General features: G+C 39.0%; 3 pseudogenes; 2 read left to right on the top strand and 1 right to left on the bottom strand.

Moving 5' to 3' along the window:
- Positions 1-31,796: 31,796 nt before the first annotated feature.
- LOC140518042 (serine/threonine-protein kinase MARK1-like) lies at positions 31,797-37,735 on the top strand (annotated as a pseudogene).
- A 131-nt stretch (positions 37,736-37,866) lies between these two features.
- On the top strand, positions 37,867-38,447 carry LOC140526290 (serine/threonine-protein kinase MARK1 pseudogene; annotated as a pseudogene).
- A 12,425-nt stretch (positions 38,448-50,872) lies between these two features.
- On the bottom strand, positions 50,873-53,470 carry LOC140518704 (outer dense fiber protein 2 pseudogene; annotated as a pseudogene).
- Positions 53,471-57,228: the final 3,758 nt, after the last annotated feature.

Below are 57,228 nucleotides of genomic sequence, written 5' to 3'. Positions count from 1 at the left end.
CCACAGTGTGAGGGTTTTTTTATGGTAGACTTCGAACTTCAGTGCAATGCAAGGACTTAAAAAATTTCCAATGGTCTCTTAAGGCAAAATGCTTTCCATATCCAGCACAAGAACTATGAAATTGGACTGCAGAACATAGCAGATCATTTTCTTTTGTATTACATTTTGGTTTTTTTATGATTTCTCCCATTATATTTTAATTCTTTTATGTGACATGACTAAGATGTAGGACCTATAAAAAAATTGTATGGCAACTTGGGGAGGGAAGTGGAAGGTAAGGGGGAGAAAGGGAGAAAAATCTAAGTTATATGGAAATGATTACAAAACACTGAAAACAAATAAAATAACTTAACATATGGCCCTATGCTCTTAGTTGGACCTTTTGTCTTGATATCAGTATATTGTAAGCAGATAAGTTCCTCATGAGTATATGAGAGATGATCAAAAAAACTCCATTCACTTGTCAGGACTCCATGCCAAGTCCAACCCTCTCTTTTCAATCATGCCTTTTTGCTATTGGGAGACACCCTGTTTTCCTGAGCTAAGGTCCAGCAAGCAAGCTATGCCCTGAAATAGGAATAATAACAATTCATTGCACTCACCCTCTGCATGAAATCTGCTGTAGCTAAATCCCAGAATTGGTCAAGGTTGCTCAGATAAACACCTGCAGGAAACATGTTCTGGTCATGAAGCCCTGCTATGTACAGATTTTTTTTCACTAGGCAAACTTCCCTCATTGTTGCTGTTACCCCTCATTTCCTGGATCTTTGTTTAGCCATGGGTTGGGTAACCTGTGTCCATAAGGGCACATGTGGCCTTCTAGGTCCTCAAATTAGGCCCTATTAGTGAATCCAAACTCCACAGAACAAATCCCCTTAATAAAAGGATTTGTTCTATAAAACTGGTACTCAGTCAAAAGGCAGGACCAAGGGACATAGAAGGCTACATGTGGCCTCAAAGCCACAAGTTTCCCACACATGGTGTAGCAACTACTATGTATTTCAAAACTTAGCTTCACTAGTTTGGGTGTCCTCTAGGAGGAGTGTGTCCAATTTTCCTCATCCAAAGGAATACAGAAGGCTTTTTGCCTGTAACCACTCTGAGTTCTTTGGTTTTATTGTGATTTATTCTATTTTACTTTTCAGAGTTCAGAGTTGGCATAAAGCTTTGACAATAACCTCTGTGGTTCTTGGGTCACAGTTGATAGTTGGTATAATTACTTCTGTGGCCATTTGGATTATTCTTGTTTTTTCAGAATTAACAGTTGGTGCATCACCTATGTGACATTTGATCATTTATTTTCAGAGTTTTAGATGTGGAACTGAGATACCTTCTGCTAAACTGGAACCAACACTCTGGATCCTTGGTGAGGTGTGTACAACTTCCTAAGATGACTCAAGTGATTTCTGATTACTCTGTAGTGATAGGGCTGCCCCCAAGATAATGGTTGACTAAGAATCAAGCATATTGATTCATTCTGGGAGAAAACTTTTCTACATTTTGGGGTTGTCATCTTCTCCCATCCCCTGCCAGAGGCACTGGTGACTTACAACAAAAGTATGTGACTATGGAGAAATGTGCTTATCTGGCAGACCTGAGACTGCACCTTGTATCTCTGGCTACCTTCTTCTACCTTTCCGTTTCCTTTCCTGAGCACAAATCAGTAGCCAATTATCCTGAGACACTGATATTTCCAGTCTTAGCAGTTTATTTGGCTTAAATTTATGATGATTCTATGGTCAAATACAGTAAGCTACACTAGTTTTATTCTTTCAAAGCACTTTGAAAATAAAACATTTCATAATATTAAAAAAAATGACTAGCTAATCTCTGAGAGTCTTTCTAGCTCTAAATCTATTCCCCTCTTGTAAAGATGGGGTCAGACCACGCCATTTACCTCTAGCACCTCCAACAGGTGCAAGCAAGGCCTTTTTTCATTGAATCATACAATCGGAACTGAGTGTGATCAGGGGCTCTCCATCAACTGGGGTCATCAACGCCATAGCATAAGAGACTTGGTCATTATTATCTTATCAAATGATGAAATTTTGTCAGAATAGAAAAGAGAGTGTGACTTCCAGGACCCAATGTAGTGGTGTAGGCAGACCAAAGAATCTTTCTATGGAGACAAGGAAGAAAACACAAATACCAAAGAGGTAAGCATTGAGACTGGACTCTCATCTGAAACTTCAAAAGGTAATATGAATTGGTCTCAAGTGCAAAGAGCATTCTTGGAAGAGATCAACAAGGATTTTAAAAGTCAAATTAAGGAAGTAGAGGAAAAAGCTGTCCATTGAATTAAAAAGTATGAAAAAAGAAATCATGGAAGAATTTAAAAGAAAAAATGGACTAATGTAAAAGACAGCAAAAAACCTAACTGGGAAAATTGGACAAATGGAAAAGGAAGTACAAAAACTAAGTGGAAAAAATAATCCCTTAAAAGAAACATTTGGAGAGAAGGAAAAGGAGATGCAAAATTAACCGAGGAAAACCATTTAATAAAAATTAGAATTGGGGAAGTATAAGTTAATGACTCTATGAGACATCAAGAATCAATCAACTGACCTGGAAAATAGATCCAGGAGAGAAAATTTAAGAATTATTGGCCTACCAGGAAGCCATCATGAAAAAAAGAATCTGGAAAATATCTTCCAAGAAATCATCAAGGAAAAGTGCCCAGAAGTGCTAGATCCAGAGGGCAAAAGAGTCATTGAAAGAATCCACCATTCACCTCCCGAAAGGGATCCCAAACTGAAAACCACAAGAAATATTGCTGCCAAAGTCCAGAACTATCAAGTGAAGGAGAAAATACTACAGGCATCTAGAAAGAAACCATTAAAATACTGAGGAGCTACAGTCAGGACCACATAGGACTTTGCAGCTTCCATATCGAAAGATCGAAGGAACTAGAATATGACATTCTGTAAGGCAAAGGGGGTAAGACTGCAACCAAGAATAAATTACTCAGCAAAGTTCAATATAACATTTCAGGCAAGAAGATGGACATTCAGTGAAATAAGCGATTTCCAGATCTTCCTGACCAAAAAGCCAGAACTCAATAGAAAATTCAATCTTCAAACACAGGTCTCAAGAGAGGCATAAAAAAGTAAACAGGGGAAAAGAAAAACATGTTACTCAATTTGGTCAAACTGTTTACCTCCCTATAAGGGAAGAAGATAATTGTTAATCTTGAGAATTGTACATCTATTATGATATATAAGGGACTGACATAGATAGAGGAAACAGGTATAAAGTAATTGATGTGGTGATAAAAATGTGATTTAAGCATGTGAAGGGATTGTACCAGGAGATGTGAAAAGGAGGAAGCAGAAAATGGTAAATTACATCACAAGAAGAAGTACAAAGTTATATTATAGTAGAGGGAAAGAGGGGAGGGAGATGACTATTGTTTGAGAGGTACTCTCATCAGATTTGGCTCAAGGAGGGAACAATAAAGTTAATTATGTATATAAATCTAAGTAGCTCTATACGCAGTAGGAGGGAAAGGGGGAAGAAAAGGGAGGGAAAGCTAAAAGGGAGGGAAGAAGTAGTAAGGGTAAAGGGGAGGAAAAGGGAGGGGGGCTTAAAGAAGGAAGGGAAGACTGTGGGAGGTGGTAGTCAAAAGTGAAAACTCTATTGAGCAGGGGAAGGGAGATGGGAGAACTACAAGCACAAACAGTGGGAAAGAGGATGGAAGTAAAGACACAGATTGTAATCATAACTGTGGATGTGAATGGAAAGAACTCTCCCATAAAACGGAGACGGATAGCAGAATGGATTAAAAGTCATAATCCACAATATATTGTTTACAAGAAACACATTTGAAATGGGGGGATACACACAGGGTAAAGGTATAAGGTTGGAGCAGAATATATTGTGCTTCAGTTGATGTAAAAAAAAAAAAAACAGTCCTAATCTCAGACAAAACAAAAGCAGAAACAGATCTAATAAAAAGAAATAAAGAAGGAAGCTATATCCTGTGAAAAGGCACCATAGACAATGAAGCAAGATCATTACTAAACATGTATGTTCCAAGTGGTGTAGCATCCAAATTCTTAGAGGAGAGGTTGTGAGTGTTGCAGGAAGAAATGGACAGCAAAACTGTACTAGTGGGGGAACTTAACCTCCAGCTCTCTGAACTTGATGATATAACCACAAAATAGATAAGAAAGAAATAAAGGAGGTGAATAAAACTCTGAATAACGTAGATATGATAGATCTCTAGAGAAAAATGAATGGGGATAGAAAGGAACGTACCTTTATCTCAGTGGTACAGGGCACATATAAAAAAACTGACCATGTTCTAGGGCATGAAAACCTCATAATCCAGGGCAGAAAGGCAGAGATAGTCAATGCATCCTTCTCAGATCATAATGCAGTAAAAAAAAAAAAATATGTAATAAAAGGTCATGGAAAGATAAACCAAAAATTAATTGGAAACTAAATAATCTAATCCTAAAGAAGGAGTGGATTAAACAGCAAATCATAGAAACAATCAACAACTTCATTCAAGAGAATGACAATAATGAGGCAACCTACTATCTATGTTATGGGATACTGCAAAAGCAATTCTTAGGGGAAGCTATATATCTTTGAATGCCTACATGAATAAAAGAGAGAAAGAGGAGATCAATGAATTCAGCATGCAGCTGAAAAAGCTAGAAAAAGAACAAATTGAAAATCCCCAAGTAAATACCAAATTAAAAATACTGAAAAACAAAAGAGAATTTAATAAAATTGAAATGAAGAGAACTATTGAGTTAATAAATAAAACTAATAGTTGGTTTTATGAAAAAATCAATAAAATTGATACGACTTTGATCAATTTGATTAAAAAAAAAAAAGAAAGCCAAATTAGCAAAATAAAAAATGGAAGGGGTGAACTCACCTCCAATGAGGAGGAAATTAAAACAATAATTGGAAATTACTTTGCCTAACTATATGCTGAAAAATTCAACAATCTAAATGAGATGGATGAGTATTTTAAATAAATATAAATTGTTCAGATTAACAGCAGAAGAATTTGAATACTGAAACAACCCCATTTGAGAAAAAAAAAATTAAAGAAGCCATCAATGAATTCCCCAGGAAAAAATCTCCAGGGCTGAATGGACTTAAAAATGAATTTTATCAAACATTTAAAGAACTGTTAATTCCAGCACTATATAGATTATTTGGGAAAATTGGGGAAGAAAGAGTCCTTCCAAATTCTTTTTATGAAATAATTATGGTTTTGATACCTAAACCAGGAAGAGACAAAACAGAGAAAGAAAATTTCCTTAAACAATACAGATGCAAAAATTTTAAATAAGATTTTAGCAGAAAGAATACAGCAACTTATCACAAGAATAATACATTAAGATCAGGTAGGATTCATACCAGGAATTCAGGGCTGGTTCAATATTAGGAAAACTATTAGCATTATTGATCATATCAACAACAAACCTAACAGAAATCACATGATTATCTCAATAGGTGTAGAAAAAACTTTTGACAATATACAACACCCATTCCTACTAAAAAGCCTGGAGAGTATAGGGATAAAGGGAACTTTATATAAAATAAAAAGCACTATCTGCCTAAAACCTTCAGCAAGCATTACATGCAATGGAGATAATCTAGATGCATCTCCAATAAGATCAGAGATGAAACAAGAATGTCCATTGTCATCAATATTATTCAATAAGGTACTAGAAATATTAGCTGTAGCCATTAGAAAAGATAAAGAAATTGAAGGAATTAGAATAGGCAAAGAAGAAACTAAGTTGTCACTCTTTGCAGATGATATAATAATATATTTAGAGAATCCCAGAGATTCAAGTAAAAAACTACTTAAAATAATAAACAATTTTGGCAAAGTTTCAGGTTACAAAATAAACCTGTAAAATCTTCAGCATTTCTGTGTATTAATATCAAAGCCCAACAGCAAATGACAGAAAGAGAAATCCCATTTATGGCTCAGGTAAACACTATAAAATATTTGGCAGTCTACCTGCCAAAACAAATCCAGGGACTATATGAAAACAATTACAAGAGAGTTCACAAAAATAAAGTCAGATCTAAGTAAGTGGAAAAACATCAGTTGTTCATGGGTAGGCCGAGCCAATATAATAACAATGACAATTCTCTATAATTTAACTTGTTCATTTAGTGCCATACCAATTAAACTATCAGATAATTATTTTCTAGAGCTGGAAAAAATAATATCAAAATTCATCTGGAAGAACAAAACGTCCGGAATAGCAAGGGAACTAATGAAAAGAAATGATATGGAAGGTGGCCTAGCCCTACCAGATGTCAAATTGTGTTATAAAGCAACAATTATCAAAACCACTTGGTACTGGCTAAGAAACAGAAGGGTACACAAATGGAATACACTAGGTACTCAAGAAACAGTCGTCAATGAATATAGCAATCTACTTTTTGATAAACCCAAAGACCCCAGCTTCTGGGAGAAGAACTCACTGTTTGACAAAAATTGCTAGGAAAAGTGGATAGCAGTGTGGTGGAAACTAGGCATGAACTAATGCCTGACATCATACATAAGAACAAAGTCCAAATGGGTACACAATCTAGGTATGAAGATGGATACTATGGACAAATTAGTGGAGGGGAATAGTGTATTTAGCAGATTTATGGAGAAGGGAAGAATTTTTTACTAAATAAGTGATAGAAAGCATTATGAAGTACAAGACAGATAATTTTGATTATATTAAACTCAAATGTTTTTGCACCACCAAGCCCAATGCAACTAATATTTGGAGAGATGCAGAAAACTGAGGAAAAAATTTTGCAGCTAGCATCTGTGATAAAGTCCTCATTTCTAAAATATATAGAGAACTGAGTCAAATGTAAAAAAGTACCAGTCATTCCCCAATTGATAAATGGTCAAAGAATATGAACAGGCAGTTTTCAGAGGAAGAAATTAAAGATATCTATACTCCTATGAAAAATGCTCTAAATCACTATTGTTTGGAGAGATGCAAATCCAAACAACTCTGAGGTACCACATCTCACCTATCAGATTGGCAAACATGACAGAACAGGAAAATGATAAATGTTGGAGATGATGTGGGAGGGTTGGAACACTAATTCATTTCTGGTGGAGCTGTGAGATGATTCAGCCATTATGGAGAGCAATTTGGAACTATGCACAAAGGGCTACAAAAGTATGCATATTCTTTGACCCAGCAATACTGCTTCTAGGATTGTATCCCCAAGAGATCATAAATATTGGAAAGGGCCTCAAATGTACAAAAATATTTATAGCAGCCCTCTTTGTGGTGGTGAAAAGTTGGAAGTCAAGGGAATGCCCATCAACTGAGGAATGGCTGAATAAATTATGGTATATGAATGTAATGGAATACTATTACGCTATAAGAAATGATGGACAGGAAGACTTCAGAGAGGCCTGGAAAGATTTATATGAACTGATGTTGAGCAAAAGGAGCAGAACCAGGAGAACTTTATACATAGCAAAAACCACAGTATGCAAGGATTTTTCTGGTAGACTTAGAACTTCATTGCAATGTAAGGACTTGAAAAATTTTGAATGGTCTCTTAAGGCAAAATGCCTTCCACATCTGGAGCAAGAACTATGGAATTGAATTGCAGAATGTAGCAGTACATTATTTTTCGTGTTACATTTTGGTTTGTTATATAATTTTTCCCATTCGTTTTAATTCTTCTACAGAGGATGACTATAGTGAAAATGTAATTCACAGTAATGTATGTGTGGAACATATAATAAAATAGTATGCCGTCATGGGGAGGAAGGGAGGATGGAGGAGGGAAGGAGTGAAAGGGAGGGCAAAACAAATCTAAGTTATATAGCAGTGATTGTGGAACACTGAAAATAAATACAATTTTTAAAAAATGCTGGCAACACATAGAGAGAGAAAAGACAGTCCTTGCCCTTAAGGAACTTCCAATCTAACACAGGAGACAATGAACAGATTAATATGTATAAATAAGGCATACATGAGATAGATAAGAAATAATTAATAGAAAGAAGGTTCTAGAATTAAAAGAGGAAAGGCTTCAAGAGAAGGTTTTGGTTGGGATTTGAAGGAAGCTAGGTGATAAAAAAGAAGGGTAAGAGAGTGATTTACATATGGGAGACAGCCAGAGAAAATGCCCAGAACCAAGATATGGAGTGCCCTGTTTGTGGAACAGTTGGGAGATCAGGGTAACTGAAAGTGTTCCTCAGAAAGGGAGGTGTAAGAAGCTTGAAAAGGTAGGAGGGATTTTTGTTATGCAGGGCTTTGAATGCCAGACAGAACATTCATAATTGATACTGGAGGTGACAGGTAGCTACTGGAGATTATTGAGGACAGTGACAGAGTCGACCACAGCTCTGGAAAATGACTTTGTTGGAGGAATGGAATATTTCAGTTTATAACATTATGTCACCTCTGGTCTCAAATTTGGATTCAGTCAAAATGCTATACTTAAGGACCTAGAAGGTCACATGTGGACTAAAGGCTTCAGGTTCCCCATCCCTGAGTCTATAGAAAAGGAAATGAAGTTGAAATATGGTTACTGTCTCCAAACACCTGAAGGGCTTTTAGAAGGGGTAGAATCGGGGGAGGGATTTGTTCTGTGTGGTTCCAAGCAGAAACAGCAAAGTAGTAAAACTGGGTAGCAATTTCAGGAAGACATATTTCTGCTTCTTGAAAGAAGAAACATCCTAGCAACAAGAGTCCCCAAAAAGTGGAGTGAGCCGCATCACAAGGTAAACAAGATTCTTGAAACAAAGTATCCTCTGAACACCTTTCAAGGATGCTGGAGTAAAGACTCCTGACAGGTCAAGGCTAAACTAGAGACCCCTGAAATTCTGTTCCAGTCTGAGTTTTAATGGTTTGAGGATTGGATGACTTCTTTCTTTCTGCTTTGATGATGTCATCTCTAAAAGGGGTAAAAAAAAAAAAGGTTTTTGTTTTTATGTCATTTCAGCCATGACTCTGCATGACCCTATTTGGGATTTTCTTGGAGAAGATATTGGAGTGGTTTGTCACTTGCTTCTTAGCTCATTTTACAAAGAACAAATCTGAGCCAAACAAGGGAAAGTACCTTGCCTAGAGTCACACAGCTGGTCTGAGGTTGCATTTGAACTCAGGAAGATGAGTCTTCCTGTCTTCAGGTCTTTCACTGCCCTACTTAGCTCCCCTAAAACAGGACTAGATGGCCTCTAATATGCTTTCTATTTCTGAAGCTCTATGTAACAAGTTAATTTAGAGAAGACTCAGAATGCTTATTCTTCTAGCTCTGGGACCTGCAACTAGGAGTGTGATGGCAAATGTTTAACAATTAGTTTGGGGAAAGGAAGGAGTGGAGAGAATACATGTGCATGTAACTTAAGTGAAGAGAGTAATAATAATATCTAACATTTATAGAGAGCTTCCAATGTGCCATGTATTTTATTAAGTGCTTTGCAATCTTTATTTTCTCACAACAACCCTGGGAGATAGATGTTATTATTTTTCCCATTTTGTAAATGAGGAAACTGAGGCAAACAAAGGTTATGAGATTTAACTAAGGTCACACAGCTAGTAAATGTCTGAGAACATATTTGAATTTAGGTCTTCCTGAGTCAAGGACAAAAACAACAAACAAAAAAATAACTCAAACCCTGATATGTAGCTACTGAAGATTCTTATGGTGCAAATCCTCACATGGAAAATTTAACAGTCAATTCTGCAAGGAGTTAGAACTGGCTCTAGTATGTGGAACCCTAACTTTCAGCTAAGGCAGATCCCAGAGGGTTTGACTTCTCAAATTAAAACTCTCAGAGCAAAAGATTGCATAGATATTCTCTTTGTTACCCTTTCCTTTTTCAAAAAAAAATGCATTTGTCAATTTTTTTTGCTTACATATCATCTTTATTTTCAAAATATGTGCTTCCTAGCTCCCTGATACTAAATACCATTCTTTTTCCATAACCATAGACCCCTACCTCTATAAAGAAGAGCAGAAATACTCCCAGTGAATCAGAGTAATGAGGTTTGAAATGGGGGGAGGAGAGAGACATGGTTGAGGGGAGGGAGCAGAAATGAAAGCACCTAAATTTCTAAGGGCCTCTTTTCTATTTCAGGCCAACTAGGAGGGAAGAACAAGAGTAATAGATATTTGCAGAGTTCATAGAATCTCACAGCTGATGCCCAGAAACAGACACGATGCTACAGTTGTGTTCTGACCAGGGAGATGGAAATAGACATCTATTACTTCTAAGATGGCATTCCTATTGGACAGGTGTGATTCTGCCACATTAAAGATCATACAATCTTCCAGATATTCAAGCATGTGAGTTAGTGGATAGTCACTTCCTCCCCAAGTGGGAGTATCAACAGTATTTCATTTGGGGTTCAAATGTTTCTCTTATGGTTTTCCAGCATTCATCTGATCAATAATATGTAAGTAAGTCAATTGAGGAAAAGACATTCTTGCCTCTGATATGCTTCTAACTTCCCTCTCTGCTCCCTAAAATGATGCCTTACTGGACTAAGTGCCAAGAGGCTATGACTTTTAGCATTGACTCAGCCACTAACTCACTTCTGGACCTTGGGGAATTAGCTTTAGCTCCCTGGGTCTTAACTTCCCATCTCTCAGTAGGGAGAATAACTCCTGTCTTGTTTCCTTCCTTGATGCTATATAGAGAAGGTGACTGAAGGGAGGAGTTCAAAAAGGAAAAGATTCTTTTCCTAACACAATGCAGGACACATTGTGGAATCATATTCCAGAGGTCAAAGGAGCTAGGATTAAAACTTAGAATTGCTTCCTCAGTAAAACTGAGTGTAATCCTTCAGGGGAAAAATATGAATACTCAAGAAAATAGAGGACATTGAAGCATTTTGATGAAAAGAATAGAGCTAAACAGAAAATTTGACTTTCAAATACAAGAATCAAGAGAAGCACAAAAAGGTAAACAGAAAAGAAAAATCATAAGGGACTTATTAAAGTTGGCCTCCTTACATTCCTTCATGGAAAGATGATATCTGTAACTCATGAGACCCTTCTCACTTTTAGAGTAGTGCCAGTGAATGAATACACACACACACACACACACACACACACACACATATATACGTATGTATATACATATATACATACACATATACACACAAACATATATATATATATATATATACACTCATATACTTATACCTACATATATGTGTATATATGTTTGCATTTGTGTGTGTTTGTGTAGATATATATTGATATATATACATAAATACACGTATATACATATATGTGTATACATGTGTATGTACATATATATGCATAGACAGATGATTCAGGGTGAGTTTAATATGAAAGAAAGACATATAAAAAATAAAATTGAAGGGTCAGAGAGGAATATATTGGGAGAAGGAGAAAGGGAAATGTAAAATAGAGTTAATTACCACGCATCAGAGAGGCAGGAAAAATCTTTTACAGTAGAGCAGAAGAAGGGGGAGGTGAGAGAGAATGAGTGAAACTTACTCTCATCAGATTTAGCTTAAGGAAGGAATAGCATACAAATTCAATTGGGTAGGAAAATCTATCTTGCTCTACAGGAAAGTAGGGAGGAAAGAGAGAAGATGAAGGTATGACAGAAGGGATGATAAAGGAGGAGGATGTAATCAGAAGTAAACACTTTTGAAGAGTGTCAAGATCAAGGGAGAGAATAGAATATATGGGGTGGTGGGACAGGATGGCGGGAAATATTGTTAGTCTTTCAAAATATGACCATTTTGGAAGTGTTTTGTATTACTATAAATGTATAACCCATACTAAATTCTTTGCCTTCTGAATGTGGGTGGGTGAGGTTGGAGGAAGGGAGAAAATGTGGAACTCAAAATTTTAAAAAAATGTTTAAAATTATTTTTACATGCTGTAATGGCAAAGCAGGATCTTTCGTGATTTTTTCTAATATAATCAAGAAGCATAATCTCTCTATTTGTTCCAGGATCCTTGGCCATTTAAATGGTAAGGCCAAAGATTCTGGAAAGATGAGTATGATAGCAAGCAAAGTAAGATATTTTGCTGTTTTTGTTTTAGTGTAATCAAGTGCCTCTGATTGAATCTTGCATTTATCAACCAAGTGTCTTTACTAGGAGTAAAAAACAATGACAGTCACAGAGGGATCTCTCTCTTAGTCTCTGGTGGCAAAGTTCTTGCTAGAATTCTCCTTTATAGGATGATCCTTCACCTGGAAGATGGTCATATGCCTGAGAGCCAGTGTTACTTCAGAAAGGGATGAGAAACAGTCAATAAGGTGTTTGCTGCCTGACAACTCCAGGAGAAATGCCAGGAGCAGAACAGAGGTCTGTACACAGAGATCTTTAACATTGTTAGTCATGAAGGATTATGGAAAATTATGTCAAAATTTGGTTGTCCAGAGAAGTTCATCAGCATTGTATGTCAATTTCATGATGCCATATTTGCCCAGGTTCTGGATCATAGACAACTATCTCGTGCCTTCCCTGTCACCGATGGAGTAAAACAGGGCTATTTCCCATGCTTGGCCCCATGCTTTTTAGTATGATGTTTCCAGCCATGTTGACAAATGCTTTCAATGAGGATGAACACAACATCAAGGTCAGCTACCATACTGATGGCAAGTTCTTTGATTTGAAAAGGCTACAAGCCAAGATCAAGGTGGAGGGAGTGTTGGTGCATGATTTTCTCTTTGTAGATGGCTATGCACTCAATGTAGCCTATGAATCTGAGACACAACAAAGTATGAATCAATTCTCTGTTGCCTGTGCTAATTTTGGCCTAATAACAAACACCAAGAAAACACAAGAGCTCCATCAGCCACCACCACACCATCCATATGTTAAACCATCAGTTACAACAAATGGAGAAGTTTTGAATGTTGTGGATAAGTTCACTTACGTTGGTAGTGTACCCTCCATGGATGTACTCATTGACAATGAGGTTGACTCGTGCATTGCCAGAGTTAGCTCAGTGTTTGGGAGGCTCTGAAGAAAAGTTTGGGAGAGAAGAGGTATTAGACTGACTATCAAACTGGAAATCTACAGAGCCATTGTGCTGAACTCATTTTATATGCTTGTGAAACATGAACAGTTTGCCAGCACCATGCCAGGAAACTGAATTGCTTCCATTTGAACTGTCTTAGGAAGATTCTGAGGATCATCTGTCAGAATAAGGTACCAAACACTGGAGTCTGCCCTCAAACTGAAATGCCAAGTGTTCAAACTGCGCTTCAGAGAATGCAGATCCTATGGCCTGGCCACGTTGTTTGAATGCAAAATGTATGCTTGCCAAAAAGACTATTTTGTGGAGAACTCGCACGGGGCAGGTGATCATATGGTGGCCAGAGAAAGCGATAAAAGGATAGTCTCCAAGTCTCTCTCAAGAACTTTGGCTTTGACTGTGCAAAATGGGAGACACTGGCATAGGACTGCTCAGCATGATGTGCCCACATCAGAAAAGTTGCTGTGCTCTGTCAGCAAAGCAGAATTGAGACAGCACAAAGTGAAGGATGCGCAAATTTGGGATATCTACCCCAAATGTTCACATGTACTATCTGTGCCCAACCTGTAGTAGAGTATTCTGAGCTCATATTGGTCTGATCAACTACTGTCAGACACACTGAAATTTCACTTTATCATGGTGATGTTATTTTGGTCCTCTTCAAAAGACCAAGGACAACAACCAATCAACCAAACAACTAGGTGTAAAGTACAGAAACAAGTTTCCTTAACTAGAAATAGTGTATGTAGTTGTATTTTTAATTATTTTAATGTGATTAAAGATCTTCCTCACCCAAGAATGGGCCTGCCCATTAAGGAGAGTATGGTTATGGAAGATTCCTAGCAAGGCCTATATATTTTGTTAATGAGGCACTGGTTCTCAAGGGTTGGGATGCCCTTTGGATCTAAATAAAAGTGTAAATCCTCTGAGTTGAGGTTTTAATTTGGGGCTTGGTTTTGGAAGAAGCATGTGTGCCAAATGAAACTCTGGAAGCTGCTAAGATGCCTCCTGGCTTTGAAAACCCATATGCTGTTTCCTCACTCTTTAGTAACTATGTATGTATGGTCAGACAAGTGCATCTGTCTGTTGAACTGTTATGTATGTGTTGTTTATGTCAGACATTTGGAAGTATATTTGTTGACCTTTGATTTCTCTGAATTTTCTCTGAAGTTCAGGGTGTTGACCTTTCCCCCTGAATTAAGTGAGTGGTATATGCATCTGATTAAAGGAGATTGTTAACCTCTCAAAAGTTGCCTTTACTTTTAGAGAAGCAGATCAAAGAACCTGTGATAGCAGAACCCCCTCTGTATGCCAAGGTGCTTACTGTTACTTTATGGCATAGTCAGTAGAATCTGCATAAATTAAGGAAAATATGGGATTTTGTGGGACTGGAATAATTGTCTGTTGTTTTCCAATTGTGGTTGCTGTGGATCTGTGGGGCCCTGGGACGTGGGAATTGCCATAACCCAGGCTCTGGTAGATTAGCCCCACTGCTGACTGCTAGAGAAGTGAAGGCCCTGAAAGTATGCTGTATTCAGAAACCCAAGAATAGCTGCGAAAGTTTGGAATGGAGTTCTGGAAACTGAGAAGAAAACTGCCTTCATACTGACCTAACAGAACCAGAAAACTGCTAGTGTGCCAACTTTGGTGAGGTGAGAGCAAAAATGCATTAATATCAATATGCCAAACCTGGAAAGGTGAGAGAATGGCAGCAGAGAGCTACCTGAGTGCAGACTCAGGTGGGAACTGGGATTGGCTGGTTCCTACTGGAGGAAAATGAACCCAGGAGCTCAGAGTTCAGCCCTGGGGCAAGGTAGGGACTGTATAATAAGGCACTGATTGTGCATTTTGACAGTTTTTTCCTGGGACAATTTGGGCCCCATGGGGTTGAGTTGCCTATGATGGGAGGGGCAGGGTCCTGTACCCCCAAGATTCCACCCTGATGACTTTCTTGTCTAGCTAACCCTCAGGACTTGGAAGCAGGGGCTGGACCTTTGTGAAGACCTGGACTTGACTCATTAGAGACTATACCTGAGGGTAACTGCAGTGGCAGTGTGGGGAGGAGGACACACCCCTAAGAGGAGTTTGCTTCGATCTTTCTGTCTGGGATTGGAAGAAGGAAGAGATGTTTGCTCTCTTCTCAAAGAATGATGTTATATTATGCTTTGTGTTTGTTTAAAGCCATATGGCCACTCTGGTAATGAGTTACTCTGTTATGCATTCTGCAATTGTGAATTATTTTATATTTACTTAAGAAATATTTATGCCTCTATTTGTTTGAGGATCCATGGCCATTTAGATTGTAACGTCAAGGATCCTGAAAGGGTAGAATGTGATGGCAAACAAAGTAGGATCTTTGGCTCTTTTAGTTTTAGCATAATAAGGAAGTATATTGGCTCTATTTGTTCCAGGATCCATGGTCAATTAAATTGTAAGGCCAAGGATCCTGGAAGGGTGGAGTATGATGGCAAGCAAAGTAGGATATTTTGCTGTTTTTATTTTAATGTAATCAAGTGCCTCTGATTGAATCTTGCCTTTATCAACCAAGAGTCTTTACTAGGAGTAAAGTACAGAAACAAGAGTTTCTTTAACTACAAACAACATATGTATTTGTATTGTTAAATATTTTAATGTGATTAAAGGTCTTCTCCTGTCATGAATGGGCCTGCTCAGTAAGGGAAGAATGTTTAGGGAAGATTTATAGAAAGGCCCACACCCTTTGTTAATGAGGTACTTGTTCTCAAGGGTTGGGAAACCCTTTGGATCTTAAAAAAGTATAAATATTTTGAGCTGAGGTTTTAATTTGGGGCTTAGTCTTTGGAAGAAGTTTTGTGTGTCAGATGAGACTCTGGGTAGCTGCTAACAAGCCTCCCAGTTTTGAGAACCCAGTGTTGGTGCTTCTTTCTCTGGTAACTATGGTCAGACAGTTGGACCTATCTGTTGAATTGTGATATATGTATTGCTTATGTCAAATATTTTGGAACAACTGTCTGTTGATTTCCTGAACTAAGTGAATGATATATATGTTTGATTAAAGGAGATTGTTCACCCCTCAAAACTTGTTTTTCCTTTCAGAAAAGCAAATCAAAGAACCTGTGATTGCTGGCCCCCCTGTGTATGTTGAGGTGCTTACTGTTCCTCATACAACAGGGAAATAAGAGCTGCAAGCAATGAGTATAGAAATCTATCTTGTCCTACGTGAAAATAGAGGGAAAAGGGATAAGAGAAGGGGGGTGGTGGTGATAGAAAGGAAGGCAGATTGGGAGAAGGGGTTATCAGAATACATGCCATCTTGGGGTGGATGAAGGGGATAGGTGGGGAAAAATTTTGAAATGCAAAATCTTGTGGAAGTGAATGTTGAAAACTAAGACTAAATTAATTAATTTTTTAAAAAATCAGACCTAGGAAGAAAGTATAGACTCTCTAGTTCAACCCAATATATAGTAGAGTGTCTACCATTGCTCTTAAGTCAGGGAAAGGAAGGAAACATGCATTTATCAAATTTCTACTCTTTTCCATGCACAATGCTAAGAACTTTACAAATATTATGTCATTTGATCCTCATAAAAAACCTGGAAGGTAGGTGATATTATTATTCTTCCTTTACAGTTGAGAAAACTGAGGCAGACTGAGGATAAGTGATTGCTCAAGCTCACACAGCTAGTAATTTAGTGGGCTAGATTTGAATTCAGGTCTTGTCTCCACGCCCAGTTCTAGACCTCCTTCACAAACTAGATGTCACAGATACATACACACACACACACACACACACACACACACACGCACATATATATATGCCCATATTAGCAAACCTAGACACAAAGGATGGAAGTCTAGTGGAAGGGGGCAAAAATGAAGGAGTCTATGAAACACAAACAGCCTAGGTAAGATTCTAGGAACACACATGAACACAAGTAGGAGGAAGACTGAATAGAGGCATGCACACCAAATGGAAAGACCAGGAGCACAATCACAAGAGCAAGACTGGGAGAAGAGGATAAACACAAGGCAGAAGGAAGAAATGCATATTTACCCTCTAGATGGGGGGTTGTGAGAGAGGAAGAGGTAAGTCACCTACACCCCTAGGTACACACAGATTGAACAGAAGTTGGGAGTTATGTGAGAGCATGGCAAGTGAATTTGGCTGTCCAAGGACAGTGACCATCTATAGCAGCTTACATAAGAGGGTGGAGGTCTGCTTAGGACTTGCATGAAGCAGTAGATCTCCTGACAGCATGATATAATTCAGCAGGTGGAGCCTATGGCCCCAACATAAGGCAACCTTCCAGACTTCTGTGAGCTCAGGACACCTACGCTCCTTTGAAATCTTTTCATTTCAGTCTCAGCTGGAGGTAAAGAAGTCTGATCATAAGGCCTCTTGGCATAGTTCTGCTGCTCTCCCTGGCTTTGTGCTTCTTGGGTAAGTTTCTACTTGGGCACAGTATCCTTTCTTTGGGGGTAGTAGCCCTCAGACAGTGCTTCATTTACAGTCCAATTTGACTCTAGCTGCCCCCTCATGGGAGTTTTTGCTGCATTTAGAGAGCTCGTGAGGCTAGAACATTTCTCCACAACCGTGTTGGGTGAGAGGGAACAAGAGGTTTCCTAGCCCTGTTTTACAAAGGAAAAAATAGATTCCAGATAGGTGAATTGGAAACACAAATAATAGGTGGCCAACCTGACCTCTAAACCTAGGTCTCTCCTGGTTATATATAGGACCCAGAATACAGACCGTACCCATGAGGACCTGGGTGTGGGATATGGAGAAAAGATATTCCTAATGATATAAAACACAGGATTCCCATACTAGACAGGAGGTTGGATGAGAATTTTGACTTTTTTTTATGGAAAAAGAAAGTACAGCAAGGAGATAGAGGCAGAGACAAAGGCAGAGACAGAAAGGCTGAGAGACATGCAGAGACAGAGATAACAAATGATAAGGGCCAGTCTTGGATTCAGGAAAACCTGATTTCAAATTCTGCCACAGACACTAAAATGGGGATAATAATAATAATGCCTAACTTACAAAGATGTCATGAAGATATAATTGAAATAAATATGTAAAGAGATTAAATCCTAGCTATTGCATGGTATTATTATTGTTTTCATGATTTCATTTGATCCTAAAAACTTATGTGTGTTAGGAATTGTTGCATTTATTTTACACAGGAGAAAGTGGAGCTAAGTGAATCTCTCAGAGTCATAGAGCTGGTGACTGGTCAGGATGTAGACCCAGATCTCCTGATCTCCAAAGGAATACTCTTGCATCCACAGTCTGTTACTTGGGTTGTTCAGGACATATTCAAGAATGAGATGAAATGATGTGAAAAGAGCTCTCAACTTAAGGTTTGGATTCCTGACTTGAAAGCTTAGCTCTGAAATCTTCAGGTTCTACTTTTCTAATTTTTATAGATGTGTAAATGGTGGTACAAGGAAATTATGCCATTTGCCCAGGTACTACATGTCTGAGATGGGATTTGAATCTAGATATTCATGACTGCTAGAATGTAAGGACACTCTCTAACACTGTAAGTTTCAGAGCAGAGAAGTTCCTGTACGGGTTGAGGGATTACACTTAATGAGAGTTCCCTTCACAGATGAAATCACAAGCCTAAAGCCCAACCCACAAAACAAATTTATAGGACATGGAATGCATTCTCACTCTCAGGACAAGAATCCCTTCTGTAGATATCCCAGGAAGAAATTAGCCAAATCCTGCATGAAAAATGCTCATAAGAAGTTCATTGCTTCCCAATGTTGTCCATTCCATTTTTTGGGCACATATCCTTTTTAGACAGCTCTTATAGTCAGTCCAAACAGTTACACTGAATCTCACACCCTACTCCATACTTCTCTCTGGGACCAAACCAAAGAAATCTCATACCTTACTGACAGGACAATATATGATCATCAAGAATTAGCACAACTTCATCAACAATAGGACATGCCTAACATGCATCCCATTTTTATTTTTTTATTTTTTTTAATTTTTTTTATTTTTTTTTCCTGGAGATTTTTTTTTAATTTATTTAACTTTTAACATTCATTTTCACAAAATTTTGGGTTCCACAATTTCTCCCCTTTTGTCCCATCCCCTCACCCCAAAACACCGAGCGTTCTAATTGCCGCTGTCTGCCAATCTGCCCTCCCTCCCTCCCCACCCCTTCCCTTTGGAAGGCAAGCAATTCCATATAGGCCAGATCTGTGTAGTTTTGCAAATGACTTCCATAATAGTAGTGTTGTGTAAGAACTAATTATATTTCCCTCCATCCTATCCTGTCCCCCATTACTTCTGTTCTCTCTTTTGATCCTGTTCCTCCCCATGAGTGTTGACCTCAAATTGCTCCCTCCTCCCCATGCTCTCCCTTCCATCATCCCCCCCACCCTGCTTATCCCCTTATCCCCCACTTTCCTGTATTGTAAGCTAGGTTTTCATACCAAAATGATTGTGCATTTTATTCCTTCCTTTAGTGGAATGTGATGGGAGTAAACTTCATGTTTTTCTCTCACCTCCCCTCTTTTTCCCTTCACTAAAAAGTCTTTTGCTTGCCTCTTTTATGAGAGATAATTGGCCCCATTCCATTTCTCCCTTTCTCCTCCCAATATATTTCTCTCTCATTGCTTGATTTCATGGGTTTTTTTTAAAGATATGATCCCCTCCTCTTCAGTTCACTCTGTGCACTCTGTCTCTATGTGTGTGTGCATGTGTGTGTGTTATCCCACCCTGTACCCAGATGCTGAATAGTTTCAAGAGTTACAAATATTGTCTTTCCATGTAGGAATGTAAACAGTTCAACTTTTGTAAAGTCTCTTATGACTTCTCTTTGCTATTTACTTTTTCATGCTTTTCTTCATTCTTGTGTTTGAAAGTCAAATTTTCTTTTCAGCTCTGGTCTTTTCATCAAGAATGCTTGAAAGTCCTCTAATTCATTGAAAGACCAATTTTTCCCCTGAAGTATTATATTCAGTTTTGCTGGGTAGGTGATTCTTGCTTTTAGTCCTAGTTCCTTTGCCTTCTGGAATATCCTATTCCATGCCCTTCGTTCCCTTAATGTGGAAGCTGCTAGAACTTGTGTTATCCTGATTGTATTTCCACAATACTTGAATTGTTTCTTTCTACCTCCTTGCAATATTTTCTCCTTGATCTGGGAACTCTGGAATTTGGCCCCAATGTTCCTAGCAGTTTCTCTTTTTGGATCTCTTTCAGGCGGTGATCTGTGGATTCCTTGAATAATTATTTTGCCCTCTGGTTCTAGAATCTCAGGGCAGTTTTCCTTGATAATTTCATGAAAGATGATGTCTAGGCTCTTTTTTTGATCCTGGCTTTCAGGTAGGCCCATAATTTTTAAATTGTCTCTCCTCGATCTATTCTCCAGGTCAGTTGTTTTTCCAATGAGATATTTCATATTATCTTCCATTTTTTCATTCTTTTGGTTTTGTTTTGTGATTTCTTGCTTTCTCATAAAGTCATTAGCCTCCATCTGTTCCATTCTAATTTTGAAAGAACTGTTTTCTTCAGTGAGCTTTTGAATGTCCTTTTCCATTTGGCTAATTCTGCTTTTGAAAGCATTCTTTTCCTCATTAGCTTCTTGAACTTCTTTTGCCAATTGAGTTAGCCTATTTTTCAAGGTGTTATTTTCTTCAGCATTTTTTTGGGTCTCCTTTAGCAGGGAGCTGATCTGCTGTTCATGCTTTGACTGCATGTCTCTCATTTCTCTTCCCAGCTTTTCCTCCACCTCTCTAACTTGATTTTCTATGAGCCCTTCTATGGCCTGAGCCCATTGAGTGGGCTGGGATATAGAGGCCTTGACTTCTGTGTCTTTGCCTGATGGTAAGCATTGTTCTTCCTCATCAGAAAGGAAGGGAGGAAATGCCTGTTCCCCAAGAAAGTAACCTTCTATAGTCTTATTTCTTTTCCCTTTTCTGGGCATTTTCCCAGCCAGTGATTTCACTTCTGAATATTCTCTTCACACCCACTTCGCCTCCGGATCCTCCCAGCCAGCGCTTGGGGTTTGAGATTCAAATGCTGCTTGTCAGCCTCAGGGCTTTTGGCGGGGGCAGGGCTGCTATTCAGTGTGTGTTTAAGTTCAGGTGCTCAGGTCGAGGCAGGGCCGCCTCACGGGCTCAGTTCCCTCAGGGGGTTTATGCAGAGATCTTCAACAATGGATCTGGGCTCTTGCCTGCTTGGGGAGCCCAGGTCTGCTCCTGTCTCCACTGTTGCCTCCCGAGGGGGCCTGAGTTATGGGGGCACCCCACTCCCTTCTCGACCCACCAAAGAGACCCTCTCACTGACCCCTGTCACCTGTGGGTGGAGGGACCCGCGTGGCCGCTGGAGATTCCATCCCTGAAGCCTGTTTGGATCTTTTCCTTTCGGTGCCACGGCCGTGACAGGGCTGTACTCAGCTTCCAGTCCTGGCGCCCAGTCCGCAGCACGAAGGACCCTCCACGAGAGGTTTGCAGGTCTCTCTGGAACAGATATCTCCCTCGCTCCAGTGTTCTGTGGCCTCTGGGTGCAGAATTCGCTGTGAGTTACTTCTTTGTAGATGTTCTATGGGTTGTGGGTTCGGAGCGATGTGTATGTGCTTCTTTCTACTCCACCATCTTGGCTCCGCCCCCACATGCATCCCATTTTTAATAGGAGAGTTAACCTGGGGAAGTCAGTAAACTACTAAAAATATAGACTGCCTTAGATTCTTGGGAAATGTTTGACAAAGGATCTCACGCTATTCTTCTGGACAAGGCAGGAAGTCACAAGCCACAAACAGTAGGAGGAAGTGGCTTTCTTTAAGAGAGCCAAAAAAATTCACATGATCATAGATTTAGAGCTGGAAGAGACCTTGGAGATCTTGGATCCAAAGCATTCATTTTACAAATGAGGAAAGGAAAGGGCACTTGGATAGGGAGTCTAAATGACCTGTTACCCATGGCAAATGCCAAAGCCACAATTTCAAGATGGTTGAATCCAAATCCATCATACTTCCCATTGCATCAGGATACAACAGGCATTGTTGCTTGAATAGCAACTCACTTGGAAAGAGATCCCTAATGGGGGACTCTAGGAAACTGAGCTTTATCTTCACTGGTTGAAAATTCATCAGTGAGTTTGACAGAGGCAAATATGGCATCCTTGTTAAATTTTCAAATGAGAACAAAGCTTGCAAGCTTGCGGGGAGAGCAAGCACACACTGAGGTAAACGATTTAAAATGTTACACTATTGTTACAGGTTACAATATTGGGTCAAATTGAATTAGAAAAAATGTTAAGAAGCATATAAGTAAAAATGTTCACTTGGGTCCAAAAAGACCACCTCACAAGTGCAAGAGGAGAATGTGACTTGCCTACTATGGTTCACCTTTAAAAGTGGTAAGGGTCTTAGCACAATATGAATTAACTGTCTTGTATGGTAGTCCAAACAACTTAATGATTCCATAGGCTTCATTCACAGAAGAATGTGTTCAATCTAGGGAAGTTATAACTCCATTATACTCTGCCCTCTGTTCAGACAACATAGACAGTATTGCATTCAGATTTTGGGTGGCCCACAAAAATGTAGAGAATGTGAAAGAGAGTAAATATATAATGAGTGCTTTGTCCATGCCCTGCTTAATTCACCTTTCATTCATCACTATTATGCCCATCATGTAATCTGTTGGGTGGGTTACCACAGCACACTCTCTCCTCTTTCTCATGTGACCTATGGCAACTAAACAGTGTTACAATTTTACATGGAAAGTGAGCAGCTACGAACTTGTCTCCTGAGGTTTAACCTATTTTAATTTTGGCCTATATCTGCCACCATGATCTGCAGGTCTGCAGTGCCAGATACCATTTAAGGAGGAACATTGATAAGTTGGGGAAAGTACAAAGAAAATAGCCTAAGATAGTGAAAAACTTTCATATTATGACATATGAGGATTCTTGAATTGAACTGAGTATGTTTAGCCTGGAGAAGACAAGATTTAGGAAGGATGTGATAGGTGTCTTCAAGAATTTGAAAGGTTAAGAGGTATAAGGATTAGCCTTCTCCTGCTTGGTCCAAGAATGTAGAATTATGAGGAATGGGTAGGAGTTACAAAGAGGAAAATGCTTGATTTTGGGGGAAATTCCCTAAAATTTAGTGATCTAACAATGAAACAGATTGCTGCTGGAAGTAGCTCCTTCCATCCATTGATATCCTGCACTTCTCTCACCCACTGAAGGTGTTCAAAAAGTCTGAAGACTAGTTGTTAGGTATTTTCTGGGGCCTATTCTTCTTCAAGTTCTGATTTGACCAGATAGCATCCGAGATTTCTTTCAAGTTAAACATCTCTTGATTGTGTCACTAAAATGTCTTTTCTTCTCCAGGTTAAACATCAACATTTTCTTTAACTAAATCCTCATATGGCCTCACATCCACATTCCTTCCCACAATTCTAGTATTGAATAGATATCCAAGTTTGACATTCTAACATTAAACAAGGCAGTTCTTTAGAATCTCCATTCTAAGATCCAGTGATTTTAGAATTCTAAGATTCCTTGATTTGAGAATTCAAGAATGTTCTCTTTCTAGGAAGTTGTGTAATTGAATGCCGCTTTTCGTAGTGGCTGTCCTAGAAACAGGCTTGGTCATGCCTATGTGATCTATATCTGTCTAAAAACCTTGTGGCACAACCAAGAACCATAACTATAAATAAAAAATAAGAATATTTAGGCATGATGAAAGGAAAAATTTCATAGCAAGGAGAGCTATCTAATAGTGGAATGACCTGTCTCAAGATGTGGTGGGTTTCCCTCCCTGGAGATTGTCAAATAGTAGCTGGACGACCATTTTTCATGTATGTTAATATATATATATATATATATATGTATACATTTTCTTTCTTATATGGAAGGTGGAATGGATGTCTGCTGAGGTTCCTTTCTTAAATTCTGTGATTCTCTGCCTACAAAGCTACCTAAGTCTCCCTCTACCTTAAAAAGAAAAAACCTGCTCCAGATCATTCCCACTTTTGGTCTTTTCTTCTCTTTCCCTGTCAAACTCCTTGAAAAAGCTGTTTCTTTCCTCTCTCTCTGCTAAACTCTCTGTAATCTGATTTCTGACCTAATTACTGAAATGAAATTGTTTTCTCTGAAGTTATCTAAGGTAACCTACTTGTCATATCTATTAGCTTTTCCTTAATCCTCATCCTTCTTACACTGTGTAGCATAAAAATGTGTTAACCACCCATTTTTCTCTGTATTTTTATGGCATTGAGCTCTCTTAGTTCTCTTCTTACCATCTAACTGCTCCTTGTTCTCCTTTGTTAAATCACCATCATTGACATACCCACCAACTCTGGGCTTATCCTCAAGTCCTTGATATTGGGCTTCTTCTCATTTCTCACTATACTCTATCATATGGTCACCTCTCCAGTCATCATAAGTTCAATTATCAACTCTAATTAGAGGACTATTACATCTATATATCTAGACTTGACTCTCTTTCTCTCAAACTCCAGTTATGTATCACCAACTACCTATTGTTTATTTTCAAAATGGATATCCCAGATATTCAGTATGTCCAAATAAAGTATTTTTCCACACAAACACGTCACCCTCCCAAATATCCCTATTATTGTCCAAAAAAACATTACCATCTTAAAGCATTTGTTTTAACCATTTTATCACGTGAATTCACAACCTTAGTTCAGTATTCAATTTTCCAGTTATACTAGCCCTATGCATCCAGTACCAGACTTTGCCATTTCTACTTCCATAACATCAGCTGTATAAGATCCTGAATTGTCCCACCTCTGGAATCATGCCTCTCTCCCTCCTCCCAAGCAGTAGCACAGTTTGATAACAAAGGAAGAGGTCAAAGAGCTTCAGATGCATTACAGGTGGTACTTTGATCATTTGGGTTACTTACATTATGGGGAGTATGATGAATCCTGCCAAGAGTTAACTATTTTTGACCTGGGGCAAAGGAAGTGGATATTTTGGATTTCTGCTTAATAATGAGTTCATTTCCAAGCTTGGACATTAGGCCAGTGTTGATGGTTAAATGTCAAAACATAATATTGTGCCCTGGTCATGTGCTGGACCTGAACAGGTCACTGTGTCTGTATTATAGTTTTCATCAGTCACAATATCTAAATTATGACTCAGGGTCCAAATTACGATTCAGTATCTAAGTTATGATTCTTAACAGGTCACCATGTCTGGACTTCCACCTTTCGCAGAGTTTAAGTTAGTGGCTTTTTCTCTCTAAATGTGTATTATTGTTGAAGAGAGAGATGGGAGAGATGACAGAACTGTTTCAAATTTCAAAGAATTCGCAACTAGTAGGTAGGAGACTCCACCTTTAAACTTAAGTCTCTCAGGATTACAGGACCCAGAATACATGCTGGACCTCTGAGGACCTGGGTCTGGAATATAGAGAAAAGATATTGACAGGGATATCATAGGCAGGATTTCTATACTTGACAGGAGGTTAGATGAGAACTTTAACTTAAGTTTATCAATAAAGAAAGTGAGACAGAGATATAGAAGTAGATACAACTATGTGGCACCCTTGGATTCAAGAAGATTATTTAATTATAAAGACGATTTTGATAATTTAAAAAAAGAAAGTTTGGGATGACTCTCAGGTTGTAAATCTAGTTACCTCAAGGTACAATACTGACCTTGATAGAAACAGGGACAGTAGGAGGGAAGGTAGGTTTGCGAGTGAATGTCATGAGTTTTCGTTTTGGACATGCTGAAATAGAGGATGCCTTTGGGACATCCAGGATGAGGTGTCCAGTGGACAATTCATGATGTAGAATCTGGAAAGATATGATACCTGGCTATATAGCTTTCTGAGTCATCTGCAAAGATGTTGAACCAAGAGGAGCTGATCAAGTGACTGACAGAATATTGAGAGAGAAGAGAGTTCAGGACAAAGTCCATGCAAAGGATTCACAGAATATTTCTGATGAGGCAACAAAGCAGATTGTAATGGAGCTGTCAAAAAGGAAGGAGGAACGTCAGGAGAGAGTAATGCCATGGAATCCCAGAGAGGAGAGAATGCCTAGGATATTAGAATGGTCAACAAGTTTAGAAGTTTCAGGAAGACATCAAAATGGATAAAGACAGGAAAAAAGAAAAAAAAAACAAACATTGAATTTAGCAGCCAGAAGATTATTAGTAACCTGTGAGAGAATGGTGATTATCTAAACATACCAAGCACCTTCTTATTTTAATGATAACTCATTTTCCTTTGCTTGAAATATCCTGCCTTCCTATGTCTACCTGTCAAAATACCAGTTTCAAAACCACATTCCTCCAAGAAGTCTTGGTCTTTACCACACTGCTTATCAGATTTTGCATTGCCTTATATTTATTTGTATTTCTGCATTTTCTCATGGGAAGTCTTTTCTGTTGTTTGTCTTTGTACCCCTCTCCACATTCTCCAGCATTATAGCATCCCAATAAATCTTGATTAAATTAAAAGAATACAGAATATAGGAAGTAGAACACAGACTGTTAGAGCTGAAAGTGACCTTCAAACATGAAACATGAAGTTAGAGACCTGCAAGGGAACCCTTAGATTATCTAATTTAGGGGGGCGGAGCCAAGATGGCGAAGTGGAAAGACGCACATACACATACCTCCGAACCCACAAACCACAGAACGGCAGAGGGGACTAACCCAGGGCGAATTCTGCACCCAGAGACCACGGGATATTGGAGTGAGGGAGATTTCTGTTCCAGAGAGTCCTGCAAACCTCTCGCGGGGGGACCTTCGCGCTGGGGACTGGGCGCTGGGGCGGGAAGAGGAGATCAGCCCTGCCGCGGCAGCGACACCATGGGAAAGAGATCCAGCAGCCACGCGGGTCCCCCCACCCACAGAGGGACCTGCAAACCTCTCGCAAAAGGTCCGTTGCGCTGCAGACACGGTGCCCAGCCCGGACCTGCGGCGGCCACGGAGGCCGCGGCTCCGAGAGACAAAGTTCTGAGAGGGATCCAGAGGCGGGATCTTCAGCAGCTGCACGGGGCCCCCCACCAACAGGTGACTGACGGGGGTAGGTGAGAGAGTCTCTTTGGTGGGTTGAGAGGGGAGCGAGGTGCCCCCATAGCTCGGGCCCCCCGGGAGTTGGGGGCTGAGAGGCGGCTGCGGACAGGGGCTCCCCAAACGAGTGAGAGCCTGGATCCATTGTGGAAGGTCTGTGCATAAACCCCCTGAGGGAATTGAGCCAGAGAGGCGGCCCTGCCCCTGACCTCAGCACCTGAGACTAATTTAACACTGAATAACAGCCCTGCCCCCGCCAAAAATCCTAAGGCGGGAAGCAGCATTTGAATCTCAGTCCCCAAACGCTGGCTGGGAGGACCAGGAGGCGAGGTGGGTGTGAGGAGAACATTCAGAGGTCAGGCCACTAGGGGGAGACAATGCCAAGAAAAGGGAAAAGAAATAAAACTATTGAAGGGTACTTTATCAGAGAAAAATCACTTCTTCCCTTCCTTTCTGATGGGGAGGAACAAGGCTTGCCATCAGGCAAAGACACAGAAATCGAGGACTCTGTGCCCCAGCCCACCCAATGGGCTCGGGCCATGGAAGAGCTCAAGAGGAATTTTGAAAATCAAGTTAGAGAGGTGGAGGAAAGACTGGGAAGGGAAATGAGAGGGATAAGGGAGAAGCATGAAAAACAGATCAGCTCCCTGCTAAAGGAGAACCAAAAAAATCTTGAAGAAATTGGCACCTTGAGAACTAGCCTAACTCAGCTGGCAAGGGAGGTGCAAGGGGCCAATGAGGAGAAGAATGCTTTCAAAAGCAGAATTAACCAAATGGAAAAGGAGATTCAAAAGCTTACTGAAGAAAATAGATCTCTCAAATCTGGAATGGTACAGATGGAAGCTTTGGACTTTTCAAGAAAGACAGATATCTCAGAACATACCGTGCAGATTCGAAAAATGGAAGATAATGTGAAATATCTTATTGGAAAAGCAACTGACCTGGAAAATAGAATCAGGAGAGACAATGTAAAAATTCTGGGTCTACCTGAAAACCATGATCAAAAGAAGAGCCTAGACATCATCCTCCACGAAATTATCAAGGAAAACTGCCCCGAGATTCTAGAACCAGAAGGCAAAATAAATATTCAAGGAATCCGCAGAACACCGCATGAAAGAGATCCAAAAAGAGAAACTCCTAGGAGCATTGTGGCCAAATTCCAGAATTCCCAGGTGAAGGAGAAAATATTGCAAGCAGCTAGAAAGAAACAATTCAAGTATTGTGGAAATACAATCAGGATAGTACAAGATCTGGCACCTTCTACATTGAGGGATAGAAGGGAATGGAATAGGATATTCCAGAAGTCAAAGGAACTAGGACTGAAGCCAAGAATCACCTACCCAGCAAAACTGAGTATAATACTTCAGGAGAAAAAATGGTCTTTCAGTGAAATAGAAGACTTTCAAATTTTCCTGATGAAAAGACCAGAGCTGGAAAGAAAATTTGACTTCCTAACACAAGAATGAAGAGAACCATAAAAAGGAGAACAGCGGAGAGAAATCATAAGGGACTTACTAAAGTTGAACTGTTTACATTCCTACATAGAAAGACAATATTTATAACTCTTGAAACATTTCAGTATCTGAGCACTGGGTGGGAGTACACACACACACACATGCACACACACACACATACATAGAGACAGAGTACACAGAGTGAATTGAAGAGGATGGGATCATATACTAAAAAAAAAAAATGAAATCAAGCAGTGAGAGAGAAATATTGGGAGGAGAAAGGGAGAAGTTATATGGGGCAAATTATCTCTCCTAAAAGAGGCAAGCAAAAGACTTATTAGTGGTGGGATAAAGAGGGGAGGCAAGAGAAAAACATGAGGTCTACTCTCATCACATTCCACTAAAGGAAAGAATATAATGCACACTCATTCTGATAGGAAAACCTATCTCATAATACAGGAGAGTGGGGGACAGGGGCACAAGCAGGAAGGGAGGGAGGATAGAGGGGAGGGCATGGGGAGGAGAATGCAATACGAGGTCGACACTCATTGGGAGGGAAAGGACCATAAGGAAATAGAAGTAATGGGGGACAGGACAGGATGGAGGGAAATATAGTTAGTCTTATACAACACAACTAGTATGGAAATCATTTGCAAAACTAAACAGATATGGCCTATATTGAACTGCCTGTCTTCCAAGGGGAAGGGGTAGAGAGGGAGGGAGCTAAAGAAGTTGGAACTCAAAGTGTTAGGACCAAATGTAATGTTCTTACCACTGGGTAACAAGAAACACAGGTTAAGGGGTCAAGAAAGCTATCCGGCCCTACAGGACAAAAGAGAAGATGGAGACAAGGGCAGGGAGGGAGGATAGAGGAGAGAGCAGATAGGTCACAGGGGCAATTAGAAAACTTGGGTCTGGGAGGGGAGGGGGAAAAAAGGGGAGAAAATTTGTAACCCAAAATTAAAAGTTTAATAAAAAAAAAAAAAGATTATCTAATTTAACTGAATGGAAAGTGAAGTGCAATGACTAAAATAGACTGGTCAAAGGTCACACAGTGATTGAGTAGCACAGTAAAGACTAAGCCCCAGGTGTGCTGATTCCCAGAGCCAAGGATTTGTAAATGAAATAATGGATGGAAAAAACACCTGTATCTTTGTTCAGCTGACTGGAATTTTATCTAATTCTGCCTCATTTCTTGGAACTGGGATTTGTGGGAAGACCAGTGTGATGGCATCCAGTAGGCTCCACAAACACAGACACAGGAGAGGCTGGGGCTGTAATCCAGACTCATCTGATTCCCTTATTCTCCCTCCCTCATCCTCAAAGTATCTAACAGACAAGGCAAACCTAACCTTTGAAAAATTTCTTTCCTAGATACTGCACAAGCTGGAAATGAAGGCCCAGAGGTAAGAAAAGCTTCCACTTCATCATTTTAACACATTTCCCATGCCATGGTGAAGAGACCATTGATTCCTGCAGTCCACTCAGCTTTCAGCACCCAATGACCTTCAGCAAAAGAATGGCACCATGCTTTTACCCTAGATCAAAAGTTACTTCCTCTTTCTGGAGCTCAGCTTCCTTCACAGTTAAATGAAGAAAAGGGACAAAGAGATCTGATATACATTCTGAGGTCCATTCCAGCTCTGACATTTTGTGTTCTCTGCTGACATTTCATATCCTGTGTTCTGGTCTCCTTTCCAACTCTATCTGCTGTGCTCTACATTCTAACATTTTGTGTTCTGAGGTCCCTTCTAGCTCCGACATTCTGTATGTTCCTTTCAGCACTTAACATATTGTGCTCTATGTGCTCTAATATTCATTGTTGTACATTCTCCCTTCTAGTTCTGTTTCACTGCCCTCTATGCTTGATATTCTGTGTTGTATGTTCTAAGCAAACTTCTAGCTCTAACGTTCTGTGTTCTTCATTCTGAAGTCCCTTATGACGTTCCTTACGAAGTCCCTTATGAACACAGTGCTCAGTGTTCTATGCTATTTGTTCTGAGGTCTCTTTTAGCTCTCCTGTTGTCACAACAACATTGACATACTATGTAATGAAGCAAATGGCATTTTATGTAATGAAGTGAACTTCATTGATTGTTTTCTTTTGCTTATCAATGATTATTTCAGTGTATTTTATGGTTGTTCAAATCTGGTTGTTACAAAATTAAACAGAAATAGACAGGAAAGATTCCCTAAAAGTGATAGGGGTGCTCATTCTATAGGATCCAGAACATTTCCTGGGTACATTTCTCTGTATTAGTGTAAGTAATGAACACCAGACTTCTCTCCACCAACATTTCTATCCCATGATCACTTCCCTGTTGCATATCATACCCTTCTGTGTGGGTGATCATGAGATAGCTTCTACTCACAGTTCCCATTTCTGTAGTGTTTTGCATTTTGCAATGTGATTGGCACATATTCTCTCATTTGAACCTCACTAAAGTCTTTTAAGAGAGGGAAAGCAAGGGTTATTTTTCCCACTTTACAGAAAAGGAAACTGAGGCCCAAACAGATAGAGTTATTGAATATTAGTTGGAAAGAACATGAGAATCCACTTGGTCCAACCTTTTGATTAAAGATAGGGAACTATAGCCCTGGGAAGTTATGCTAATATGATTCTAAATTACATTAAGAGAGGCATCATGTACAGAATAAAAGAAATGATATTTCTAAGATCTCCTGCAGTTAGACCACATCTACAGTATTTATTATATTCCATTATGGGCAACGTGTATTAGAAAGAGTATTGATAAACTGCAGCAAAAACAAAAAGGATGAGTAAGACTGGTGATGGGACAGAAGAGTTGACCCTATGAAGATCATTTTTAAAAACTGTGAAGTGTTAGCCTGAGGAAGAGTAGATTTGTTTTAACCTCATGTTGCAAATCAATTTAATGATATAAGTTTCACCTTAAAAAATAAAAAGTTCTCCCCAACCCAGTGCCAAAAGGGCTTGGGTCAACCTCCACTCCCCCAAAGGACTGCATTTTGCTGGCAGATCAAAGCTGCTGGCATCCCCCAATCCCTCATGGAGGGTGATGGGAAGGGAGAGTTGTCTCAGAGCCCCAAGAAATTGGATCACAGGCAGTCACAAAGGTCACTGAAAGTCAGCATTTTTCTTTCCACCCAAGTGGGATGATAGTTTCTCAATACCTGTCCAGTGGAACTTAACTTGAGAGATGTGAGCAGTTTCTCACAAATGTGGTTGGTAAGAGGAGTTGAGTGGAGATGGAGTGAACTGGGGCCTCCTACTGGGTAGTGCCCCCTCCTGTTTCCCTCCACAGGTAGGGCTGTTACATCAGAAAGGATGAGATCAAAGAATGGGGTTGAGTGTATTTAAAAGAAATATGACTGCTGAAGGGTGTCACGTAGAGAGGGATTCACCAAATTTTGCTAATCCCCAGGAAGTACAAGTAAGATTAATGATAGATATGTACAAAGGGGCAGATTTTTGGCTCAATCTAAGAGAGGAAATTTGTTAATTAAAACTGTCCTAAAGTGAAATAAGTCTGCCTCAGGAGGTAGAGGGTTCTCCATCAATGGAATTATTTCAGTAGAGTGTGGACAATCCCTTCTGAGATGTTGTTGCAGAGCTTTCCTTTTTGAAATTATTGGACTGTTTCTCTTCTGAGATTCCTTAACACTCTGGGATTCCATCATTCTGCCAAGTGACTTGACCAGGGTCACAGGGTCAGACTGAGACATAAACTGAAGTCATTTTATTCTTCATACAGACACAATAATTCAATTCAACAAGCATTTATAAATGTTTTTCTGTGTCAGCTAAGAAGAAATATGACATATGGACAGAGAGCAGAACTTTGAGCTAACAAGACCTGGATGAGAGCACTGTATCTGACCCCTATTGTTCATGTGACTCGGAATAAATTACTTAACCTTGAGGTAACCCCAGTAAAATGAGATTATAATTAACTGCTACAGAACAGTTAGAAATCTGGAAGGATAAAGGGTGCTTCCTCACCAAGAATTCCATGTACCAGTGAAATTACAAGTCCCTCCCACCCAAGCCCCTTAAAAAGGGGTCAGGCCCTGTGCTAGGCCATGGGGATATAAAGATGAAAATAAGAACACTCCTCACCCTCAAAAGAGTTTATATTCTACCTTACACAGATAAGTACCTCCAGAATCCATTCAAAGTGAATGCAAAGTAATTTCAGGAAGAAAAGGTACACTAGTAAGGAGAGGTCATGCAAAGTCTCATGTGGAAGATACTATTTGAGTTGACCCATGAAGGGATAGAAGAATGCCAAACAGGGTAAGAAAGGAGAACATTTCACACCCTGGGAGCAGCCTTTGTAAAGTTTTGGAGGTTGTAGGAAAGGAAATTTAGAGCCTTGGAAACACCAGGTAGACCAGTTGGGAGGTTTTACTTAACAGGAAAGAACCCATAGGCTAGAAGCTATACTGATCTAACCCTGGCAGTCATCTCTTGTCACAGAAGCTGCACAACAGATTCTTAATGGAATCCTTGTGTGAATGGATGGTCTTTCCTAAAGGAATTTATAAGCATAATAGAGGTATTCAAGTCAAAGTTGAATGAATTTGGGCAGGTACACTGGACAGTGGAATCCAGTGCGTTTACAGCTAAAATTTCATCTTTAACAGGAAGCCTCTCACAATCCTCCTTAATTCTAGTGCCTTTCCTCTGTTGATGATTTCCAATTTACCCTAAATGTTGTCTAGGTAATTTGTTGTTGCTTTTGAGTCATTTTCAGTAATATAACTCTTTGTGACCTCTTTTGGGGGTTTTCTAGGCAAAGATACTGGAGTAGCTTTAATTTCCTTCTCCAGCCCATTTTACCAATAAAGAAACTGAGGCAGAGTTAAGTGGGTTGCCCAGGGTTACACAACTAATAAGCATGGGTAGTTGGATTTGAATCCAAGCCTTCCTGACTCCAGTCCTGGCCCTCTATCCACTGTGCCACCTGGATGCACATAATTGTTTCTGTGTTATCACCCCCATTAGACAACTGATGGCAGTCTTGCTATCAAAAAGCAATCTTGTCTCCCTACACCTTGATGGCAGGTATGGTGTTTTACTTTGCTTTGCATCTTCAGTGCTGAGTATGCTGCCTGGAACATCATAGGTGATTAATAACTGTTTATTGACTGACTTACTGAATTCCATCTCTGAAGCTTTGAGTACCTGGTGTCTGTGATATAGTAGGAGAATCAATCTGGTTTATTACTCTTCTAGGCTACCTGTTATCATACCATCCTGGGATGCCCTAAACTCTATAGACCTGTCTGTGGCACTAATGGAATTACTTATAGCAATGAATGTCTGCTGTGTCAGGAAAATAAGTAAGTACCACCATGATTTCTTTAAAGATAACGTTTTGAACCTCAATGAACTCACTTCCCAGTACTTGAGAAGATCTAGCCTAGTTCTTAAGCAAGGGTCTCCACAGTGGCTTCAAACAGCTCAATTGAAAAATTCCATGTGGTCCACGGACTTGGATGGCAAAAAAATTACATCTTTATTTTCACTGTCCTCAAACTGAAATTTCTCATATTCTTAAATTATGAAAGTAGGTAAGAAATTGAAAATGGGTCTGTCAGTTTAGCCAGACTGCCAAACATCTCTCTCTCTCCCCCCACCAAACACTACTCTGACCCCTCTCTCTCTCTCTCTCTCTCTCTCTCTCTCTCTCTCTCTCTCTCTCTCTCTCTCTCTCTCTCTCTCTCTCACACACACACACACACACACAGAGAGAGATTTAAAAAAAAAGACAAAACAAAATGCTGGTCTACTTCAAAATCTTCATTTGGCAGAGACCATGAGAGAGGGGGTGCTTACTTGTGCAAGGCTTCCCTGATAATAAGTTACAGAAATGGGATTCAAGCCTATGTCTTCTAGCAACTAACTCAGTGTTCTTTCTACTATGCAATAATATTCCTAATTACTTACATCTGTCTAGAGTGAACACATTTCATGTTATTAACTGGGTCAAATGGACAGTTAGACAGGAGTGGAGATGACGTAAATTGAATGACCACTACAATGAGGTCAAAGAAGAGTACAGTGGACAGTGAGGAATCTCTCCTAAACAATTCCCTTGAGGAAATTTTACAACATGGAGGGAGAGGGGAAACCATCCTGGTCTTGTAGCCAGTAACTCAGGATCTAGTCCTCAGGCACCTATTCACTTGCTTCATCGTCTTGCATAGGTCATTTCACCTGTGTAAGTTTAGGTTTCTTCTTCTGTCAAATGAAGGATTTGGACCAGATGATCTTTAAGTATCCTTCCCTGAACTCCTATCTACAACTAGAACTTTGTGTTCTACAATCGTCCTGTGAGTATCAGAATGTGTGTTCCCAAGAGAGGATGCTTATGCACAGGTTAAAGGTCTACCAAGGACTATGGCCTGGCCTCCAAGTCAAACTCCGTGAATCTATATTCTGATTCTCCTCTACCACTATATTCTCTGGCCAGTTCTTGGTATATTCCTTTTGTTCAGGGGTTCTCAACACTCTGACTAGGGACACCAGACACATACACTTGAAATAATGAAACAGGAAGGCTAAATAACATGATGCATATTCATAGAGTCATTCTCAGTTAATTTTCCTTCATGCAGTCTTAATCTCTGCCAATCTGACTTACTTACTATTCTCTACACATGAAATTCCACCTCTTCCCTTTATGCCTTTGCATAGGATGTACCCTATGCGTGGTATGCCAACTCTGCACATCTCTGCCTCTGGGACTCCCTAGCTCCATCAAGGCTCTTTTGCAATTATCATTTACTGCATGAAATAAATGATTTTTCTTAATCCTGCCACTTTTTCAGTCATTCTCCCCAATTTCCTTGCCCAAGATCATTAGCAAAAGATAATGCAAATCTTTTTTCCCAATTTTCTCTTTACTAAGGGCAAACCAGGACTCAGATATTTGCTAACTGTGTGTCTCTTGGCAAGTCCCTTATCTCTTTTTGCTTCATTTTTATCATCTGTAAAACGAGCTGGAGAAAGAAGTGGCAAACGACTCCAGTTGTTCATCCTTTGTTCTCAAATGGATCAGGGTACCCGCCAGCCCGAAGTCGAGGGGAAGCTGCATGGCAGTGTCTGTGGCATCGCTCCTGGGAGCCGAGCTGAGCTGAGGTGGATAAGTAGACAGGCGAGGAGGGGCGACCAGGCCACCTAGGGCAGGGTGCACTTCGATGCAGGGCTCGGCTCTGTGCAGTGCACCTGAGGAACTCCAAGGAGAGCAAGCAGCGGGCGGGGACGGCGGCAACTGGTGATGACTGCCCAGGCTGGTCCCCTCCTGTCCTCGGGGCTGCCCCCACCTATGGGACTCGAGGCCTGCCTCGCCTGCCGTGATATGATGCTCGGACTTCACCCTCTGCTATGATCCGCAGAGCCTAGCGGGACCTGGGCACCTTCTACACAGTCCATCCATCCCTCCTCCTCCATCCCTCCCAGCTCCTGACACCAACCCTCCCCCAAAGCCCCGCAGTGACTTCTCTTCCCTCCTCCCTCGCCAGGGTCAGCCACCTCCAACCCGGGCCTTCTCGCTCTCTCCAGTCCGTTCTGCCGCCCGCGCTCCCCGCCTCCCTCCCTCCCTGCATGTGCATCTGAAACCCTGGAGCAGCTCTGGGGCAGCGCACAAAATAGTTACCCACACACCATTGCCGACCAAGAAGGAGCAGGACCAGAGGATCATATATCTGTTGATAGATCCACCGAGTCACACATCCAGCCTACCAAATACCGTAGTGAAAAAATTCCATCCCATCTACTACAGATGAGCAGCCTCACACTGGAAATTATCATTTGTTAAAAGCAATATGGAAGGGAAATTTTGCCAAAGTGAAATTGGCAAGACATGTCCTTACTGGTAGAGAGGTAGCAGTAAAAAGAAGAGATAAACTCAGCCAAATCCTACCAGTCTACAAAAGTTATATCTAGAAATACGAAAAATGAAGATATTGAATCATCATAATATAGCAAAATTATTTCAAGTTATTGAAACAGAGAAGACATTGTACACAGTCATGGAATATGCCAGTGGGGGTGAAGTATTTAATTACTTAGTAGCCCATGGAAGAATGAAGGAGAAAAAGACCACTGCAAAATTTAGACAGATCATGTCTACAATACAGTATTACCATCAAAATTGTATTGTAGACCGTGATCACAAGGGATAGGAGAAAGAAAAGGACTCCATTGCATTGTATAGACCCCCTGTAGAAGAAGATGAAAAGAATCACATAGAGTGAACATAGATGTACTGTGGCGGAAATCCTTCTTCTTGATGCTGATATGAACATTAAAACTGCTGGTTTTAGTAATGAATTTACATCTGGAAACTAATTAAACACATGTATAGAAGTCCTCCGCATGCAGCTCCTGAACTTTTCCAAGGGAAGATATGTGAAGTTCCTGAAGTAGATGTATGGAGTCGTGGCATCATTTTGTATACATGACTCTCTGAATCATTGCTCTTTCATGGTCAGAATGTAAAGGAATTGCAGGAGCAAGTCTTAGGAGGAAAGTGCTATTTTCTTCTATATATCTACAGATTGTGAAAATCTTCTGAAAAAAATTATTTGTCATGAATCCAATAAAAAGAGTAAACTTGGAACAAATAATGAAAGATTGGTGGATGGATGTTGATCATGAAGAAGAACTGAAGCCATATACTGAGCCTGAAACAGATTTCAATGACACAAAAATAGACACAACAATGGGTTAGCTGCTTCTGAAAAGAAAACCACCTGAATTAAAAGGAAATGAATCTTTGTCCAGTGGTAACTTATGTCAGTGATTTTGACTCAGCAGTGACCTAAACAATAGCACTATGCAATTTCCTGCTTATCTGAAGGTACAGAGGAGTATATCAGTAAATCAGAAACAGGCATTTCAGTCATCATGTTGGTCCATCAAACCTGCTGGTGCATCATACACCAAAAGGACTTGGGAAACAGTGCAGAAGATGAGAAAAAAGAGGAGTGGGACAAAGTTGTATCTCATAAACTTTGCACCACCATAGGTGGATCAGAAGCGGAGATGATAGCAAGTCCTCTTGTAGGGCCTGAAATAAAAAATGTCTTCTACCATGCCAAGTTACAATGTTTTGTTTTGTTTTGTTTTCCTGAGAGGGCCAGAAAAAGAAAGAACACACCTACTTGTGAAAGGGCTACAGATCTCTGTTCTGCAATACAGAATGAGAAACAGAGCAGTCTGACAGAAATGTCTGTGAGTACCACATCTTCTGCAGGTTTGGCCAGCACTTTTGCTGCACTATCTACATGGCCTTGACACCAGAAGTCTATGGCTACTTCTGGCTATGGCTGCCCTAGAAAAGTTACATTGCCAACAATCCACGATGGCACTGACTATCCACCAGGTACAACTCAGGGAGTTCCTGCTCATATTATCAGTGTTACTACATGAGACAAACCTGTTTTCCTCCTGGGAGTTCAAGTCAAAGTACTTTTCACGGTGCATGGCTCCAAGAACTACTTCATGCTACTTATAAAGGACCACCTTCATCATGTAACTGGTACATTTTTACATGCCAGATGGAGGACATCAATTGGTATAATAAACAAAATAAGTTCCAAGTTTGCTCTCAGGGATCCAAGTGAAGTTGAAGCTAGTGGCAGGACTGCCACCTCAAGAAGTACTTCTGGGGAATCAAAAGAGAAAAAGAGGAGAGTAAAGATTCCAAGCCATGTTTTTGCAGTTCACTTGGAGTATGAAGATCAGTAATTCAATGGACCCCAATGATATGATGAGAGAGATCCAAAAAGGGTTGGATGCAAATAACTGTGAATATGAACAAATAGTAAAGTTTTTACTCTTCTATGTACATTGAGATGCCAGAAGAGATAGCCTTGTTCAGTGGGAGGAGAAAGTCTACAAATTGCTTCCCTTATCACTTAATGGTTTCCACTTCCAAGGAATATCTGAGACTTCTATTGCATTTAAGAACATTATATCCAATATTGCAAATGAGCTTGAAATATAAAGAAAACTAAATTTCTAAGATCAAGGTGGACACATACATGACCTACAATTTGTGAATGTATTGATAATGCCTCATGTGACTGGCCTGTGAAAACTCCCCCTGTAGAAATTGCCCTTATTACAATAAGGTCATACACAGCTATGAACTGTAAAATGAAAGTCAGTATGAATTATATTAAATAACTGTAGCTACAAATGTTATGTTTACACATACAAGTAAGTAAATTGAGTATTCTGTTCATTTTACATTCATAGAATTGTATAATAAAAAAAATAATTGCTTTAAAAAAGATCTGTTATAGTTGCCTAGATTTCTACATGGAAATATATGTTTGATGCTTTGAGTTGAAATTGTTATTTACATTCTGGTTAGTTTTTAAAATTCTTATTTCCATCATGCATTTTTGAAAATTGTGTCCAGAACTAAAGTGCAAAAAATAGTCTTTACAATTGTAACATGAACTTTTTTTTAATAACATAGAAATCAAATATACATTTAAATCAGCACTTCATGAGTAACATTTTGTTGTATACAGAGTTGTCCCTGCTTATCTTTGCTCTTATTCTTTTTATTGAGCAAGGATTAGTTTGATTTCTTTTAAAATGCTTACAATGTTGGCACTTAGAGTTCAAAGAAATACATAAAACAAGTTGTAGATTTGCCTGAGGCTAAAAGGTGCTGGGGGAAAAATAAATGTAGGCCAGACTTCTTGTGAACTTAGAAATGTTTTCTTTTGACCCATAGATAAATGTTGCAGGAAAAATAACAATAAGAACATCTTCCCTTTGATTATCATGATGTACAATATTAGTTAGTTTGGTGCCTTCAGAATACTGTAAATACCAGTTTGTGGAAATGTAATAAACATTGTTGCTGTTGCCTAGCACAAACTCATCTTTTAAGTGTTGACCAAAGCATTAGTTAAGAAACAATGCCACCTCAGGAATTAACTGGCTTTTGGAACATCTGGCACCCATTCTCCTTCTGTATCCATCATCCACCATTCCCAGCCACCCTGATACATGAAAATACCTAAGATACTTTTGAGCATTATTTGTAACACTAGATCACTGATCTATACTTAAGTAGTTGTACAATTTGTTCCCATGTGTACATTGAATATTTTACCCAGTTCCTTGTATTCATTCCACATCTCTATGCCTGTAATGTGTAACTTTGTAATTGGGCATTCATATATTTTTTCCTTCATAAATAGTGACATAAACTATGTAAAACCACTAGCATTGGAACATTTTAATATTTGTTATTTTGTACTGAATTAACCTTGGAGTGTTGACTGTGCACTGATACTCAATGTTGTAATTAATCACTGCAGTATCAAAATATGATCCCCATCTGCACATGCTAGTGAAATAGAAAGTTCATTCAAAATTATAAATTTAAAGAATCATAAAGATGTGATCAATAATTCTGTAACCCAATCCTGCATTAGGAAGCTGTGAACATAGGTGATTCCACAATGATGTCCTAAGGTGGATTCTACATGCTGTCCTGTACCATGATGTAACTTTCTTCTGTATAAGCTTTGCTTTTAAATGGACATCTATTTTTTGTCTTAGCAAAGGGTGGTGTTTGGGAACTGTAACCCCTTTTAACCCAGTGCTCATTCAACAAAATCGATACAAGTCATCTTTATTCACTTTCAATGGTGCAGTCTGAAAATTTACTTGAACAGTTCTCATAATAAGTCAATTGTCTTTTGCTCTTTATCAGAGTGTGAATGAACTGCTGTAGAAATGCATAATGAATAATAATCTATTTCATTAAAAAAAAAAAAAGGAACAACTCTGAGGGCTAAAATTGAGACTGAGGATTAAGATCTAAATTTCTTCCCTGCACAGGACACATTTCCAAATTATCCTGCAGTTTGACCCAAGCATTGTCCCCCATCAGAGGCATCTGTCTTACTGGGAACTGGACAGTGGGGAACTAGCCAAACATGATAGAACGTATTGGTCCCAGATTTGTGTCTCTCAGGGCAAGGAATTATGAAGAACCTCCATTTCATGAGCCCAACTTCATATGCTGAGATGTTTCAAGTGAGTGATGGTTTTAAACATTCATAAATGTTGAGGGCCAGGGTGGAGTGCGGTTGACAAGATCAGGATAGACCTTTGGGGAAGCTATTCTTTGAGACTGTGCTCATTATCATCCAGAATGGCTCTCCATGCCCCCCAGATGTTGCTGTCTCCGTGAGACAAACAAGAGAATTACAGAAAACAAGGGATTTGTAAAATAGATGACTCCATTAGATTCTCTGAGTGCCCCCAGGAACTCCTTCTCAAGACCACATGAGAACAGCTGATATATTCTTGACTTGTCTTTAATGATCATTTCATTCTCATAATACCTCTTTTCTAAGTTCAAGGCAGAAAGGAGTACAGCTCATGCTAATGGGATCTTGTTTCAGTGAAGTTAATTAAGAAGAAAAAACCAAGGCTATAATGAAGGGCATGTGCCAGTATTGTAAAGCCTCCCAGTTATAGGCCTGTCTCCTCCTTCTGCCATGTAGGAGCAAGAGATGAGAAGATCAACCAGAAACTGTTCAGCTCAGTCAGTACTGAGAGCTAACTGACCATAACTGCTCAATGTCCTCTGACAAGGCACATTTCCACCAAACAAAATATTCAGAGGAGATTTAAAAATCTGCTAATATGCAAAAACTATCACTATGATTCTTAACAATCAGAATGATAAATTAATAGCAAAAGAACATGTAGATATAGATCTACTTTCTTTAGGGCTTACTGCTAACACCTTATCCATAAAGGGTCTCCAGTGATTCTAGAGATCTGTTTTCCTCGTCTTTCCCTGGGGACAAGGACCAAATGGCTCAGGGGAAGAAGAGATCAAAAGAACACTCATTCTTAATTCTTGACTTGATGCTGAAACATGGTGACACTTGTTATTGCAGGTGAAAAGTCCCTGGGAGTAGGTTACCACTCCATCATAGAGTTCACGACCAAAGGAAAATATTGATACAATTTGACACAACCTAGTTTTGGTTAGGTCAGATGTCACAGAATTCAGAGCTCAAATCTACCCTCAAACACTTAGTCGCTGTGTGACCCTGAGCAAATCACTTAACTCTTTTTGCCTCAGTTAGCTCATTTGTAAACAGAACTGGAAAATGAAATGAATGTCCACTGTAGTATTTTTGCCGAGAGAAGTCAAAATGTGCTCACAACTAGTCCAACACAACTGAAATGAATCAACACCTACAAAGGTTTCAGAGAATTCAGACAAAGAATATGTAGTTTCTTGTGGCCTAAAATTCTGTGTGGGAAGTTGACCTAAGGGAGATAAATGGGATGTTTTCAAGACTCCAGTTCACAAACACTATCTATTCTAATGAAGAAAAAGGAAATAGCTGCCTACAGAGAAGAGCTTGACTGCTTAAAATCATGCTGATACATACAGCACATAATGGTCAAAGTAATGCAAGTGCATGAAGAAATTTTTTAGTGTTTATTTATTTATTTTTAGTTTTCAACATTCATTTCCACAAAATTTTGAGTTCCAAATTTTCTGCCCACTTCTCCCCTTCCCAACCCCATAATGCCTTCCATTCTGATTACTCCTTCCCTCAATATGCCCTCCCTTCTATCACACCCCTCCCTTCCCTGGGTCCCATATTCTCTTTTCTTTTAGAGTGAGACAGGTTTCTATACCCCATTATCTGTTTTTCTTATTTCCCAGTTTTAAGGAAAAACAATTCTAAACATGCGTTCCTAATATTTTGAATTTCAACTTCTCTCCCGTCCTCCTTCCACACCCATCCTCACTGAGAAAACAAGTAACTCAGTATAGGCTATATATGTGCAGTTTTGGAAAAGACTTCCAAAATAGACATGTTGTGTAAGACCATTTCCCTCTATCCTATACTGCCTCCATATATTCTTTTCTCTCTCTCTCTGTCATGTGTGTGTGGGGAGTGTCTGTGTGTGTAATCCCTCCAACTATGCAAATAATGAGAAAAGTCTCAAGAGTTACATACATTATCTTTCAAAGTAGGAATGTAAATAGTCCAGTTTTCAAAAGTCCTTTATGATTTCTCTTTCCTGTTTGCCTTTCCATGACTCTCTTGAGTCTTGTGTTTGAAAGTCAAATTTTCTATTCAGTTCTGGTCTTTTCATCAAGAATGTTTGGAAGTCCTTTATATAACTGAATGACCATTTTTACCCTGAAGTATTATACTCAGTTTTGTTGAGTAGGTGATTCTTGGTTTTAATCCTAGTTCCTTTGACTTCTGGAATATCATATTTCAAGCCCTTTGATCTCTTAATGTGGAAGCTGCCAGATCCTGTATTATTCTGATTGTATTTCCACATTACTCAACTTGCTTCTTTCTAGCTGCTTGCAATATTTTCTCCTTGATCTTGGAACTCTGGAGTTTGGCTACAATATTCCTAGGAGTTTCTCTTTTCAGATCTCTTTCAGGAGATGATCTGTGGATTCCTTCAATAATTATTTTGCCCCTGGTTCTAGAATATCAGGGCAGTTTTCCTTGATAATTTCATGAAAGATGATATATAGACTCTTTATTTGAATATGGCTTTAAGGTAGTCCCAAAATTTTTAAATTGTCTCTCTTTAATTGATTTTCCAGGTTAGTTGTTTTTCCAATGAGATATTTCACAGTATCTTCCATTTTTTCATTCTTTTGGTTTTGCTTTGTAATTTCTTGGTTTCTCATAAAGTCATTAGCCTCCATCTGTTCTATTCTAATTTTTAAAGAACTATTTTCTTCAGTGAGCTTTTGAACTTCCTTTTCCATTTGGCTAATTCTGCTTTTTAAAGCATTCTTCTCCTCATTGGCTTTTTGAACCTCTTTTGCCAATTGAGTTAGCCTATTTTTCAAGGTGTTATTTTCTTCAGCATTTTTGGGGGTCTCCTTTAGCAGGGTGTTTACTTGTTTTTCATGCTTTTCTTGCATCTCTCTCATTTCTCTTCCCAGTTTTTCCTCCACCTCTCTAACTTGATCTTCAAAATCCTTTTTGAGGTCTTCCATGACCTGATACCATTGCATATATATATTTTGGATGTTTTAGATGCAGAAGCCTTGACTTTTATGTTTTCTCCTGGTGGTAAGCATTCTTCTTCCTTATGCAAAAGTATGGGAGAAAATTCTTGTTCACCAAGAAAGTAACCTTCTATAGTCTTAATTTTTTCCCCTTTTATGGGCATTTTCCCAACCAATTACTTGACTTTTCTGTCCTTTGTCAAGAATAGAGTATACTCTGGGGACCTGTAAGATTTCAGTTCCTCCAAGGTGGCACAATCAAAGGAGAGGAGTTAATTCCCTGATCATGCTCATGCCTGAGATTCACAGCAGCTGCTCAGTTCCTCCAGGAGTTGTAGGAGGGGGGAAGTGATGCCACTCAGTAAGAGATTCAGATTAGTTACTCAATTCCTCCAGGATCTTTAGGCAGGGGCCAGGTTTCCCCTTAGGGCTGAGACCCAGATAAACTGCTAAATTCCCCCAAGGTATTTAAGCTGAGTACTCCAACAATGGACCCTGGCTGCTGTCTGCTGTAGTCACTGCAGCTTCTGCTGCCTGCTGTTGCTGCTGCTGCCACGTGCTCCTACTGCTGCCACCTCTGCCATTGCCTGGGTCTAGAGGTAGGAGGAGACTCTGCTATCTTCTTGCCCAGCTGAAAAAGCCCTCTCACTGACCTTTGGCACCTGTGGGTTGAGGGATCTGTGAACCTCCTGTGCTGCTGGGCATTCCACTCCCAAGGCCTGTTCCTCCTGCTGCCACATGACCAAGGCTGCACTCTGCTGTGTGTCTGGTGTGACAGATCTTTCCCATTGGCCACCTTGGGCTGGAGATTTCCTTCAGTCCATCGTTCTGTGACTTCTGCTGTTCTAGAATTTGTCAAGAGTTATTCTTTAGAGGTATTTTATGAGCTATGGGGCACAAACTGGAGTGTGTGCATCTTTCTACTCCATCACCTTGGCTCCACCCCCTGAAGAAAGTAATTCTTCAAAAATCAGAATTAGGAAGTAGGAGTTAATGACTCTATAAGATATTAAGGCAAAATAAAATCAAAACAATGAAAAAACATAAGAAAATGTAAAACATGTTATTGAAAAAATAACTTATCTGGAAAATAGATCCAGCACAAAGAACTTAAAAATTATTTAACTACCCATAATCTTTGATCAAAGAAAGAGTCTGGACATCATCTTTCAAGAATTTTTCAAGTCAAACAGTCCTGATATTATGGAACCAAAGAGTAAAATAGAAATTGAAAGAATCCACTGACTGCCTCCTAAAATTCATCCCAAAAATGAAAATTCCCAGAACTCTGATAGTAAATTCCAGATCTCCCAGTTTAAAGAGAAAATACTTCAAGAAGTCAGAAAGACATAATTCAAAAATCATTGAACCAGTCATAATAACAGAAGATCTAGCATTTTCTACATTTATAGATCCCAGGGCTTGGAATATGATATTCCAGAAGGCAAAAGGAGCTAGGATTGCAACCAAGAATCACCTACACATCAAAACTGAATATCATTCTTCAAGGAAATAAAAGGATATTCAATGAAATGAGATTTTAGAGAATTCATGATTAGAAGCCCGGAGCTGAAAAAGAATTTTCTCTTTCAGATATAAAATTCAAGAGAAGTATAAAAATCTAAGCAAGTAAGAAAAATCCTAAGAGTTTCAATATGGTTAAATTGTTTTCATTCCTACATGAGAAAATGATATTTGCAACTCCTAAAATCTTTCTCATTACAAGGGAATTAGATAGAGAATGCATAGACATGGGGCACTGGTGTGAGTTGAATGTGCTGGTATGATTATCTAAAAATTAAATAAAAGTAATGGGGTGAGAAATAGGAATGTATTGGGAAAAGGTGAAATGGAATAGTAGAATGGGATAGTTTCTCTCACATAAAAGTGTAGTGAATGAATTTATACAGTGGTGAGGAAGATGGGGAATGTGGGGCAGAATAGTTAAACATCACTTGCTTTGGAATTGATTCAAAGAGGGAATAACATTCACAATCAGTTGGGTATAGAAATCTATGTTACCCTACAGAAAAGTAAGAAGGGAAATGCAAATTAGAAAGATTCTGAGCTACCACACCACAATTATCAATTTGATCAATGTGACAAAAAATGAAAATGACAAATAATGAAGAGAATGTCAAAAATCAAAATCCAAATGTAGTATTACAGAAGTCATATACTGATTCAACCATTCTGTACAATAATTTGAAAATATGCCCAAAAACTTTAAAAACTATGTATATGAAACTTTGGGGCCCAGATGGTGGAGTAAGCAGTAATTTAGGTTGCTCTCACCCTCCCTTATAGATTTTGAAAAATCCCAGAGAATATTTCCCCTTGAAAAATCCTGGAATAGTGGAGCTAGCAGAAAGATGGGATACAGCAGTATTTGAGGCCAGGAGGCTAGGACAAATAACAGGAAAAGTCTCTCTTGCTTTGTCTGAAGGAGAACTGTGCAGGACAGGGGAGCATCTCAGCAAGTCAGCAGAATGTCCCACCTCAGTGGACCAGTGAGAAATCCTGAGCTCCAGCTTACAGGAGCAGGCAAGCAGCAACACTGGGCATATATCAGCCACCACCACCAGTTCCAGCTCAGCACCAGGTAAACTACCAGACTATCTGAGGCCCTGTCACAGAAAACAAATAATCAGGAACACAACCCCCAGCACAAGATGTCTGGGACAGCAACTTTGGACCCCAGGAGCAGATATCCACTTTAAAACCCAGAAAAAAAAAAGGCAAACAACATGAGCAAGAATAATAAAACAATCAATGACCATAGAGGAATATCTTGATGACATGAAAGATCAAAACACAAATTCAGGATAGGAAAACATGGCCAATACACCCACAATCCAAAATATTAAAGGGGAATATGAACTGGTCTGAAGCCCAAAAGCCATCTTGGAAGAGTTCAAGAAGGATCTTAAAAGTCAAATAAGAGTGGTAGAAGAAATACTCAAGATTCTTTTGAAAATACAATTGACAAAATGAGGAAAGAAGTACATTGAAGAAATAACTCCTTAAAAAGTAGAATTGGTCAAATGAAAAGGGAGGTAACAAAAGCTAACTGAAGAAAGCAATTCATTAAAAACAAGAAATGGACAAAGAGAAGCTTGTCTTTATGAGACATCAAGAAGCAGTCAAAATTAAAACAATGAAAAAATAGAAGAAAATGTGAAATACCTTATTGGAGAAACTGAACTGGAAAATAAATTGAGGAGAGGCAATTTAAGAATTATTGGTCTACCTGAGAAGCACAATGAAAAAAAAAGAGCCTCGACAGTGTATTTCAAGAAATCCTCAAGGAAAACTTCCCTGATGTCCTAGAAGCAGAGGGTAAAACAGTCATTGAAAGAATCCACCACTCATCTCCTGAAAGAGATTCCAAATTGAAAACATAAAGGAGTATTGTTGTCAAAATGAAGAATTATCAGATCAATTAGAAAACACTGCAAGCATCAAGAAAGAAAAAAATTGAGTATCATGCAACCACAATCAGGATTACACAGAACCTTTCAGCTTCTACATTAAAAGACTGGAGGGTCTGGAATATGATATTCCATAAGGCAAAGGATCTGGGAGTGCAACCAAGGATCAACTACCAAGAGAAATTGAGCATAATCTTTCAGGGGAGGAGTTGGACATTCAATGAAATAAGAAGTTTCCAGACTTTCTTGATGAAAATACCAGAGCTCAATCATATCCAACACACAGAACCTGGTGTCTTGTTAAGGACAACCAGTATTAACTTGGTATCCAAGAAAGATTCCAGCACAGAATGGGTGGCTTGGTGGTTCCTAGTAGGTTCCCAAAGCTCTATAATGCACTTCTGCCAAAGGATTGGCAAGTACTTTCAATGGTCACAATCTCATGAGTATTTATTTTGGGGGTTACTTGACAGTTGTACTTATGGTTACTCCATTTTTGAAAGGTCAACAGCAATGAAAAGCCCAGAGTTATTGCTGAATTTGTTTTGTGTTGATAATGGCAAGAGTTCATGCTATTACTTCTTCTAGGTTATTCTTCTAGTATTAACAAGATAGACCACTGACTTCCAATGCTAATTAATCCTAATTTTGAGGCATCCAAAAATAATGGAGAAGATAGTAAAGAGACTATCTCGATCTCTCTTAAAAATGAAACTTTCCCTTTTTCAACCATCTCCAGTTTATCATACATATATATATATACATATATATGCATGTATGTATGTATGTATGTATGTATGTATATATCTTTTTGTATATAGTTTGGCTTTTCCTTGTTTGCATGTTGTTTCTCCCATTACATTGTCAATTTCTTGACAGTGGGGACTATCTTCTGTCTTTCTTTATATACTCAGTGCTTATCACAGTACCTGGCACCTAATACAAGGATTTAAACATTTGTTAACTGAGTTCTAATCCCAAATGGGCAGGTCATTTAACTGCTGTAAACCTTTGCTTACTTATTTATAAAATGGATGTATTAATTTAGATGACCTCTAAATGTCACGTTTAAATCTGATAAACATGATATTTCAAAAAACGATTATTGTTTGATTTATTGATTGATCTTCTTAATATGCTAAACTTCCCTAATGTCTCTGAATTCTATATTCTAAGGTCTTCCTCAGATTTAAGAATTATATTTGTCCGGTGATGTCACGAGCTTCTTTTGGATATGGTGAATTACCTAGTGCATTGGAAGTGTTCAGGTAGAATCTGGCCCCCTTCTCAGGCATACTGCAGAACTGATTCTTCAATTGTTGAGACTGAACTGCATCAGGGTTTGTTAACCTGAGGTCTGTGTGTGTGCGTGTGTGTGTGTCTATGTATATATATACATAGACACACACACACGCACACACGCACACATACACACACTGGTGCGTGTATATGTATGCATATTTATGTATATACATGTATATATGTACATACATGCATGTGTGCATATATGTATGTATATGTACATGTGTGGGAGTGTATATATGCATATATACACATATATGCACATACATATATACACATGTTCAAACACATATATATACACACGTACACACATGTATGTATATAAATATAGGTGTGTGTTTATGTTTATAATTGGACTGGCAGAGTTAAGATGATGGAGAAAAGGCGGGGACTCACCTGAACTCTCCAAAATTACCCTCCAAACAACTACAAATAAGGCTTTACAAACAAATTTTGCAACAGCAGGATCTACAAAAGGAGAGGGTAAAAAATTTTTCCAACCCAAGACAACATAGGAGACCAGCAGGAAAAATCTGCTGTACTGGGGTCAGAATGTAGCACAGTTCACCTCAAACTGTGCCAGAACATAGTCAAGGACTCAGGAAACCAGCAACAAGCCTTGGGGAGGGGTAAGGGAGGGTTGTCGGTAGTTGATGATGGAATCAGTAGCAGCAGGGGCAACATCTAGAGCTTTCGATCCACAGAGGGTAAGAGGGTGAGTCAACTGGACAGAAAGAGGTTATAGCAGGCCCTTTGCTGACACACTGTGCGTTACTCTGCTGCATTGCCCAAACATGATCCAGGTCATAGTCGTGGGTCTTGGTCCCAGGGTGATGAGGAGCACTAGCACACCAGAGGTGGTTCCCATAAGGGAGCAGAGATGTTGCCCAGAGATTTAGGGTTAAATAAAGGTACTTAGGGGAGTGGGAGAACAGAGGGGAATGTGAAGGATGGTATGATGGCTTCAGAAACAGACTGGAAACTGAGGTCCCACAGGCAAGAAGAAGGGGTATTCCAGGTACCCCATGGCATCTGACTGTCCTTGGTCTGAGGCTTCTGGGTGCTTCACCTGCTGCTGCTGGGGTGACCTTGGGACTCACAGAGGAGAAGATATCATGCTGATGAAAATAATAATGATTATTAAAACTTCCCCTAAACTAAAACTTAGGAAGATAATGGGAAATTTGACATGGTATATGTATTTCACACCTGTACTATGTCATCAATATTTTGTTTTTCTGAGAATGACTTTTTAGTTATTCCCAAATATTTCAACACATTTGATTTAAGAATACTCTTACATAAATTTGAGTGGTATATAAGTGCTAAAATGTTGTACTTGATTTCTCTTTGTTCAGGACCTATAATTTAAGGCAAGACCTATATATTCACATTGTGATTTTTATCTTGTAATTTTAATTTTTAATAGTCCTATGAGGTTTTATTTTGTTAACTTCTTTTAAAGAAAATGCCAAATTAGGTAATTTGTCAAGTTCATAGTTTGAATTTTAGCGTAGGTTTATAAAGATTAATGTGATCAAATTAGTAACTTTGTAAGTTGGAGGAGAAATGGCTTCCTTAATGCGCATAGGTTTAGTAGTAGTTTCTTTCTATGCTTATCTTAAACATAAAGCTGAAATAGACAAGCTTGCAAGAAATATTGCTTAGTTTCAGGGATATTTAGGAAATTTGCCAACACTTAGAGGTTGACTTTGTTTTGAAATATACATTGAGCATTACTAAACATAAATTAAAACAGTTCTCAGCCTTGCAAGAATATTTGAATGACTGAGCCTTTACAATTTAAAAAAATACTTTCATTTTGAATTCTGCAAAATGCCAATAAACAAGTATCACAAAATTATTTGGAAAGCCTAATTGCTTGTGAGTTGTTTTTTTGTTTTTTTGTTTTTTTTTTAATTTTAAAATCTTTAATAGTTTGCTGCCCAGAGCACCTTAAAATAATTTGTTTTGTTCAGGGGAGGGGGAAAGGACCATCCAATAGAGCACAATAAAAATTATAAAATTATAAAAGAATTTTGTAAAACACAAATAATACAAAAACAATGCTTTACAGATACAAACCAGGCAGTTAAGTAAACATCAAGAATTATGAGGATCAAACTGTCAGGAAATAAAAGCAAAATTCTTACATTGTCTTATTCTGAAGTGCTTTGGGGGTTTGGGGGAAAGATAAAGAAGTGGGGATTTTGATTTCCTCTGATACATGAGAGATTCCGAAGGATAGGGTAAGTATTCAAAGTATCAATGGGCATTGCACTTAAGTTAGAAGTTATTTATAACAAGTGAGAAATGCTCACGCTTGGGGGAGAGGAGGCAGGCTAAGAGAATGTAAGCCTGTAACTAAACAGTTTCTTTTTTTCCCTAGGAGAAAAAAGGAAAAACCACATCAAACGGTTTCTATAAAGCCTAAGAGGAGTGTGAGGATCAAGTGCCTCAAAGGAACTGAGAAAAAATCTCTCTGCAAGAAGGGAAAGGGAGAAGAAACAATATATCAAATCTAAGTTGTTATCAGGTTAATTAAAAAACTCCAATTCAGTAAATGAGAAAAAAAGGGGGAGCTATAAAAATATCCAGATCCTCTTAGTCCTAAAGATGATTTGGCATGACTTTCCCAGAGCAAGAGGCCCAAACAAAATGTCTACACTTCTCTTTTGGGTCAGTCCCAAAAGAATCTCTAGATACACCTCTTCCCTACAGTCAGGTTCCTTGGAAGGGTCATCACAATTTCATATGGGAGGTGATCGGGAATGGATGGGAGAGCTTGTTAAATATGCAGTTAAAGCATTGTCCCCAAACACATTGGCATAAGATGATTTGAGAAACTGGGCATAATTCTGCACGGTTGGTACTCTCTGATTGTTCAAGACGGTCTTTTAGGACCTGAAGGCGGCTCTAGTATCTCTGGTCAGCATCATCTGGGCTCCGTCGAAGCTGGTTGAGTTCTGTTTTGGTCCGACTCAGCTGTGTTTCCAGATCCAAGATTTTGTTCTGGGCTGTTCGTTCCTTAGAGACCGCACGCTCCTTTTTCTGTTCCACCTGTCTCTTGTCATCTTCAATGGCATTTTCCAGCTGTAGTGCTAGAGAACCACATTCCCGGGTTTTCTCCTCCAACTGAAGCTGGGATTGATGGATTGCCTCCTCTCTCTTTGCAATCACCTGGAGGAACTCAACTTTCTGGGCACTAGTACCCTCAAGTTTCCTCTCGAGTTCTTTCACTTTCAGGCTTAGCTGTTTGTTTTCCTCCTGAGAATATTGATGTCTCTCTCTCACCCCCTCTAGCTTCTCCCCCTGGTGTTTGATCCGGGTGCGCAGATCTGCTATGATAGCTGTGAGGTCCACATTTTTCCTCTCGTAGCCTTGCAGCTGATCCTGACATTCGGCCAGTTTAGCCTCAGTAATTTTGAGGATCTCAGGCAGTTGTTGAAGGTCAGTCAGCTGAGCCTGGAACTGCTTACGAGCCGATTTAATTTCCTTGTACATTTCATCTTTGAGGATCTTGTTCTCTTTGTCGCAGTGTTCCAGTTGAGTAGCTACCTCAACAGCTTCCATCCGGGTCTTCATCACCTAACTCTTGTAGTTGTCGATCATCCCTTCATAGTTCTTGACTGACACCTTCAACTATTGGACCTCAATTCGGGCTTGACTTAGCCTATCTTCCACAGGGGTGATACTAGCCTTTAGCCTCTCATTCTCAAGTTTGAATGCAGAATATCCCGGTCTTCTCGCATCTTCTCCTCCAAGGCATGTTGCTGTGATACCAGATCTGTCACTCAGTCATTTAACACAATGATCTCCAGCTCTAGGTCTCCCTTGTCTTTCACCACCTGGTTGTAGCGGCTTCTCCAGGATTCCAGGGTAGAGAGGGCTTCAGCAACATACAGATCCTTGTCTGCAAGCTGGACATGCAGTTGATCACCATACTCTTCACTCCGCTCCGCCCTCTCTTGCTGTGCTCTGATAGTTTTCTTCAAAGCTCCTTTGTCCCGGTCTCCTTTCTGCTTGAGGTCCTTCAGCTGCTCCACGATGGCCTCCATTTCAGCCTAATGTTGAGAACCACTGTGCTCCACATTCTTGATTTGGATTACAAGATGACTATTCTCTGCTTCTTTAGACCACAGTTGTGTGTGCAAATGCCGCCGCATGGATTCCGTAGTCTTGGAGAGTTCGGGTGTTGTCTTTGCTTGAGCCTTCTCACGCTGAATTTCTTGTAGCAGCTCTTCTACTTCCCTGTCTTTATCTTGTAGCAATAGCAGCAGGCGCGCTTTTTCTGAGTCGGCTTTGGCTAGTCGTTTCAATAGGTTTTCTTTTTGCTCCATCAGCTTTTCTGAATCCTCTTTAGAATGCTGCTCCTTCAGCAAATCTCTGAGAGTACGATTAGTCTCTTCAAAAGTACTCAACTTCTGGAGGAGAAGTTCTTTTTGCTGGGTCAGCGTATTGATGTCAGTGCAAGTCATATGCTTCTCCGATTTCAGTTTCCCGATTGTATCCTTCAATGCCATTACTTGCTTGGCAGCGGCTGCTCCATCCATCTCTGCTTCCACGAACTTAGACATGAGACACTCTTTTTCCTGTTGCAAATACCTTTTTTGCAGCACTGTAAAATCCTTTTCCTCCTTGATACACTCAATATTTTGTCGAAGCATCGTGTTCTTATGCTCAGTCTCTGCCAGCTCGTGGGCCACCTCCTCCAGTTCTTCCTTCCGCTCCTCTAGGAACCGTTTCGCCATCTGGCGCTCCCCGTTCTGCATCTTTACCTCTGATTTAAGTCAACCAACTGTATTCATTAAACTGTCCATCTTCTTTTCATAACGGTTTGTCTTACAGTGACTAGAATCTTCATCTTCTGTAGAAAGGTCACTTAATCGCATCACTGAAACTAGTTTTTCTGAAGAAGGTGGAGATATATCTAGACAACGAGGTGGATTCTCCCATTTGCAGCCTATATGCTGAACAGATCCTTTGCCAGGGGGCATCCAAGGGACTTTAATTTTCACTCAAACACTCCTCCGGACATTCACTGTGTCGCCTCTCATGCCATGTTTATGGAACTTCTGGCTCTTGGCCGGTGTTGGTTTTGGGATCTTTTTTATGTGGACGTGGACACGAGTGTTCTCATCCACGTGAACATGTAAGGGGGGAGTTGAAGAGTGGTTCTTCATCATTCTCTTCTGGCGGGCAGGGGAGGGCAACACAATAAAAGGTTGAGCTTAACTGTTACACTGGGAGCTCCACAAGGTGTTCGTAAGACCTTCTTCTGTGTGACAGTAGTTATGCTGTTTTTCCTGCAAGGTGGAAACCAGGAACGCCGCGGCTGTGCCCAGAAACGCCTTCTTATGAAGTCGTTGAAATTGGAGGCCAGGGTAGTGCCATGGAGACGCCGGGGAGGATCCCTGTGAGTTTTTAGAGAGGAAAAAAACTGAAGAAGTTTAACCTACTACAGAAATGCATTAATTATAGATCTTCTACAGAAATATCTTTCAGAGATAATGTGATCCTTATCATGCAGTGATTAGCATTATTAACTCATTTCCATATGCAGTGTTGCTTAAGAATTGAATTCTTTTGGAAGATTGGATTTAATGAAAGGAGAATCCAAAGTTTTTTAATCAATAGCTTTTAAAAATGCTTACTTTCTGATTGGTAAAATGATTGTGCTTCATTTCCTCATTTAATTCATTTAAGATATAAAATTTATTCCTCAGTTATATTTTTTTTTTGTGCTGGCTTACTTCTCTGCTAATGAATTTTGCATGAAAAATAAAATTGCATATTTTTGTTACATATATGAAAGGAAGTCTAACAGATTTTTTTCCATGTAATTAAATAATCTACCAAAAAAAGTTCTTTCCAGGAGCTATAAAAAACATTACGTTTTTAGAAGTGTTAATGGGATTTTTTGACTTGAAAAATACTGAACTGGAATTATAAGAATATTCCCATATTTATAACTAGACAGATGAATGCAAAGAAAGCAATGCTGACCTTTATCTACTGCTTCACCAAAAAAGTTCCACTTTGTCTTTCTCTGCTACCCTGCCATTTTATACTTATCTACCATGATGAAGATTATCTTTGAAAATATTATAGTACTAGAAATTCATATTTAGACCTGTGGTAAAGACTTCTGAATTTCATGATTATCTACTAGTGAACAGATCATTTCAATGTATAGAATCGTACATATTTCTTATTCATGTAATTTTAAAATATGGTGCTTTCTTATTTGGGGTGTGCAATCAATAGTGCTGGGGAGCAGTGATCATATGTCTCCTTGGATCATACCACCATCAAAGAACTGAAACTTATAGACCCTTAGAATTAGCTCTGAAAGGAACAGCAAGAAAGATCAGAAGATTGAGATAGTGCTCCTTATACTCTCAGCACAGAACCTCTCTTTAACAAAAAGTTAAAAATTAAGAAATAGGCTGGAAAATAATCAAACAGCAACAACAATAACAACAAAAGAATATGACTACAGAAATTTACTGAGGTGAAAAGCAAGCTAAAAAGCCAAGATCTGCAAAAAAAAGTCAAAACTGCTATGTGAAAAGACACAAAGAAAAAACATGAATTTTTCTCATTCTCAAAAAGAATTCCTGGAACAACTCAAAAAAAGATTTGAAAAGACAAATTAGAGAGGTAGAGTAAAAATTGGGGGAAAATGGTGGTAGTACAAGAAAATCATGAAACATTCAACAACTTCATAAAGGAGGTACTAAAAAATTATGCCAAAGAAAGTAGCACCTTAAAAAGCAAAATAGGCCAAATAATTAAAGAGACACAAAATTCACTGAAGAAAAGCTCAGAAGTAACAATTCTCAATGAAGAAAATTATTCCTTAAAAATTAAATTGAACAAGTCAAAGCTAATGTCTCCCTGAGATATCAAGAAACAATAAAACAAAACCAAAACAATAAAAAATAGAAGAAAATATAAAATATATCATTAGAAAAACAACTGACCCTTAAAATATATCCAGAAGAAGTAATTTAAAGGTTATTTGACTACCTGAAAGCCATGATTAGCAAAAGAGGCTAGCCATCATCTTTCAAGAGATTATCAAGGAAAATTGCCCTGATGTTCTAGAACTAGAAGATAAAATGAAAATTGAAAGCATCCACCAATTACCACTTGAAAGATATCCCAAAATGAAAACTGTCAGGAATAATATAGCCAAATTCAAATTCAAACATCATGGAGCCACATTGATGATGACACAAGATTTAATAGCTTCTACATTAATTCATCAGAGGGTTTGAAATATGATATTTCATTGAGCAAAGAAGCTATGATTATAACAAAGAATCACCTACCCAATAAAACTAAGTATAATTGTTCAGGGGGGGAAATGGACACAATGAAATTGAAGACTTTCAAGTATTTTTGATGGAAAGACCAGAACTGAACAGATTTGACTTTAAAATACAAGTCTCAAGAGAAACACAAAAAGACACAGGAAAGGGAAACAATAAGGGATTCAATAATGTTACATTATGTACATATCTTCATGGGAAGATGACATTTACAATTGCTAAAACTTTATCATTATTAGGGCACTTAGAAGTCATATACATAGACAGAGGTCAGTTGTGTAAGATGAATATGAAGGGATGATATTTAAATAAAATTAAGGGATGAGAAAAAGGAATGAACCATGAGAAGGGGAAAAGTAGAATAAGTAGAATTGTCTCACTTAAAAGGGGCTCAAAATGAGCTTTTATGGTGGAGTGGAAGATAGTGATGGTGGGAGTAAGAATGTTTGAACCTTACTATCACTGGAATTGGCTTAATGAGGGGATAAAATACATACTCACATACCGAAATTGATTTGAAACCTCCCCCAGGAATGTAGGAAGAAAGGAGCATAAAAGAAGGGGTGGGTTGGGATTGATAAAAGGGAGGGCTTAATGGAGAAGGTGGTAGTGAGAAGCCAAACATTTCTGAGGAGGGACAAACTGAAAGGAAAGAAAGAGTAGAATAAATGAGTGTGGTAATGAGCCTAGATATCACCTTTCCAGAAATTAGTATAGAATGGAGGGAATTACATAGTAATCATAATTGTTAAAAAAAAATTTCACAGCAAGTTTCTCTGATAAAGACCTCATTTCTCAAATATATTGAGAACTTGGTCAAATTCAAAAAAAATACAAGCCATTGCTCAATTGATAAATGGTTAAAGGATATGAACAAGCAGTTTTCAAAAGAAGGAATCAAAATTATCTGTAGTCATATCAAATGCTCTAAATCACTTTTGATTAGAGAAACACAAATTCAAATAACACTAAAGACCACCCCACATCTATTGGATTGGTCAATACATCAGAAAATGAAAATGATAAATGCTGGAGGATGTGTAAGAAAATTAAGATACTAATACATAGTTGGTGAACTTGTGGACTAATTCAACAATTTTGTAGAGCCGTTTGGAACTATGCCCAAAGGGCTACAAAACCATACATATCCTTTGACCTAGAAATTCTTTCGCTACTATGTCTGTATCCCAAAGAAATAAAAAAAAAAGGGAAAAGATTTATTTGCACACAAATATCTTGAGCAACACTTTTAGTGATGTCAAAGAATTGGAAATTCAAGGTATGCCTATCAATTGGGAAATGGCTGAACAAGTTGTGCTATATTTCTGTGATGGAATACTTTTGTGCCATAAGAAATGAATAGGCTAATTTAAGAAAAAAAATTTGGAAATACTATATGAATTGATGTAAAATGAAGTGAGCAGAAACAGGAGAACATTGCACACAATAACAGTAATATTGCATGGTGATCAACTTTGAATGACTTAGCTATTCTCAACAACACAAGGATTCATGAAAATTCTGAAAGACTTATCATGAAAAATAGTATTTACCTCCAGATAAAGAACTGATGGAGTTTGAATATAGATTGAAGCATGCATTTCTTTTAAACCTTTATTTTCCTTTTACTATTTTTTCATAATATCTAAATATACTTTGCATGACTGC

Source organism: Notamacropus eugenii, chromosome 1 (assembly GCF_028372415.1).
Source record: "Notamacropus eugenii isolate mMacEug1 chromosome 1, mMacEug1.pri_v2, whole genome shotgun sequence".
NCBI lineage: Eukaryota > Metazoa > Chordata > Mammalia > Diprotodontia > Macropodidae > Notamacropus > Notamacropus eugenii.
The sequence above is the reverse complement of the archived record's forward strand: the minus strand, read 5'-3'. Positions and strand labels throughout refer to the sequence as shown.